This window comes from Aquila chrysaetos, chromosome 3 (assembly GCF_900496995.4).
Source record: "Aquila chrysaetos chrysaetos chromosome 3, bAquChr1.4, whole genome shotgun sequence".
NCBI lineage: Eukaryota > Metazoa > Chordata > Aves > Accipitriformes > Accipitridae > Aquila > Aquila chrysaetos.
The window spans coordinates 72205772-72277860 of NC_044006.1; the positions used below are offsets into that span (position 1 = coordinate 72205772).

The following is a 72089-nucleotide window of genomic DNA, read 5'->3' on the forward strand; positions in this document are numbered from 1 at the left end:
AACTCCGTAGTCTGAGCAAACAGCCCTTCCCAAATTCCTTCCAAGGGTCCCTTCTCCACACTGTCAAGGGGAAATGTCTTTCCTTTCTTTGTACTCCAGACTCTGGAGTACATGCACTACATTTCACAGCAGCCTAAGATATGACTTTATCCCATGGGTAGTGGCTGCTTCATGTAAAGGTTAAGAGACTCGTGTAGATGCCAGGTAATAGGTCTTTTCTGGCATCAGCCCATTCCTCTAGTTGATGCCAATGCCAGATGCTCTATGGGGTAATTTGTTGGCATGCAGCCGCATCTCACCAGGCTCCGAATACTTCACCAGAATGAGCAACTCAAAGAATAAGAAGAAATGCTTTGAAAGCAGGAAAACCACAGTGAAACCACAGAGAAGCAAGAAGGTCCCCTTTAAATACAAGTGAAATACCTGCTCTTAAAGAAACTTAGTCAAGTTGCTTCTGGATGGCGAGATGTGTCCACGCAGAGGGATTTAAGTTGCTGGGACGTTGGTAGTGCACAACTCGTACATGCTGAATTAGTCTCGTATGCATGGGTCGGTTACCTAGTACTGATTGCTTTTCTCCAAAGCACCTGATCGCAGCTGCTGTGGGAGACCATACGCTAAGCTAGACATTTCACTGGCATGCCTCAGTACTTGTTTTGTGTCTATTCAAAACCATACAGTTCATCTCCCATTGCTTTTCAGGCCAAGAATGTACTATTCCCTGATGTTAGTAAATTCTGCCTATTGATGCTACAGGTTTAAAAACCAGAGAAGTTAAAAATTGGCCTTTTTCAAATATGTAAGGTGGCTTTCTGTGTTGCCTGCAGGCTTCACATTTTAAGAAGCAACTTTCCCTCTCCAATGGCTAATTCTGATGAGTTGATCACACAATCTGGTGATGATAGCTATTGAAATGCCTGTAATGTGAAATTAAATGGGTCATTCTGTGTATTTCAGTGATAGATATAAAATATCATAAAAGTTGGGCAACTGCAGCTGGAAATTATGTTTTTTACCTTTCGCCACTGAAGTGAATATAATCAATGTACAACAGAGAATAAAAGAGTTCAGCATGTACATTCGGATCGTGGGGACAACTCCACTGTATGAAATGAAGTTGCTTAACTTTTAATGTTGATTGCTTGAAAAAGCCTCTCCAGAGGAGTTTTCCATTCCCTGGAAACACGGCTAGGATAAATGCTCCATAAATAAAGGAGGGGACACTTAGTGGAACTTGAAGTGATCAGAGGAGACGTGAAAGATGGCCCTGGGTTTTAGGTACTGCATTTCAGCTCCAAATAGCTGGCTTCACTGGCAAGCTCCCACAGGCTTCCTGTGACCGAGAGCAGTTACCTGGGGCTGCGCTTCCCATTTATAAATCAAAGGAACAAAACAGTTTTAATGCGCTTTTATAAGCCCCTGTTTACTACAATCTCAGCAGCAAAAGACCATTTTTTTCTCTTGCTATCAGAGGAAACCGGCTTGAAGAGCGACTTGCATACGGCAGCCGTATTTTATCTGATTTTTCTTAATGCATACTGTATTTAGCATGCAGGTTTTTTTTATCATTTTACTAATTTCTTTTAAAATTGTAATTTAAATATTAACTAAATGAGGCCATTTCTGTCTCCACTGGTCCTTCCTAGACATCATGGGAACCCCACAGCCAAAACCATACCACAGCTCAGAAACAGTGGACTGCTGTCATACCCGCTCACAGTGACGGGCCAGGGATGAACCTCACCTATGTATTAATATAAAGCATATTAATGCAAGATTCAGCATGTGGAAAGGCTTTTCTCTAAAGTCTGCAATTCCCAGGAAGAAAGGAGAGCTTTACCTTTAGAAAAGCAACCTTCATTTTTCAATAAGTAGGATCAGCTCCTGTGGGCTTTGTTTGGCGTCAGGGGGGCTTTGGTGGCTTGGGGCAGGGGGAGGCAGCCCTGATATGATGTTGACTGGAAACAAGGAACACGATGTCCTGGGGACATCTGACCTTGAATAAATCCTAAATAAATCAGGATAGTGGCATCCCCATGCAACCTGGGCCGGGGGATATGTGTTAGGGAAGTGTCTACGTCTCATCAGCAGGTCGGGGAGCAGGGCAGAGACAGCCTTTTGGCTCTGGACTAGGGGTGTAGTCACTTGGCAACAGCTCGGATCAGTGCTGTTTTATTTACTTTCCATTACCGATGACTTCAGCAGCCTTTACAGGCAACATAAGCTCTCCTGATGTAGTGCAGTTCTGGAGGAGCAGAGCTGTGAAGAAGACATTTGATGAAGAGGACAAATAATCCTCACTGTGTTTTTGGATTTTACTCCAGAATCGCTTCTAAATATCCATTAGTAGTAGGACTTCACTAGATGTCCTCCCAAAGAGCATCTTTGAAGGAGTCCCCTTCCAGTGCTTTGTGCCTGCACCACGATGTCAATGCAAGCATGGTAAGCAAGGACCATAGGAGGGTTCACTTCCAACATGCACGTTTGCTCCAGACTAAAATGCTGATGTCGATGTGCCCCCAGGCACCTTGATGGAGGATGCAGTGATCCTTAAACCTAGAGCGCTGGGTCCTTCCCTTAGAGTGGAATTCAATTGCCTAAATATAGCTACGATGCAGAACTTTGGGGAGACCTGCACACACCTGGGGTAGGAGCAGGAGGCCGGACTACAGCACCTAAAATGACATTAGGTGCCTGCATTGAAGCTGAACCCTATCTTCTGCGGCCAGTGTCCCAGCGCACCTCTGGGTCACCCAGAGGGGATCAGGCTGTATTTCTGCTTCTGCTATCACATCCCGTGGGAGCCAGATCAGGCTGCTGCAGCCAGATGGCTTGGGAGGTAGCTGGTGGGGAGAGCCCCGGAGATTTGGAGGGGCGTTCTAACAGTGCACCCTGATGGTATCTAATTCAAATGGGATGGTTCTTCATACATCTGAGGCAGTGACTTGCAAAAAGTTTATTGCAGTGAAAATCCAGTTACAGTGAACATTTATGCAAGTCCCTTGGGGGTTTGCTATATAGAGATGTTAGACTGCAGTCCCCTTTCTCCTGTCATCTATTTAGACTATACACAACCTGTGGAGCATGTATCAGCTTTTCCTCTGTGTTCAGTACTGTGAGGCTGAGGTCTCTGCTGAGCCCCTGGCTATGATTGTGATTAAAGGAGTTTGGGGCAAAGGGTGGCTTGTGGTGTTAAGTCAGAGACCACAGATAATACAAACAAGATGCCAAGTGAGGTCTGGTTTGAATTCTTGGATAATGCTTCCTCGTGGCGAATTTAGAAAGACTGAGGCTTAGATTTTCTGTGGTCAGTTCTGCCACTGTGATCTGGTAACAAATCTGTCCTTGCACAGGCAGAAAAAAAAAAAGTCACAACATCATGTCCTGTTTTGCAAGCCAGATCCTGGGGTGCTTATTTAGAAAAGCCTCCCGTTGACTCCTGTAGTATGAATGCACAACAACCGCAGGAATGTAACCCAGAAATGTGACCCAATAAATGCTGCTTCTTCAGCCATCAATCTGTTTTGCATCATGTTGTTCTCTCAACTGTTAATCCAGATGTTATTTACATCGGTACAGTAACATTAAACGCTTGTACAAGCAGTATTAATAGCATCAATAACAATACTAAACATAAATAGCGGCAGCACTGATAGTAATACTTCCAAAGCAGCTTGTAATTGTAACAACCTGTCATTCCTTTGCTAACTCGTGCTGACTCAAGATTAAATTGCTCTATGTGTGGAAAGCAACATGCAAAAGAGCCCATCTGTGCCAAGACTGTTTTCCTTCCTTTGTATTTTTGTTTGTTTGCTTACACCGACTAGCTGAGAAAATGTCACCATGCTTTACCCTCTTTATTGTTACCATTTTTTTGACTGGCATCATTCACAGGCTGTTAGTCCTTGGAAATGCAGTATAGAAATGGAGTAACCATGAGTCCTGCTTACTGAGCAGACTCTGAATGCTGGTGAAACTGCACTGACTTTGGTGGGTTGACTCCTGATTTATGGCATTGCAATCTGACTTCCCCGGTCAATTATTTAAAAAAAATATGTGTAAGAGTTGTCAAAATATCCTCTGGCTACGTTTCCTGCTGTTTTGGTTTTGAGCTGTTTCTGGCAACTTCAAAATATCCAAGGCAGCCAAATTTCCCTAAAATGGCTCTTGTCTAGAACAAACGTGACCTGTTCCTGCTCCTGGGCGTGAATGGAGTCTCACAAGAAAGGAATTGAGACTTCTGACGTGCAACACATCAAAAGTGGCTGTGGGTTTTATGAATTCCTCAGCTTTGTAAAAGGTTTGTCCCCTAAGAGAAGACAGGTAGGCTTTCAGCTTCCAAAATTGTATTTTTTTTTTTCCTTCAGTGCACTATGGCAATGTTTCTCATTCTTAATTAAATGGATATGTTTTCATGTGTTAAGAACATACAGAAAGCAGGGGTTTCCTGCATTCTTTTTAGAATTTTCTGCATGGCCCCATTTGTTATAAAGCAAGCAAAGAATAATTCCTCTAAGACAGGAATTTGTTATGCCTTTTGCTGGCTATATGGCTTATCACAGATTGGGGAATATATCTGCATGCCTTCATTCTACTATGGATCAAGCCTTAGGTCATTAAGTAGTTGAATAATTCCTACTGTGCGATGTAACTATGCTAATAGAAGGATTGAAGTATAACAAGCATTGAGGAAGATCTGAGAAAACTTCCTGAGTTTAATGCAGATGCAACCAAGGTCTTTTATGGGTTTCTTTTGAAATCACTGTTATTTAAATTTATTGGCTTGGACTGTACCCTAAGTGAACAGTTCTGCTAGACTGTATACCTTGCCCCATGTAGCTCATATCTTTTCTGCCACAGACTTCAAAAGGAGCTAAGCACCTTAGGATCCATATCCACAGCAGCAGTTTTGGGGTAGGACAGGTCTTTATTTTACACTTGCAGTCATGAGATGATGAATGGAGCAAGGGGATCGTCAGTGTAGGAGTTGTGCAGTGTGGTCATCTGTCCTTCTACTCCCCATAAAATGGAGACAACACTGTTTAGTTGCAGAAAAGGGACATGGTGAAACACAGATCACTGACAGCTGGTGTCTGACAAACCTGGTAGCTGCAATTTCAGATGTCATCATACTTGAGTATCTCTCCCGCCCAGGAAAAGTGGATTTGGGTTAAGATGCTTGTGTGTAAACCAAAGCAGCAGAGGGAAGGACAGGCAGCATGTGGAGGGGTCATCATTACCCATGGACCAGCAGGGTGGATACTTGGGGCAGCAGTTTTTTGAGTCACCACAGCAAAATTCAATAGGAAATAGCACCCCTTGTCCTTCGCTAAACAATATTAAGTGCCTAAAGCCTATCTACAGAAAAGAACTAAATAGGGAAAAAAGTTGTATATGCATGTCCCCTTTTCTGACAGCCTCACCTTGAAAAGCACTGTTGAAGTTACCTTTAGCTCCCGTCTCTTGAGTTTTCCATTTGATTGTGTCATATAAGTTATAAACAGAATTGTAAAATGAACAGTAAAAAGCCCAGCCCAGGATACTATCTTTAAAGAATTTAAACTATCGCAGCTTCATAGGCCCTGGTGATGCTGAGTTTAAATCGGTGGCTGGATCCTTGATAGTTTGCCCAGGGGTTGGCCTCCCCATCCTGTTGTTGCTCCCTACCCCGTGTTTTAGCATGTTTTCAGGCAGTTGGTGGAGAAGCATCTCCATATGTCTCAGAACAAATGAACAATTTTGTAAGTAGATGTTGCTTTGAGGTGTTGGAGTCAAAGTTGTTCATCTGGCCTGGGTTATAGAGGAGGTCAAATGAAAGGATCATTGTAAATATGCCTTCTGGCCCTTAAAAAAACCTGTTAGTTTGTGGGTTTTGGGGATCTTGGACAATTTTACACAATGTTTGCTCACAATAAGAACTGTAATAAAACTTCACTTTAAAAACCTTAAAAAAAAAAAGGAAATGGAAAGTCAAAAATTTAAGTGTAGTCTTGGCATGAGTGGTTGTACCTTGTTACAATTCTAGCTGTCTGTAAATGCACCTCTGGAAATCTTTTTCTAAAGAAATGAATTACCTAAGCTTGGGAGGGCTCTTCACAATATGAAATAGAAGTTTCAAAAGACGGGGGGAAACCTTTCTTTGTATCATGAACTGTATTTTAATTGTGCTTGACAAGTACAGTTCAGATATGTAGCCAAAAGATTCAAATGTTTACTCAAAACTTATCTGACCTGGAGAAATCTCTGAGTATGCCAAATTAGGCTGCAATTTTGTGATAACAAGATTCTTCAGGAAAATTACAGTATTTCTGATGGGTCCTAAAATAACGGCAGCGTAATCTGCTGCAACGTATTCAGCCCACTCTCTTCTGATCACGAAAGGATTGCGGAAGAAAAGTATGAAAATAGAAAATGTTGATTTCTTTTCTTTTTTTTTTTTCTCTTAAAGAATATCTCCAGCTGTGAAAAATACTGTATTTTTACTTCTCAATTCCAGAGGGTTTTGTTTCCCTCCTGACAGTTGTGGCCAATTTCCCCCCAGATAGGGGTGGTGCCAGACTCTCTTTTGCCAAGAATTCAGCCTGTCCAAATTGCCTTGTGTTAGCTGTGGGATGAAAGCACAGGCACAAGCTCACACGTCATCCATGGTGTGGCTACCTTGTCCGGTATCTGATCCTTGCCTCTCAGTTTATTCTGTGAGTTAGCCTCCTCCATTGGCTATTCCTATCTTATACTGCAAAGGGTGGAGTTTTAGGGGCATTTAGCAATCCCAACATGCAGGTTGGCACCTGAAGTATTTCTGAAAATATTTCTGAAATATTTTGTGCTTAATTGCTATTGAAACATGAGCCAACCTATGTAAGCCCCTCTTCTAAAATGGGATGGAGGTGGCCATAGCCTCTGAAACTTGTACCCAAAAACCCCATCCATGGGACTGCACCTTACACGTCTCCATCAAAGCAATGCCTTTACCCACTGAACACTACTTAAACATTAATGACACTGTCCCCATCTGGGCAATTGAATGCAGAAAGCTTTTCCTCATCCTACTGCAGGAATGGGAGGTAAGTAAGGTTTTGCTTTTGAAAAATCTCAAATAAGATCAAGTCTGGTTTTTGGCCTTGTTTTAGAGTTGGGCACAGGAGTGTGGCAACCTGACCTGCTCTCTGAGGCTCCCGGTGGGAGTTTTGCTTCCATGTGACTTGGGTTGTGTGGACGATATCCTGGGACTGACGTTCCCAAGTCACTAGGGCACTTTCCAATGAGCACGATACCCTGTGGCAACGTGTGATGCACTGGTAGGGGCACAGGACTAATTCTTAACACTTTTTTATTGCTGACGTCGCTTTTCCAGGTTAGGCAGCTCTGTGTCTCTTGCTAGACAGGGGGTCTGTGCTGTGCAATAGGATTAACAATGAGCCGTCCTCTCCTGTCGTGCTGACCTCTGTCATTTCTTTGGACACCCCCTCTTCCCACCAGTCCATCTTGTGCTCCTGCCTCCTGCTGCCTCTTGTCGGTGTCACTGAGGGATGCTCCAGGGGCAGAGATCACCTTGCCTTTGCTGTTTCTCTACTGCCTGTGGCAGCCACACAGTCCTTTGATCTCCAAACCATTAAAAACACTTCTTTTGGGGTTACTTCATCCACCTGCAGCCCACTGTGGGGCTGAGTTAACTAATTTTTGCAGACTCTTTTCTTGAGTCTCGAATGAGAAACTACTCAAGCACAGCAAGCCCTGTGAGTGCACACATAGCCTGCATGAGAGCACCACTGGAATTTCAAATGCTCTGATTAGATTGGAGAACCAAACTCGCATGAGTCACTCAGTAGGACTTGGGCATTGCTCTGCCGTCGGTATCCTCTGAAAAATGCCCTTCTCTGGAAACAGCATCTCCATAGCACTCCACAAGTGCTCCAGTGGCTGGTGCTCATTTCATCCTTAATGTAAACAACACAAAACCTGAGCTGGAATTTGAACACTCACATTGCACAGAATTAAAAGAATTTTCTTCATTACTGCCTGGTAACAAAATGTCACTTCGTCTGGCCCCACGAGAAGAGGGTTGCGCTGTACCTCCTCCTGGGAAATTCCTCTTGGCTGGCAGTCAGGAGAACAGCAACGTTTTGAGCACTGCCGCAAGATGCTGCAATTACTGTACTTGTGTTTCTTTGCATTTCAAGCTGCTGTCTTAGTGTCAGCCTGTGCACATTAAACATGACAGTGCTCTGTAGACTCCTCAGTGACACCAGTATCTCTCTGACAAAAGCGGATTCCAGGAACATGGCTAGAGAGGAGTTTTTTGGTTCTTCTGCCCCTCTCCTTTTTGCTGGTGGGACTAGTGGTGATTCAGGCGTGAATCTGGAGCCAGTTAAAAATACACCAAAAACCTGAGTGTAGCTATGCAAAACATTAAACAAAACCCAGGAACATTTCATAGGAAGGAATTGTGTGTGCTGCAGTTTTTTGATTAGGTTAAAGAACTAGAATGAAGCAGTGTGATTCAAAGTGGTCACACAATAATAATAATAAATAATAAATAAAAGCTGCTCTGAAATCCTTTAATTGGAAATAAAAATCAGCTTTTGCTAAGCAACCTGGAGAGAGGGTACAAAGGGAGGGGAGGGAGCATGGATTTGGAGCCCCTTTGAATGATCTATTATGCTGAAACTGCTTTTATCTTTTGTTTAGTGCAGTTGTTGAATACAAAGTTGGCTTCATCTGTGTGACATGTGTGGCAGACGCCTCTTTGGTCTGTGCATCCTACAGGGTGCAAAGGACCAGCTGGCTCAGCAAATTCCTCCTGGCATTATTTGCTGCTTATCTTAATACGGTGTGCAGGGATCCCCTGACATCCTTGGGAAAGATGAACTTGCACAAGAAGAGGGAGGCTGGGAAGGAGGGAACAGGGAGAAGGGAGGTGAGGTGCAAAGACACAGCTGCCTCCCGGCATCCCAAGGAGCTTCTTACGGTTCCCACATCCCGGCATGGGCCGTGGAGATGCTTTCCCTGCCTGTCCCCTGCCCTCAGTCTGGCGGCAGGTATGTCCCATTCGATGAATGGACAAACCCCAAGCCACCTGCACGCTAAGTGCTTTGGTTTGGCAAGTTTTCCCAAAACCACCTCCCACGGCCTGTCCCCAGGCTGCTTAGCAGAAGCAGAGCCTTTTCTCCTGTTACAGGGTTTCTGACAAGCTCCTTCCTATTTATTGTCATCATTGCTTGGCCACTTTGGACTCCCTGTGTCACTCCAGTTTAACTGAAAGGCAGCACAAGCAGTAGGCAGCAGGAAAGTTATTTACCCATCATATGATGGTGACCGACCTCCTGAGAAATGTGTGACCTAGTGGTTAATGCCGGCTTGGACTATGGGTGGTGGACATTTTTTTTCCCTCCTACAAGATTTAACAAGACTCCTCTCTGATGCAGGAAAGCCTGATCTAACTCGAATACTGTCCTGTAGATGGAGTCACCCCTATGCTGCAGAGCTATATAAATATAAGCCTGTCCATCTAAGAGGTGGTAAGTGTGAAGGTCATTCTAATCAAGCTGATAAAAAATACTTACTTGGACTGAACTCCCCTGGAAAACTCTGAAAGTGATTTTGCTCCAGGAGGGTTCTGGCATGGGACATTCGCAGACGGCACATGGCGTATTTTTCATTTCCGATCTGCGCCTGTAATAACCTTTATGGCTGAAAGAAAAGTCGACAACTTACAATAAAGGTGCTATAGCCAGAAAAAAAAATATAATTCTAATTTATGGTGATTTAAACACACTGTACCTGCACTGCCATTTGAAAACCATGATTGTAAAAGAACTATAACATGAAAAACGTGGGGAGGAATTTATTAAAGGCCAGGCCACTTTAGCAAAGCCAAGATCTGAACTGCCTGAAATGTAATGTGGTGCTTATAAACTAAAGGCATAAGTTATTAACTTAACCTAAATGATTTCAGATTTGTGTTCAATGGACTTGGTAATTATACCAAGGAATTTAAGCTGACCTCATCAAGCCTGCTTTCTCTTTTAAAATGTATTTCTGTGTCAATTAAAATGCCTGAGTATAAAAAGCAAAGTTTTTATAGGCCCAGCCATACAAATTCATTATCGCGCTATTATATACTTGGCAGTCTACAAATATGCCAGTGATTAACTTAGTGTGCATTAGCTGCCAGTGTTGCAGCATTTCAGATAAGTGTGGCTATTGTCTACACTCAGCTGACTGAAATTGCCATGGATATAGACCTTGGATATCCTGGAGAAAGTAAGTCCTTTCCGATTGATAGCTGCTGTCTGCTAGATGAAGCTTATATTGGATACGGAAGAATCACAGTCAATAGACAGATAACTGTTCTTGGAAAATGGCTGCTGGAGAGGCAGGTTTTCTGCATGGTGCCGGACAGGGATGGCAAATTCCCAGGCTAGGATCAGTTCTCGCCTCTGCCCATGCATGGCTGGATAGCCTTAGTCAACAGCTTCCCTACTCCATGTGTTTCCATCATTACATTATTCCCATTTTGTTCCATTTATATGTCTGCTTTACATTGTAAATTTTATGGGGCAGGGACTGTTTTATGAGTGGCTGTTATTGTATTATTGTAAAATATTATCAGCTAAGCTGAAATTTCTCTAACACTTGTTTCTGCTCCTCTGTCTTACTACTGTGATGGCAGTGGTGGTGGGGAGATGAAGCAGATCACCACCAGACACCAAGACCCGGGGAAAAATACTCCCTCCCTTTCAATCCCATCATTAAAGTGGTGAATCAGGCCAAGAAAGGCTAAGCACCGTGTCCAGGGGACACCCAGGAGGGCAGAAGCAGAGCAGGGCACACCCCAGACCTCCAGCTTTGCAGTTTGGTGCCAGAGCTGGAGACTTATCCTTTCCCTCTGTACCTTCAACATTGTTTAGTTAAAAAAATACAATAATATCTAACCGGCTTGGTAAATATTTCAAAATACCCAATATAAAACTCAGTAAAGTGATAACGTCAATAGGGGAGGAAACTATTTCCTCAGCGTAATGGGCTCTTTATGTCAGAAAAATGCTGGAGCAAAGCCTTGAGCTGTAATGGTAATATGCATCAGGGCAGGCCCAGGGGAGAACTGCTTGATGCTGTGACTGGCTATTTTTTCGCTTGTGCTCTATGTGTTGGCATCTGGGAGCTTGTTTTCTGGAGGTGCTGAGTAGCCATGTTCCCTATGGGAGATGGTGGTGCTCAGCACTTCCAAAAATGAGGCCTCTAAAGATGAATCCTGCTGACCTCGGCTGTATCTGAAGGTGAGTGACAGCTGCTCAGCGAGGCCATGTTCTGGAGTAAATCTCTGAAGGGGATAATATAGGGCTTTTCCTCTGCTGTTTGTCTGGGTTCCATCTGGAGCAAGTCCCAGGAGGTGCGGTGGGAGAGGCAAACCTTAGCCTCAGTGGCTCAGGAGGCCACCCTGTTCTTGCATAATTTTTGCCTGTAGCAAGGGACTCCCAAAATGCAGACACAGTAATCTGGGGAAGCATAAGGTTGGGGTTCCCAAGCTTGGTGTTCTCTTTTCCTCCACCGGTGGCAGCTCTTGGCTCCACACATCCCCCTGAGATGAACGCATCTCTCATCCTGCCTGTACTGCAGTTGGGAAGCCAGTCCTAGAGAAGCCATCTGGGCTTCACGTCCATGTCCGGGCTTCATGTCCATGTCTGGCCTTCAAGACATCATGTAGGTGAGATGAACCTCACTCTAACTTTAGCCTTATGAAAATTAGGGACCTAGCCTAGACAGCTAACCAGGTCCCTCTTCAGTCAAAAGTGAGGGGCAGCTACGATGACAAGACCTCCAGCTTAGATACTGGTTTTAGGCTGCCCATCCTCTGGAGGTGCATAGGCATGCAGGGGAGAAAGCTAGGCTGCTTGCTGACATTAGAAACTCATTTTCTCTGAAGGTAGAAGATGAATTCCACCTTGGCTGCATTAGCTGATCAGTAATATGCATCAACTCTCAAAGGCCACCTAAATATGAGCTAGTAGCATAGTGGTCTCCAGGTGTCTGACCTGTAACTGAGACCTGATCTGGATAACTGATAACCCCTCCAGGCACAGAATATAATAGACCAGGACTAAGAAGCATCAATGAAATCATGTATATGAAATGATCAGTTCTCTCTTAGACTATAAACAAAATCAGGCAATGTAAAATGAGCCATGTTCTATTTTTTTGTTTTTTTTCTTTAAAAAAAAAAATACCTGATGAACTTATCTGCATATGAAGTCTGGCTATGATTAGACTCGACCAGCTTGGAAGGAGCCCAGAGATTTCTGTATGTGCTGGTTTTGGCTGAGATAAAGTTAATTTTCTTCATAGTAGCGAGTATGGGACTATGGTTTGGATTTGTGCTGAAAACAGTGTTGATAACACAGGGATGTTTTCCTTCCTGCTGAGCAGTGCTCACACAGAGCCAAGGGCTGTTCTGCTTCTCCCCCCACCCCACCAGCGAGCAGGCTGGGGGGGCACAGGGAGTTGGGAGGGGACACAGCCGGGACAGCTGACCCCAACTGACCAAAGCGATATCCCACACCATATGACGTCATGCTCAGCAGATAAAGCCGGGGGAAGAAGAAGGAAGGGGGGACGTTCGGAGTGATGGAGTTTGTCTTCCCAAGTCCCCGTTAGATGTGCTGGAGCCCTGCTGTCCTGGAGATGGCTGAACACCTGCCTGCCCATGGGAAGTGCTGAATGAATTCCTTGGTTTGTTTTGCTTGTGTGCGCGGCTTTTGCTTTACCTATTAAACTGTCTTTACCTCAACCTACAAGTTTTCTCACTTTTACTCTTTCAATTCTCTCCCCCATCCTGCCGTGGGGAAGACAGCAAGCGGCTGTGTGGCCCTTAGCTGCCGGCTGGGGTTAAACCACAACACCGTACCAAGTTGTGCATCGCTTTAATAGATTTTGCTTTATATTTCAGGCAATGACGGAGCCAGAAGACACCGTTGTTTTTACTTAGTGACACTGCAATGTACACCCATACGAAGCTTGCACCTGTGGGCCATGGTGAATATTATAGTCTCCTCATTTTAGCCAGCCTGCGCATAGTCTCTTTCTGCAAAGGCTTACTGCTTATGGTAAGCTGAAACAAGAGAGAGCTGGGAGGGAGATATGTGCATTATTATTGTTCTACAGCTAGAGAAATAAGAGAGAGAGGAGTTGTTTGTGGCAAAGGCAAAGACTAAATCAAATTCCTATTTTGCTTCAAGCACAAGATGACTATGAACATCTCTGGGAAGGAGATCAGTCCCACTTGGGAGGTAAAACACTTTGGGATCACAAGCATCTTTGTGGGTTCCTTCAGACAACATCTTGTAGCTTAGGTGTGGCAAATTCCAAGGCATGAATGGAGGGTGAAGTGTTAGAGGTCCTGATACATATTTTACTCCTGAGCAAATAAAACTCAACTATTGAAGTTTTTGGAATGAAGGAGGACAATTATGTATGCAGGAGAATATTTAACACAGCTAGACATGTCACAAAATGAGACTCAAACTGATGCATTATTATTTAATTAGTATTGCTCTGTTTAAGCAAGCCCATTTGTACTTGTACATATCACAAGCCCTTAATATAATCCATTCAGGCACTATAATGGCACAGAAACAAACAATTTAAAAAAATGTACCTTTTTGTAAATGGAATAGTAAAAAGTCTGCTCTGGGTCCAGTGAAATCCTTGTCTCTCAGTACGGGAATTTGGCAGTATCCATCAAAAAAATCACATAGGAATTGTCCTGCGAGTTTGGATTATTTAGGTACTCAGGGTGTATTGAACCTGGTACTTCAACTGCGACTCCCTGTGCTAGAGGCCTGGTTGCCAGAAGTGGATGCAATAACATGTTCATAAACCATGTGTTGTCCTGTATCTGTCAGGGAAAAAACAGCCCCTCTCTTGAACATACCTATAGATTTATACCTAAGGTAGTTCTGACAGCGTCCCTGCTAGAGTGCTCTCAGAATGGGGTCACATCTCTTCGAGGCACTCATGGCACCATTTCTGCTCCTCTCTGTGCCCAAATAACTCTCTGTTGGACACAGCAGGGGGAAAAGATGGGGACATGACCTCCAGATCATTGTCTTGAAACATCTGCAGGTCTACTGGGAGCTCTTGAGTGAAAGGATTTCAGTTGTGTTACAACCCAAAAGTTGCCAACCTGTTCAGGTACCTTAATCCTGCAGAGATGTATTTAGATGAACCTGGACCTTCCTTTGGCTGTCTTTTGAAATGCTAGAATCTGATTTTACACCTAAAATAAACAAAAATAATCTAGTCCTTATCACCGTTGCTCTTGCCAGACATGAATTGTCCAGTGATGCTTACCTGAGTCTGAAGACAGCCTACAGATAGCTCCAGGGAAATAGAGAACATGAGTCAATCCTCAATCTGGTGGTAGTGCTGCAATGCCTTGGCATTCGTGCTGGTCTTGATATTAAGCACTATGTAACTTATCAAATTGCCTATAAAAACAGAGTGTAATTGACCCCATCTTTGGGAGGGCAATGGTCAAGATCCCTTCCAGTCCTGCTTTCTATGATTTTTCTATGAAGTTGTGCACGCTGTGCTGGCATAGTCAACAGCAAGATGGAGAACCTGGGAGAGTATCACCATTTATTTTTTCCTCTGGGAAATCATGGACTTCTTTTATTTTTTTGCCACTGCAGCCATTCATTATCCTTGCTTAACCTCCCTCCTCTCTGTCTGCTGCGGGCATCAGCGAGGAGCTCAACAAGATGGCAGAAGCCCTCACGCCATTTATATTTGATGTAATAGCTTGGGACATGTGGATGTTTTTTTCCCCCAAACTAGAAACATGCTGTGAAAGTAGATGCCTGCTAACTCCTTGCCTGCTGAGCCAATGGAGCGAGCACAAGGGAATGTTTGCTAATCTAATGGGTTTCTGGCGCAGACCCAGCCCCAGGTCCAGCCATGCGAGACTGGATCTGTCCCCGCTGCTGCTTCAGTTTGGAAAGGGCTGAGTAAGAGGGGTGCACTCCCTTTCATGCGTTTCATCCTCTTGGCAGGGAAGAGACACGGAGGTAGTAAGTTGTAGAAAGGGAGATGATTGTGCAGCATCATGGAAAGAGGGGGAGAAGCAGAGTTAAGTTGGCTGTTGATGATAAAACCGCTCAGAATGTCTCCCCATGCCTAAATCAGTGGCACTTATAAGGACTTGAATGAAAGTACTGCAGTGCCATGACAGGTAAGCATTTGTTTTCCTAGCCCAAACCTAGGCTATGCTGTGAACGATCTGGGCCAGAGACCTGGCCTGACAGCCTTGTTTGTCATTAGAGGAGGTTGTGACAACATCCATTAATCTTTTTTAAATTCTTCTCTTACTACGTATTTTTTTAAACAGGGGCTTGTAGAATGAGCAATTTTGCCTCTATTTCCAATGATCAGTCTCTGTGAAGTCAAGCCCTTATTTATTTATATAGGGTTAATATTTGTGAGCCTCATCGGTAACATGGCTGATAGCTTTCCGTCTGGTGCTGCCATCCATCTCAGTTGGGTCTTTCAGAGGAGGCTAGTGGCTGAAGTGAGCAGTGCTTTTCTTCGACTTTGTAATAATCTGATTGGCTCATCAAAAAGATCAAAATTTCTCCTTCATTAAAATAAAATCACTCACCTGCATGTGAGAAATCTGCCTGTAACACTCACTGCCACCAAGCAGTGCCTTTTCTTTCTCCTTTCCACTGAAGAGAGATGCACCTCAAATAGTTAAACTGTCCTGATTGCCCTTCCTCTCCACCTTGGCCTGGGCACCAAGTGAGGAGTGCACTTCATAGCGATACACAAACATGACTGCTGTGGTGTAACCGTGGTATGTTTGTTAATTATCAGTAAGCAATAGCGTAAGCCGTGTTTGCTACTAGAATGACATCGGGGTTACTGAGTCCCATGGCAGCTCCTGGCAGCCTGCTCTTCATGTGGCCTTATTCATGGAGATCCTACAGCTGGCCACGGTGTGTTCAGAGCGCTCCCAGTAGAGCAAAGTTTGCTTTGTAGAGAAAACATCTGCACAAGTGTGTGCTGGATGGTTGACTGGATGGTGCATGATTCTGAGATGCATTGATTTTAAAACAAAAAATGTTAAATATAACATGATGGCCAAGAATAGTGCAAATTGAGATTCTAAATATAATCACCATGGAGTTTGGCCTTGTAGGGTATTGGCTTAAATATTCATCATCAACACCAACCTTCATATTAATGAAAAATATTAAATATTTGGCTCACCATATCCAGTCATAGCCATCCTGGATACAATGCACTTATGCTAACTGAATGGAAGACCTTCTGGAGAGCTACCAGACAGAAGAAGCCATTGAGGAATCTTTCCCTGCTAAATATTATGTCTGTTGTTGTTGAAGACAGCTGACTTTGAATGGGTTTTGTGCAGAGATGTTTTGAGGAGGATCTAGAAGTCCACAGATGGTGTACTTTTGGATTTGCAATATCATGGCTTGATCTTTTGACAAGAGGAGGGAGAGACCATTGAAGCACTCAGCTTCTCTGAGGCAAGGGCAGCAATTTCTCACCTGAGCTCCTGAGAATATGTGGCAGGCTGGAAGTCCAGGCCAGGTCCTCCTACAAATGGTGAGACTGCATTGAGGGGAAATGTTCTCAAAGGGTGTTTGTTTTTCATAGTTGATTGCTTTCTGTGCTTTTTTTAGGAGTAGAAATGTTTGGGATTAGAAGATTCCTGTGGCTCACCAGTGTTTTGGCTTTACTGCCATCTAACCCTAAGGAGTTAGTTGAGAAACCAGAGCTCCAGGCACCTCTGGAAGTAGCTATCGGAGCAACTGATGTCTTAGTAGAGCTGAAGGACTGTTTCCAGGCTGAAAAGAGATGGGCAGTAGTGCTCCATATTGTCCAAATGATAATCTGCCATGAGCTTGACCTCAGGGTGCCCTTGCAATGAGCTGGTGGGCACTGGAAAGGGAGACAGGACCACTGTGGGACTCTGTTTAACCACTCTTCACAGCGCCCATCAGGGCAGTTATCTGAGCACCTTTGTCCTGCAGAACAAAGTACTAAAGGTTGTGCTTCTGAAGTTCACAGAGTGTCTCAGAGCCAATAGGACTTTATGTTGCCAACACACCCCCAGGGGGGATCATCTGAGACTGCCTATCAATGTAAACCAGCCACATGATGCAATGAGTGAGGCAGCGTGGCTGGAGACCATCCTGCTGGTTGTCATCCAAACCATGCGGACTGTACTCAGTTGCTCCATTGCCATCTCCTCAGAGAGCCGGTGTTTACAGAGCAGGTAGGTTTTGCCTGGAACCAGCATGTCATTTCTTCCAAGCAGGGAGTTAGGGATCAAGAAGAAACAGGAACCACTGAAGTGGTAAAAAGTTTAACTGGGTGTCTTTGCATGTTGTGGGTCAGCTCCCATGTGGTGCTATGCTTTCTGAAATCCTACTGAAATGGGGGAATTCTGGAGGATGTTGGAGCTCTGGGAGATTAGTTTTACTCCGTGGCTCTTCCATAGACCTCTGATGATCACCTTGAGCGGCTGATTGGGCTTAACAATCATGCTTTTAATGGTGATTCCCTTGCATTTGCATGCTATATGCATGAACAGTTCATCCAGTCGTGTCCAGTAGGACTGATGCAGACTCCAGGGAGCAACTTCAGTGATTGCTGAGGCAATTCTTTTGGGTTTGCTGTCTCCATGGACAAGGACAACAGACAAGAAAGGAATTCTTGATCTACCCTCTGTGCCTCTTTCCTCCTTCTTTTAAACAAAGGTGATACTGCTTTTCTCTTTTCTGTTTAGATTGTTGGCTTTTTGAGGCAAGGGACATTTCTCACTCTTTATGTCTACTACTTTGTACAATATGTGAACACTGATCTGCTGTGCCTCCTGTTATGTGTATATGAATGACCTGGTACAAAGGGCCTCAAACTGCCCAATAACAAATACAGCAGACATGCTTTTCAATAGTGCCTTTGCCACACTGAAGCCAACAGCTTATTAAATTAACTAAAAACTAAAGGGGTCAGAACTTAACTCCAAGCAGTGTGCAGTGCACAGTGGGGTTGGCAGTGCTGGACTTTCATGATGCTTACACTCCACCAGCTCTCTGCCCTATAGTCTGAACACTCCTTGGGGCCGCCACACCCCCCAGGGCTGCCTTTTCATCAGTGGCCAAGATGGCAGGTGCTGTTTGATTATTACTCATTCCTTTTTTTTATTACCTTTGACATGTTAAAATATTGTTTCATGATTTACTCCACTTTGTATTTAAATGTAGTGATTGGAATATCTTTTTATATTAGACTGCAGTTTTACTTTGAAGATGAAAAGTGCCATGTATTAAATTATAGTGCAATAACTCATGGGTCCTGTTATTCACAGTCTGCATAACCTGTACTTGAGAAGCAGCATGCTGGACACTCTTCACATGTGTACCTGGATGCCTTCGTTGCTCCTACAATTGCATTTCTGCAGCAAACAAACTGAAAGCATAAAGACTATGAGGTCCATCCGTGTCCTCACAGCCGATACCAGCAGAGCCTCTATTTTGCCTCCTGAAGAAAGAAGAAAGCCAGCATCCCAGCAAAACCATATCTACCCATTTTTAGGAGAAGGTCACAGACTAGGCAGGCTGAAAAGGCCATTCAGCAAAAATAAACAGAGGGAAATATGACCATCTGTGCTCATCTGAGATGAGCAAATGGTATTTGGCATAGTCATAGTCACAGCTGAGTACCATTACCTTCTGTCCCCTCCAGAGAGGGAGTGTGAACTTCACCATTTAAGCACCAGGAGGTTTTGCAGTTGAACTGGCACCGTGAGCTGTGAAACCTTGTTGTGTGAACCACAGTCTTCACTGCACAACTTTCCCTGTCTATTTGTGACTTTTCTAACCCTTGTGTGTATGTAAAAAGCAGACAATATGAACCATCTCTGGTGTAACTCCCATCACCTCCTGTGGCTCACAATTACCCTGAATTTGCCCCAGAGGGCCAACGGTGTGGCTCACTGTCACCCCAGAAAACTGTGAAGCTTGGCGTTACGAGGAAACTTACTCAGATACTTTTGATGGAGTTGGTGGCCAAACTCTAGACGGCCATCTTAGAGCTCTTTAACACGTGTTTTCCTCCCGTCTTTGTGGTTGGTTGGTGACATGGCGTCTTGAAGGAATAGTCCAGAAATAGGGGGAAAACTCCAAAGGAAAGCAAAATGGTGTACAAAGGGAGCTCTGGTGAAAGGTAGCATGTTTTCCTGTGGAGTGATGCTGTGAGGCTTTCTTCTGCCTGACTCCAGTTAAGCCCAAATTGTCATGCAGTCTTGGCTTGCAAGACCAGATGTACTCTGCGTTTCACTGATGGACTCCAAGCACCTTCAGGGATGAGGTAAGGGCATTTTCGATAGCCCGTGGGCCCGAGCTCTGCTGGTGGTAGTGTTTGGTTCAGCTCTCACGTAATGCTGAGTACAAAGTTTGTGGTGTGAAGAGCTAGTCCGAGGCTGAGACACCAAGTTTAGCACAGCCACCTAGTCAACTTATTTACACTTTTCTTAAATTCCCAGCTCCTGGAATCATACGGTTAAATCTGACTCCCAGCTTTCATGAAAAGTAAAGATAGGAGTGTGACTATAGAAAAACTGTCAGGATGAGTCTTGCTCAGGACAAGTGTTGGTTTATCTGTTTATCAGACAGATAAACCTGTCTGACTTTGAGGTGGCCTGATCTCTGGTTAAGCAAACCTGGCTGGGGGGGCTCAGGCTGCGGTTACAGATGGCTCTTCTGCAGATGTCTTCCAGGACTGCTCACTCGTGGCTCCATCAGCTTCTCTCCCCACTCCCTGGGGGGTTACGGCTGATGCGGCAGCACCTAGTCACCTCCTTGTACTACACTCTTTGCCAGATTTGTGAAATAAAGTATTTAAAAGGAAAAAAAAAAAATCTACCAAAAAAATACCATCATGCCAGATGGTCTGAGGTGTATATAGCTAATAGTAGTAAAACTGCTCCCCTACTTCAGCTGCTGACGTGCACACCTGACTGTAGGTTTTACAGTATCACCAGTGATAACCATGGGCATGGTTCAGTTTCCTAAATACAATATTTAGGCAACTTTTCCTGCCACTTGAAGTGCTGTTGGGTAGCTGAGACGTCCTCATGGGTCGGGCAGATGTGACCCTCTGGAGACCTGTGCCTCTCTGCCGTGGCAGCAAGGTCCAGACAGGACAAGCTAAGATAGTCCAGATGGACACAATACTTAGACACCTAAATTGTACCTCATGTTTTCAGACAATTTTCATTGTATAGATAAAATGGTGTGGCTTTTGAAGTACACAGGCAGTTATATTGATACAAAGTGGCTGGATGTGACTCGGGCACACAATTGCATTTCTATAGCCAGAGTGTGCAATCTGATGTTCATGCTGCCCATCTGCTGACCACAAGAGGATGAAGATCCTAACCTGGAGAGAAGAAATGGGCAAACAACCTGCATGTGGCATAAAGTCTTCCTGGACTGGATAATTTCCTTGAATACATTTAGATACATTTGAATCTGGGTTTGGCTGTGGGGTTTTTGGGGGGCTGTGGTGTTTTTTTTAATTAGGGTACATTTGTGTTCTCTGGCCACAGTGCTTTTGATGGAGGACTAGACACCCTAGAACTCGGTTTATTGAGTGGTTGAGCCATGATCCATCTACGTTGGCATCCAGGACAGGACATTTTTATAATTGTGCAACTCCATCTGCACTAAGGCGTATGCCAGTGAAATGTAACTGCTTCTAAATGAAAGGATCACACGGATTTGCATAATATATATAGGGATATAACACACAGGAACATGAAAAGTAGTAATGGGCTTATCTAGTTCCTACCTGTCAACCGAGATACCGCAGCTATCCTTGTGTATATTCTTTGCCTATTTCTGTTACAAGACTTTCAGTTTAGCTTACCCCTTTTTCACTGAGACATAAGCTATTTTGCTTAACTCACAACAAGAAGCAATTAGTTACCTTGCCAGTTTAAGATGCTGTAACTCAATTGACTGATTGTGTCCTGGTGTTTTAGACCAAGTCTATCATGGCTGCAAATGTTAACTTAATTTAGGCACTCACCAAATGCTTGTTTCTGGCTGGGGTCCAGCTTTCAACAAATGTTTCAATCCTGAAAGATGTATTCATGGAGGATTGCTAATTTGCAGCCCTATTAGTTAGGACTCTTTCTCCAGCAGGTGCTTCTGCTGCAGGAAAGTTTTTCTGCTCTCTGGAGGGGACTATGGGAGGAATACTGGAGCAGCACCAGCCCCCAGCGTACCCGTCCTCTCTCTGTCCTGAAAAATCCAGGGCTCTAAACAGCACTGCTAGCTGTGTAAGCTCATCCAGGCTTCAGATAACTCTTAACAGCAAGACCTTTGCATGGATTTGGACTTTGTATGGATTTGCAGAGATTTGGAGTAAAGCTGCATATATGCCTCAGTCAGCTGCGATGTGTAGATATGACTCAACATTGCACCATGCCCTGGCTGTTAAGTTGTCCTCTGGTGAACCAAGAAAACAAGAGAATTTTGGGATTTAGCCCCCCTCAGCCAGAGCCGCCCGCTTACTGCTTGCGGTTTTCCTGGAAGTCACTGACAACTTCTTACGCCTTGTACGGGGGCTCGAAGTGACAAGCGACTGGGTGAACCCCCTCATCAAAGAATTACATTTTAGTTTGAATATGTTGAATTACACCTTGAACAAGAAGCCAGAACAGACTCAAGAGCCTCTGCAAGGAATGTTGTTCTATGGTCACAGTCACCCCTGCAAGAGGGTGCGGGTTCCTACGTAGACTTCAAAGGTGGGTTTGTTTAGGATCATGTTCTACCATCCCAAATGGACCTTTACCGAGCGAGGGGAGCCATGGATAGCACCAAGGCACTGGCCATGTGAAGAGCCTCACGGCATGATTGCGCAGGACCCAGCCTTTATGGAGCACATCAGGACTCGGATCCAGAGTGGCATGGACACGTGGACAGAGTTGTCACTGGAAGGGAAGGCTTTCCAAATACACACAAAAAAAAATGGGATTTGGGGCATAACTGGGGATTGAAAATCAGGCCACTGATCCAAAATGAATCAGTGCAGGTGGACAACTGAGGTAGTATCAAAGATCCCCACCCTGAAGAAAAACACCAGTCCCTCTTAAGTAGGTAGCTTTCCACAAGAAAACCACAATTCTTAAATCTTAGCCTGTTTCTACCCCTGTCCCAGGGTATCCACTGTGTTGTGTCTCATGAAAAGGAGAGGAAGATTTGCCTGTCCTGAGCAGTGAGACTTCCACTGCTGCCTTTGGGAGAGTCTGTGCCAGAAAATATTTAAGGGGAGTATTCAAAGCAGCAGCAGTTCTCCTAGTGTTTAATTTCTCTAGTGAGAAAAGCACAGGGTGGGCTGCAGATGATCTAAGCATGTCAGTTGTCAGATGAAAGCATTTCCAAATGGCTTTCTGGTTATATTTATGTCTTCTGGCTGAAAATGCATTTGATATTTTTTTCAGATGAGGACTTTTTTTTCCTGCCTGTCTTAGAAAGGGAATTTACTGATTAAAAGTCACTGCATTGACAGCACTGGAAATTGAAGTTCCTTTTTTATCTACAGAACAGGTACAGCCTGTACAGAGGCAGCATAAACCCAGGCTGCTGATGTGTTTTAGCTCTGAACTGGGCTTAACAACCTGGAAGGAAGAGGGAATAAGCTGCTCCTCATGGCCCTGTTAGGTTGTTCTGCTGTTCGGATGGAGAACACTAGCTTTAAATCTGGGATAGGAGGTTTTGTTAATAGGATTGTCTGTTCAGCACGAGCACAGCTGAAAACCTCTTGGTGGATTTGCAAAGAAGGTAACTGGATATCTGTCAGGTACTGACAAGCGTTGATCTTCTGAGTTGGATTTGAACGGCTCAATGATCGGCGAAAGACTTTTCCCACTTCTGAGAAAGTCCCTTTAAGAGGAAAGTGGTCTCTGTTTGACTGCAGAGGAGATCCTGTTACATACTTACAATGAGGATATCACTTTACATACAGGTCTCAGTCTTTTAACAAGCCTCTGAAAGAGGTCTTTGTCTTGTGATTTAGTAAGATCCACTTTTTTTGAAAGATCTGTGCCAAGACCTAAACATGTATAAACTGATTTGGGAAAAATAATTCCACAGCAAGGTAATCGGCTGTACCATGAAAAGCAAGGGTTGCCTTACCATTTGGTGTATAGATGCTGCCTCTGTTTGCAAACTTAGCCAATATTGCAAAAATAGACCTGTAGTAAGCAGCCTCCATTTTTCTTCCTCTAGTGGGGCCAAAATACCTTGAGAACAGTTTCTTCTGGCAGACTGTCAGGACACTGGATGTCAATGTAGTATAGGACACCTGCTTCTGTATACACAAACAAAAACTTAAACATGAAATTAATGGTCATTGACCTTTCAACAGGTGTCTGTGTGCATGTAAGAAAAGACAGGAGGTATATTTCTAGCGTATTTTCCTCAGGAAATAAGACTTATATGATGGGAAATAAGACTTATACGATTTCCATGTCTGTGTATATATCCCCTTGCTACCTTCTAAGCCTGCTGACCTGTTTCAATCAAATTTGACATAGGTCTCAAGACATTTAATTCCTAGAAGTTTCATTAAAATAGACAGTACAGAAGGCAAACTCTTTTAATGCTTTCCCTAGAGAAAGGTTGCAGTGTTAGCATGGCTCTCCATAGACACCAGAGAATGCCCCCAGAGATGTCAAATTTGTGGGAAAACTGGCTTCACTAGTTTTGTTATCTGTGGCGTTATTTGGTGAATTATGTGGAAAGGTGTCACTGTAGGACTTGCTCTGTATGTCCTTCTGTCCCTGAGAAGGGGTGACTCAGGAGCTAAAGCTCAAAAAGGAGATTTAAGCAACATGGATGATGCTTAGCCAACAAATCCTTACTGTGGTACGTTAAGGGAGGGAGTGGCTTTGCTTTTGTTTCCTTTAATTTTTACATGAAACTTAGTGGCCATGATATCTCCTATGATTACCAGGACCTCATGAAGATATATGTGTTAATCAGTTTAGATTAGGTTCCTTGAAGTCCGTGGGTAGATGTTTTGTACCAAAGAAACTTTGTACTTCAACAGGCAATGCAAAATAATAGAAGGAGATATGTTCCAAACTTGAAAATGCTAATGCTCAAAAAAACACAAAATACTGAGAGGAAAACTATCCATAGTTTGACTTGCTGGAGAACAGATGCAAGTTTTTGAAGCTTTCTCACTTAAACGTTGAAAGATTTTTTTTTGCAAAATGTTTCTTTCAGAGCTTTCCTTTCTTCTTCATTTTCTTTTTTTAACTAGCTCCAGTGCAAAGAACATAAAGCAAGTCCTTCAAATGAGTAAATTCATCATTAAACCGGGATAGTGTTCTTTATAGAAGCCATTTTTCTCTTGAGCTGGCAAATTAAGTCCATATAACAGGGAGAGGTTTTGGTTGGGTAATCTTTACATAGCATGCTGGTTTCAGTCTGTACATTGCACGTTATTAAAAAAAAAAGTGGTGTGAAATATCTTAGGTGGTACCTTGCATACATTGCTATTGAAATGGATGGTGAATCCTCTCTTGACTGTAAAAGACAGCCCCCTGAGAAAGCTCCAGCTGAAGCCCTAATAGAGGTCACAGTAGGACCTTTAGTGGCTCTGTGCCACTTGGGCCAAAGTGGTAATTCTTTGAGATGGCAGCTGTTACAAGCAACTATCTTCAGTAGGTCCAGAAAGTATATTTGACAGCATTGCATCTCCTTTCCAAAACATCTCCCATTCAGGGGACAAGCCCCATTTGCCCTATATCATGGTTTGCTACAGAAGGAAAATTTTGGCAAGGTAGAGGATCTGCCATGTTGTGTGTGACTAGAGGCAATGCAGCACTGTCTGGGGGCTGTTTTCGTGCAAAAGCAAAAAAGTTCCCTAATGATTAATAATCGGGAGGTGTGGGGAAAGGGGAGAGAAAGAGACCAGCTAAATAGTTTCAGCTACGCAAAATTCATGTGGTCAGTAAATCAGTTAATAAACCTGTCTGTTGGAAATGCCCCGGTTTACACTGATCAAAAAGCTCCAGCAGGCAGTGCCTCTGAGACCTTACAGCTCAGCAGAGAATTGCAAACTGTTAATCTGAAAAATATTAAGAAGCAAAGCACAAAATAAAACAACCCTCTCCCCCCCAGCCCTGAAGTCAAGTGTCTGTGGTTCTAAATGCACTTTGTCTATGTCACCCCAGCTGCTAAATGCTTTCTATTGATTTCTTTCTTACAATCTTTTTCCCCCCTGTTTTTCGTACTTTTTCCCCCCTTCTCCTTTTACATGCAATACACTTGTTCTATAGGTACAATGCATAGCTGTTTGCGACCGTTTGGAAGATCACAGCCCTTTCTGTTGTCTGACCCAACACCACCTTGGGAAGCAGATGCATTTGCGTTGTTCCAACAGGGGATATTCAGCGCAGCAGCTGAGCAAGAGGGGGGTATCGTCTTATCCCATATATATGCTTCCATTGCTTCCATCCATCCCCTTGCATATGGGAAGGAGCAAAGAGACGGGCATTTCCATCTGCATCAGTCTCACCGCCACACTCATGCTGCATGTCTCAGAGACCCCCAAAAGGTCAAACAACCAGACTTTGCATGCTGCTGTATAAGGCTTCACTGAGACCGAAAATCAGTAAGTATCCCATAAAACTGGGCTCTTTTTCAGACCAACATGAATGGTTAAGTAACAGGGAGCTTTAGAAGATTTCATGCAGTGGCAATCTAGTTCGAATGACTCTGCGGCCTGTAGCATCATATAACTGTTTCGTCTTTTCCCTTGCCTGCTTCCCCAGGAAGGAGCCCGCAGAGATTTTCCAGCTGTGTGGGAATGCCAGGGGAGCGCTGGTCGAGTGACATGCGAAGCAGCGTGCGTGGGTATGGGTTGGAGACTTCAGAGGGGATGTCTCGCAGGAGGAATTCCAGCTCCGGAGGCTTTAGTGTTTGTGTGGGTTGTTGTGACTGCTGTTGTTTTCTCCGTTGTTTTCTGCAGCTCAGTATATTGTTATAATACAGCAGGGCAGCATGGGAGTTGTAAAAGAAAAAGATGTTCCCCCCCCCTCGCCTCCCTTTAGGAGCAAAAGGGAATACACTTCCTCTAAGATGGAGGTAAAACATGGTGTGCAAAGGTATGAGCCACCTGGCTTGAGGTATATGGGCAAGCTGCTTTCTCCTCCCTCCCTGCTTTTTCACCATCCATCAGAGTTGAGATCAATTCAAGTGTCTTGGCTGCAAATTTGGTTAGTGAGCGGGGAAACTATGCCTTTGTTCTGATGCTGGCAAACCTCAGCAGGCTTGATTATCTAAAATAAAACCATCTGCAGCCACTCTAATCAATGGCACATGCATAGCAGCAAAAGCTCTAAGCTCATGGCTTGTGTAAAATGTTCATTACATCAGACTGTTGTGCTGCGGGAAAGAATTTATGGGTGAGAGCAAGTGGCTTGGTATTACCCAAACTTGTCGGTGAGACACATGCCCCACTGTCTACCCTGTGACAGTTGTTCCCTCCAGTGGCTGGTCCAGTGAAGATGAGGCTACTGCAACTACTGGCTGGAGGAATTGCTCTGAGTGCCAGGGTCGTTCCTGTGGCACTGCAGGTCCTGGATTCAGGACTCATTACATGGTGATGTTTTCATCAGGCTTGGAAGCCGAGGGCTTGTATTCAGCTCCTTGTCTCAGGGGTGAGGTGCAGCCTGCTGATACTACCAACCATGTGGGTCTAACTGGTGACCATATTCTGGATCACAGAGCCTAACTTTTCAGGCATCCTTTGCAAACTGGAGCAGATATCTAAGGTGGCTTGCCAGTGTAGTAGTCAGCAATGGATTACCTACACATCTCTTGCCTTTTAAATGTGTCCCAGCCTGGACCAGAGCACATAGTACAACCTTCTCCCTTGAGAAGCTCAATGCAGATACCATGTCTAGTTCCAAGAGAGTTTTCTTAAAAACTGATGGCAGATCAAGGCCAGGAATAAGTTCCCATGCTACTCCTATAATTCCCTTTTCCTACAGCCTTGTGCAATGCAGTTAATGATGCACCTGCCAAGACCAAATATTTCCTCAGGCATGGAAAAAATATATCACTTCACCACTGGAGCCTGCCCTAATGTTATAGAAGTTGTTCACTGCCATCTTTTCCCATTTGCACTTTTCATGTCAAACTACTGTGCCAAAATTGACAGGCATGGCAAAGCTGGGACACTGAATCCATTATCTTGGCTAATGATAATCACAGCATCTATTCCTCTGAAAAGTATAAAATTCTGGTCCCCCATGGTCTCTTTGGAGCAACATGTAGCCTGGTACTCGTTAAAAAATTTCTTATCTTTTTCCTCGTGTTTGAACAAATGTTGAACCTGGGAGATCCTCTCTGAGTTTGTGATCTTCCTCCTGCAAAACCCACCTCTTTGTTCAGCAGTACATGAAGTGGTGGTAGACACAGTTGCTTTGTATTCTGAGACAGCACTTAAAACTAGCCTTTTCCCTTCAAAATCTGATACACAGGTCAAAGGGGCGACTGGTCACATGGTTTCATCTGCACGCGCTTGACAGCTCCCATCCTCTTCTGCATATTCATCACTGCCTCTTTCACTGCAAAATGATGTACTTGAAAGTCTAGTCCACATCTGGCCACTTTGGGGACTGATTTATGATAGCAGAGATTTTTTTCAAATTGTATCAATCTTTACATATTGAACGTGGCCCTGGGTTACAGCACATAGGTTTCGGGCTTGTATGCTTCTGTTTTTTGAAGGGTTATGATGTTTATAGTAAAGATTGATTTAATCAGACAAAATCTCCCAACCTAGAACCAAATCCTAATTTAGCAAACCAAATCCACTCAGCAAAGCATGTAAGCACATGGTTTATGGCAAGAAAGTGCTTAAATTGTGATAGGGTCAACAGTTTTGAAGGATTTTCTTAGGGAGCTCTGCTGAACTGGGTAGGGTGGGCGGAAGAGAAAACCTCTGCTACTTCTTGCACCAAAGTTAGGTCACTTAGGTACAGTGAAAGTGGTGGTGGGAGGCATGGTGATCAAAAGCAGGCTGGCTTCTTGTCTCTGCTCACGGAGGCCAGTGCAGTATTGGTGATGAAAGCTTGACAAGGCTTTTTGCAGTCCCACTGGCTACTGTCCCACCAGCTTTAATGCATGCACCCAACTGTCCCACCAGCTTTAATGCGTGCGGTGGATCTGAGCACTTTGCAAGTAATTGCATTGCCCCTGCAGAAGATACTTTGCCAGGGTGACATCTTCTTCTCCAGAGCAAATAGAGTAGCTAGGTGGAAAAACCCCTTCCAGCCTCAGACACAGGAACAAGACACCCTGCGATCGCTAATTTGCATCCATATGAGAACTCTTAGCCCACAGATCTGCTAGTTTAACCTCCACTGAGGAGAGGCTCAATTAATCCAGGTTGCCTCAGCCTGGGATCGTTCACAGGGGCAGCTATCATAGACCAGCTGTTAGGCTGAAATTTGTTGCCCTCCAGTAACTTTGCTCATGTTTCCAAGCCCTCAGATTTGCTACAGGCTTATATGCAGCTTTGATATTTACTTTTCTGTAACACTGTTTGACCGTTCACCGAAGGGAGATTCTGAATTTGACAACAGCACTCAGCAAGGGTGTGAATTTCCAAGTTTTACGCTCATATGTGCAGTTTGAAATTCATCCTGCTGTTGGTTAGTTACATAAGGCTTTCCAGGGAGGGAACAGGAGCGTTACCTTGACGTTCCTACAGCGAACCCACACAGCGTGAGCTGCAAACTGTGACTGCTCGCAGTGTACCGCTCAAACGATCTGCAGACTGATTATGATTCACCGAAGAAACCTGCAAATAATTTTAGATGAAGAGTCCAATCAAGAATCTATTTGCAGACAATTCACAAACACAAAAAGAAGTGAGATTCATTGGATAAATTATGCATTATGAATTATTCATTCAGCTCCAGTTAATGAGGTAAATGGTACTATCAGTGTTTAAAGTTAAGCTCATTTGTATATATTGGGCAGATCAAGGCCGAAGTAAGAGATGAGCTTTTGGGGGAATAACCTGGGCTCCGCAGAGTTCAACAGCAGAACTACTAACTACGTGTGCGACCAAGATTTCATCCTTCAAATGGAACGTAACAGCATGTCTGTGCTCTTGAATCAGAGGAAAAAAGAAGGTATTCCTAATGTCAGGTTTGGGTCTCCACATTAGATGCTATTCTACGGGACAATGAAACCAAGACATAAATCATCAGCAAGGAAAGAAAGCTTGAGGTGGCTTCCTTAAAGGTTTTGTGATGTATTCAGTATGGAGATTGGCCTGAGCTGGAAATCTTGGGTCTTGACTGAGTTTTTGCAAGAGTTAAGTGATATCCAGACATCCATCTGTGTTACAATATGGAAAAATCCTGTTGAAGGAGGAATCATGAAAATTTGAGAATGTTCTAAAGCTTTCCTGTTTAAATGAGCTAACTTTGACCAACATTTTAAGACTTCCATACTTAAACCTTGGCTTTAGACCAGCAAAGCACTTAAGCACATGCTTGACTTTAATCACATGAGTAACTCTACTGAAATCAAGGGGAATACTTCTATGAGCAAATGTATATGTAAGCGTAAGTCCATTCAGAAAATCCAATGTAAAAGGTTTGGGTTTAGGCACTCAGAGATTTAATCAGAATTAAATAAGAGGTCGAGTAGATATTAATTTCTTCCAAAACATTTTTCTTTTAGAGTCTCAAGATGGATTTAATACCTTCATTTAATCACCCAAGTTTGAAAGTTTTCATTTCTAATCTCCTGCAACCTTGAATAGAAGAATTCAGAGAATTCTTCATGGAATTGATTCTTACTTTACTGGAAAAGCCCTTAATCCCAAATCTAGATTTTCCTTTGTATTTTCAAATTTTGAATTTTAAAAAACTGGTTTCTATTTGTTCCAGGACTTGACATTTTTTATATGAAATGACATTGTCAAGAAACAGTTTTTTTGACATTGCTACACTAAATCTTTAGCAGGTAATGCTTGAAATTACAGGCCACAAATCTCGGTAAGTGCTATTTACTAACATGATAATTGTGGAACAGTCGATGATGTGTTAAGTACCATGGAGTGGCAGTATAATTACAGTACATGGCACGTTACAATATAAATATAAAGTAAATACATGATTATTTCTGGCTTAGGTCACATGGTAAATACTAAGTGCAATTACGGCACCAAGTAATCTGCAGGAACGTGTAATTACTCTTGGGCTCAATTCATTTACAAATCCTTGTCCAGCTTTTCACACCACATGGGTTGTGGAAAATGTGGAAAACAGATTATTCATGGCTGCGATAGCCTCCTTATAACCACAGCCAAACCTTATATATGGATGATGGCTCCTCTGCCCTCTCCTGTGTCCCAGAGGATGGAGGTGAAGGTTGGAGTTATCAAGGCAGCACCGTGTAGCCAGATGTCCCTGGAAAGCTGGGCCAAGAGCTCTCTCCAGCTCATTTGACAAACTCAGCTGATGTTATCTAGTAGTTTTCATCTCACTAGTTTTGCTTTAGTGAGTTCATCTTGCCCCACTTTTGAATTATCCATCAGCAGCACAGACTCTGCCGTGCTCTGCAACCTGGAAGCCAAAGGCTACAGCTGATTGCTGCTCGTCACACACTGGTCCCAGGCTGATCCAGGAACCTGACATTTTGTAATCTCTAGTCGGATCCCTCTGCTCTACTAGCTAGTAGGGGCTGAGTGGGACGGCTTGGACGATACAGCCAACATCTCCACAGGCTCAAGAGCAAGAGATGGCAGTAGAAGCACCCAGGGCATATGGAAATTCTGTATACCTAATGGAGAACAGACATTTGATTCAGATGGTGTGAAACAGTCAGTCTATGAACAGCCACAGTGCATGATACTTGAAGAAAAGTCTATAAAAGAAAGGAAGAAAAAGTAGGGGAAAAAAAGTTTAAAGCCACCAGAGCATTGTTCTCTTTATCCAGCCAAGAGGGCAATGTGGTGCCTCGGACATCATCGACTGCCTGTTCTCCCAGGCACCTGGTGCCTCAGAGAAGGTGATCCCTCCTGTATTTTGCTAGGCAAGATTATTAGTATTAATCTTACAGTCTGTCAACAGGATCTGAACCTGGGACCTTCACTGTTAAAACCCGGATCCCCTGAGATAACATTAATGACTGCAGCTGTTTGCCATTAGCAAGTCATGCTCTCTGGGGACTGCTTCTAGGGTAGCTGGGATTTTGGTTTGTTTCTCTTAGGGTCAGCTGTGAAGCATTTGAAGTAGAGACGGGAGGTGGGGAATTGAGTCGGACGCAGCAGGAAGCTGTCGCGGTCTGTGCCGCTTCAAACCGCACGGGAGGTGCCGGCTCCCGAGTCGAGGCGACTGACGCCTGATGGGGTCTGATGGAAAGAAAACTTCCTGAACTGAAGGATGGGCATCTCCTGAAGCTTTGAAACTCTTGTGACGCTTGGGTGCGGGAATATCCCAACTGCAGAAGCAGGCGCAGGTCGGCTAAAAGGCAGTGTGGCTCTGGAGAGACCGGGGAGGGTTGGGAGCAGACACCGCTGCATTTTGGCTGCCCTCAAGAGCTAAAATGATGCTTCTTGTCTGAAAACTGCTTTCCTGCCCTCAGCAGGCCAAACACAACTTTCAAGCCTGGGGAGGTAGATCACCCCAAGGCACAGCAAGCAGCCCATGCTGTGTTGCTCTGCCATGGTCTCCTCACGCTTCCCTCTCCCAGCAAGGGGAAAGGCTGTGCTGCTGAGCCAAAACACTGGAGCAGACATGAAAGGACGTGATCTCTCGGGATTTTTGTTTTATCCTTCTACGCTCCCTTCTGTTGTGCTTTTCTTTGGCTTGTTCAGTCCTGTTTGGTTCAGTTTTTCGCTGTCTCCCTTGGCCAGAAGAGAGGTGGAAATAGCAAACAGCCCGAGGAAATATTTCCAGTTGTGTTGCACACACTGCAGTGCACAGGGATAGCTAAATGGAGCCTTGGGGCTAAAACAGGGGAGAAATAAGAGAAACACCAATGATTCTGAATTAACTTCAAAATGCATCTGTATCTTCACAGTAAACCCATTGAAAACTCCTCTAAGGTTCCCAAAACTTTGGATAATGTCTACAAAGAGGTGTCAAGTTAAAATTCCTGCCTTGCATTAGGCTGGAGTATATAATTGCATATTATATGATTATGGCATCAAGAGAAACTCCAGAGCAAGAACCTTCTTATTTGTTGCACACCATTTGCTTATCATGAAATACGAAATGCACTTACACTTTGCTACAGCCTTGAGAAATCATTATTAAAATCTGTCATTGCAAGCGAAGACTCTTGCTTACTCTAACCACAGCAAAGGCAGTAACGAAGACAAGAATTACGTGTTACCTAACTGAAGGGAAAAGTTCCTTGCCCTAGTTCACCAGACCAGTATAATTTTTCAAGATGCTGTGTCTAATGCTAAGCGTCTGAACACTCTCAGGTTGTTTAGAATCAATTGGCTTAAATCTTGTGTAATGAAAGTGTATTTGCCAAATAGGCTCAAGCTTATTGCCATGCAAATTAACATTTGCAGGGACAAATTTCTAAGTCCTTCCTCTCTTTGTTGCTTCCAAGATGTTATGGATACAATTTTGCACTTGCAGCTATGTGTGGGTGCAGTTCGTGTCATTTAAACTTCTAATTACGGCATCTGATTGCACCCACGTATCTTATCAGCTAGTTAGACACGTCAATGACACGCACCATAACTGCAAATAACTGGGGGTACAAAATTGCATTGGCAATTATTTGCACCCACTGAAGGAGAGGATGGATATAAAGCAGGCCATTAAAGTGTTTAAAATACTTTTCTTACAGTAGCATAAACCACTGCTACAGGAATATTACCTGCAGGAACGTAGAACAAACATTAGGCTGAATTTTGAGCAGCAGCTGGGTTGGCTTTGTAGCACAAATCTAACCAAGGTTCCCTTTATGGGTGCAAAGTGTGTCAGCCAGGTCTGAGTTTACTTACCTGGCTTCCTCTCTTAGGTCTGCTCAGGATCCTGATAGCACCAGCGCTGAAACACTTGCTTCAACCCAGCTGAAGCCAACAACGACGCTTATACTGCACCCTTTAGAAAATGTGCTCTGGCAGTGTCTGAGCCGACACCTGCAAATTCACTGTGAGCACAGTCTGGCTTTTTAAGCAGCCTCAGGGCTTCTCTTAGCAGCCAGAGGAGATATGTCGACGGGGCTTATGCTTATATTTAAATTTAAGCTTGCAAGAGCTCTGCTGAATAGGGACATAAATGGAGTGAGGACAATTTAAGCAGAAAGAAAATTAAGCTCTACTCAGGATAATAGGACCTTACTATTATTAATCCAAATAACAAATTGTAGTCGTCTTTGGGACACATCCCTCTGCCCCATTCTCTGTGATCTTGCCTTTATTTCCTGGAACTCTCAAGAGATATCACCAGCACCATGGCAAAATGTAGCAAATACTATGTGATTGTCCTACAACTTTGTGTTAGTCCAACCCTTCGGTACTTGGTTTAGAGACTGATCCTCCGCTGGTGCAGTATGGAAGGATGGTCCCTGACCCAGAAACCTTCCAGGCTGATTCGATTCCCTGTATCAGGCATGGGACATGCAAACAGCATTTGCTCTCTTAGGTTCATGAGTGGCTGAAGGTAGTAGAGGTACTAACAGGAGCTGGAATACTGGTGGTTATGTTTTGAGCACAGCATTGTGAAACCAGATCTGGTTTAATGTCTTTTTTTTTTTTTTTTTTTTTTAAATAGATGTCTTCTAAGTGATAAATGTCCTCATTCAGAAATGGTGTACATTTTACCATGGAAGTTTTGCTGTCTGAATTGAAGTCTCCCACAACAACCTAGGTGTATATGTCTTCAGATTTTTTTTTCCCTGTCATGAAAACTTGCAATTTTTCAGGATTAGATCTGAGCTTTGTGAAGCAGCTGTTAACATTACAGGAGCTAAGCTAGAGGGGGGTTGCTCTTAGAAAGAAACCCTCTCAAAAGTGGAAGACAGTAGGGAGCACAAATATTTACATCTGCAAATACCAGTGGTGATGAAGAGGTCATACCTTGGAGCTGTACTGATCTAGCTTCTTGGAGTCTGGCCCTGATTCTTCTTTAGAAAGAAAAGGAAAGAAATGAAAAAGAAAACCTGGGAGGACTGTCTTCTGTTCTCATTTACCCTGGGGTAAATCCAGAGCAAATTCAATGATCCAAATGGAACTAGTCCAGATTTCCGCTGGCCTAAATGAAAACATTGTTTTCATATACTAGTGGGGAATTCTGCCTTCTTTAATACCATACTTTTAAATTTTGCTATCACCATGGGACACTGAAGTTTTATTTTTTGGCTTATATTTTACCCATGAAAGAATTAATTGCTTCAGCTTCCTAGAAATCATTGCATGATTCAATTTACTCTTTTTCATGGCTTGTTCGAAAGTTGGGCTTAGTTTTCACCACAGCCGCTCCCTACTCTAAAACATTATTTGTATCCATAAACTACTGCATGTAGGGAACAGCCAGTGGAGAAGTAAAATAAACACAGTATTGCCTTTTAGCTGGAGTTGCACTCTGCTCCCCAGAAGGGATAACATTTATAAATCAAACATGGGTTTAATTAACCTTCCGTCTTTGCACAGGATTACGAGGGCGGGCACAGTCCCACTGATTTGAAGATGCAAGGTGCTCACACGACTACGTCACAAAATTTCAGGGATTCAAAACAATAAAATAAAGCATGGTTTAATAAACTAAGTTCTGGGTTCGGGGCTCTGCCAGTGCTGGCCCAAAGCCGTAAGAGCCACTATGAAGTAATTTCAAAGCAGCGTGAGATCAGAACATGGTGCCCAAAGTGAGTATTACTGTTTTTTACACAGCAAAAAAAGATTTTTTTTTTTTCCCAGATGAAAAGACAGCAATATATGTTCTGGCATTTGAAAGGGGTTTGCATATACTTTACCATCTTGCAGTCTGCAATCATACACACTTATCCTTAACCTGTCATTTCAGTGAGTGACACTACTGTAGTCAGAACCTGATTTCTCCCTATTGAGAGAGAGAGAGGAAATTTTTCTTTGCTTTGATAAAATGCTGTATCCTAGTTGAAAGGCATCCTTCCTGGGAAGCCCCTCTTTGTGCAAGTAGGCAGTTCAGTAACTATTCGTGGGCTAAAATTAACAGTTAGTATAAAATCAGTCAAAGAGGATAGCAGACCCTTTTGCAATGAAGTTAATTAACCACATTAATCAAGATTTGGGTGCCTTTTGAGAAGAAGAGCTCTAGCTCAATCACAAGGTGTGAGTGTTTGATGCAAGAAGCATGGGGTGCATTTCTGGGTGTATCGCAGTAGGGTTGCATGCGATGTTCAGACTGATTTCTGTGGCCTTTAAACTATAAGTCTACCAGCTCTGCCTGTGCTGGGAACACTTTCCAGAAAATTTGTGCTATGGATAGTGTCATTTGAATGACATTATTTCTAGTGGCAAAAAAAAAAAAGACCTGCTATCTACAGGTCACCCCCTTACATTCTTATTTTCATTGCTGTGACTGTTACAGCTCCTGGAAGCTCAGGCTGCACAAATCCTGCAAGCTTTTCTAGCTCAATGCAGGGAACTGGTGCTAGCAGGGGAGGAGATAACAAGAGCTTTGTCTCATGTGGATGGGGCATGAATATTTCCAGAATCTCACTGAAGAAGACTGCAGATAAAGATTAACACTGATGGAAGTGTCAATCTCAGTTTTCTGATTGACTCAGAACTGATTTCCACTTGGCAAAGCGTGTTATGAAGGTGGGCTGACACCTTTGCCCAGAAGCCCTGGTCCATGGCATGGCTTCATTCCTCCACACCCACTGGTGACAGCACTGGTATCAGCTTGGGAAAGTGTTTGGCACTCCCAAGCACCTGGGAGCCCCGGCAGGGTGGGCGGCTCTGCTTTTTATAGAAAAACACGGTGATGCCTGGGAATCTGGCCAAAAGTCTGGGCCCTGGTCCCCAAGGCTAGGGAGACCCCCAGCACTGAAGGGAAAGAGGGGGCTGGTGAAGACAGATTTGCTCTTGGGGAAGAGGTCAATCCTGCCCTGATGCCCAGTAGGAGGGAGAGAAGTAGTTTCTAGTTTCTCATTATTCTGCCCCTTTTGTTTGCGTTTAAAAGAAAATCCAGTTGGCCCTTTCACTGTGGCTCTTGTTGTGCTAGCCTGGCAGGACACAAGACCAACCTTGCTTGACTGATGTCTGCTACTGAGGAGACAGAGCTGCTGGTCAGACGCCTGACTGCAGTTCCTAGCTTTGCTGAAGGATTTTTAACAAAGATTTCCCCTTTTCAGTGCTTCAGTTTCCTTCCTCTTACCCATTGCAATGCTGCTGTATTACTAAGAGTTTGAGAAGCATCTAAGTGCTCCCACTGGAGGACCCTACTGTCAGCTGAAGCTCCCAGCCTCCCTGGTGAATGAAGTATATGGTATATAAAAGGGTGCACTGCAGGGCACAGAGATAAGGCATTGGTAATCCAGCCAGGAGTGCAGATAGGGAAACCACTAAACAAATTGCTCTACAATGCATGATGCACACGTGTGTGTAAAGGACATGTTAATTCTAACTCCATTTTGTGTTTCTTCTCCCCAGTGAGCATTGCTGACATCCGATCTGTGTTCTTCGCTTGTTATTTCTAAGGAGTTATCAAGTTTAAGTACTGTCTTTTTCTGTCTTACAAGAAGGGAATGCTTGAGCCTGTTGATTAAACACATCCCTTGCTTTTCCCTGTTCAGGCACAAATTTCCAGACTCAAACTCTGAATGTAATTTCTATTCCTCCCACACCATGTGCGTGTTGCAGAATTTTACCGTCACGTTCCAAATCTTGCAGTAAAAACTTTTGCAAGTTATTAACAGACAGGATGGGTACTTCAGCTTTGACTGCTCTAGTCTTTTGGGTTGGGCTGGGCTCCTTATTTATTTATTTATTTATTTATTTTAAATGAGGGATTCCAACCCTTGGAGATCTGGAGAAAAAGAGGTTGAGGCAGGATTGCATGTATCAGTCAAGCTTCTTTGCACCATGCTATCAGTCAAGGGAAAACACCACATCCTAGATGACCTTGTAGAAGCTTATATACCAAAATGGATAAGCATGTCACTCGGGTGAAAAATGGCAACCAAAAAGGTACTGAAACTATCTGATCTTACTACAGTGTGTCTAGCAAACTGTGTATTATGGTGCCTCTATTGCTTTGCTATTACACATGTGTACATAGACATGATGCAGTTCGGTGTAGACATTATTTTTAATTCATGGAAACATTAAATGGGAAGCCATTAGGTGCAGGGCAAAACTTGCAATGTGCATGCCTATGAGCAGAGAAATGATTGACTGATTTGCAGAGGACCTTTTAGAGGCTTAAAATAATTCTCAGGGCCAGGCTGTGAACCTCATTCTCCAGGAGATCCAACGCTATTCACACATGTAGCCTCCTTGGCTTCACTGGAATTACTCATGGGAACGCTCACCAGTGGGAGTGGGTGGTGCACAGTCTCGCTGTAAATGCTTGTTTCCCTGGGTTTCTTGCAGCCAAGCAACACTGATAATTATAGTCACCCGCAGGTTTGAGACATGTAAAATGAGGCACTTGGGAGCCCTTCCTGGAGTAACTATACTCCAGGAGTTCCAGCTCCTGCTATTCTGAACATGGGCTTAAGTCTGCTTGCCTGCCTCCCACATTCAGTCTGGACACTGGATTTTCTTTTTCAAGCGATGATTTTGGAACCTTTCTGATTTGCAAGTGATTGATAAGGGGAGGTGAGAAACAAGGGCTTTGCCATCAGTACTAACCACATCCCCTGTTGTGTGACCCAAAACATGGAGTATGTCACCATGGCATCAGCACCCTCCTTGCATCCTGTTGTGTCCCACCACAGTGCAGTTGCTCTGGGGTTTCTTTATGAAGAATGACAGGAGCCTCCACTGTGTGATTTACATCTTCAGTGGGCTAAATGCTCTCTGGAAATGCCTCTCTCTTGAGTATAGAGGGCAACTGGTGTGACTGTCTTCAGGCCACACTCAGATGCTTCATGGGTCTCATAGACCCTGAATGGGCCATCCTGATGCTCACAAGGATCCCTCTGTCAGTATTAGTGAGAAAGAAGAAAAATGTGAGTTGTCCATCCCTTATCTGCGTGTCAAATGTGTGCAAAACCTGGGTACTCTGGATCTAATAAAATTAACTTCTAAGTTCAGGATGGTGGGGAAGCAGGGTGCTGGAAATCCACTGTGCCCCTTAGGCAATGAACGGAGAGGAGAACTGCACCAGCAGTGCCTATATAGCCACAGCCAGGGGTGACTGAGTTGGGAAATCTGAACACCATCAGGAGAGGGCTTCTGCCAAGTGTTTCATTGATGGCAAAACCCCTGATCCTTCTGTGGGGCTCAGCACAGTAAGGAGTACTTTGGGGACAGTGCTGGGGCACCTCTGAGGAAGTGGCAGAGCTGACAGTGCTCCAGAGAAGGCCACAGGGAGCAGCAACCCTAAAGCTGATCTCTGGGAAGGACCCTTTATTCTGTCCTTCAGCTAGGGATGGTGCGGAGGTCTTGGGTCTACAGTGTCCTGTAGAGATGGGTCTGGAGTTGGGGCCAAGGTGGAAGTATCTGGGGGATCACGTTACCCCATTACCTTCTCAAGACTGGAAGAATACTAATGCAAACAATGCTGCCAGGACATCCTGGAGTTAGGGTCTTCAAATGAGATCACATTGCTGATCTTCTCAGTGCTGGGCTTTCTAACTTGACTCTGCTTTTCCCCATCCTACCGCTATTTTGACTGCCAAAAAGTTCCAGTTCTTGTAACTCTTTGTGCTTAGTACTTGGGAATAAGAAAATATTGTACATCAAAGCATGTCCTGGAGGGAAATGTCTTCTCTGGGATTGCACTGAGGTTGCTGATGTTTTTCTATCCTTCTAGTGAATTTATTCAGCCACCTTGAATCTTTGGGCTGGAGTCACTGGCCACCCCAACCCTGTCCTTCGCAGGACAGCAGCCATTCAGCTGCACAAGTTATTGGAGAGGACTAGTTGAGGAGCAGATGGAACCCATGTGCAAATCCTCAGCTATGCTCCTGCCTGAGCTTTGGGCCAGAATCAAATCCTGTATTTGAGCAGCCTTCTGGCTGTGGAGGTGGCATAGACAAGAAGCCGTGCAACGCAGCTTACAAAGCCAGAAGGCAATAGCAGGATAGATTTCATCACTTCCCTTTGGAAACCTCCACATTTCTCTTCTCTTTATTCCTTTTTTCCTTTATGCTGCTCTCACCTCCCTTCACAAGTCCTGTGCAGTGAAGGGGTGAATATCTTTGATATCTTTCTTTCTATCAGGCTGCAGATATGATGAGAGGGAGATTCACCACAGTCTAGATTCACCCATCAAACTTCAGGCGTTTCACCAAGGCTCCTAAATTAGAAGCCTCATTGTACTGACTTACTGCTGTTTGTGCCAGCAGCATCTTGAGAAATGGAGAAATACTGGCATCTTGAGAGCATGATTCACCCTCCTCAGATGTGAATCCCTCTCCTGAGGTGTCTCTCTCTTCTCTGTGACTGTAGCTGGTGCCCAGATAATGACAGTCCTAACTTCAGCGTCTCTGCCTACTTTCAGGTAGGATGCATCTGAGCTGAAATGCCAGATAAGCAAAATAGCCCGTCAGAAGTACGACGGGGAATACGAACAACACAACTGATTCAGTATTTCTTGTGCAAGGAAATAAAGTTATAAGAACTCTTTAGATCTGCTTCTGGGATGATATCGGTCCTTTTTTTCGCCTATCCTCTTGCAATAACCTCTGGTAACCCACTTTGAGCAAAAGCAATGGCAGTCTTTTAGTGCTCACCTTTCAGGACGGCCAAGGAAAAACACTCCCACTCTTCCCCACTGCTAACAGATGAGGTGTCCACTGAAGAAATCAAAACAAGCCAAAAAAAAGAAAAAAAGAAAAGATAAAAAAACCCCAAACCCCTACCAGTAGATAAAGTTTAAAATAAATGGTTGCTGCTTTCCAGGAAAAGGACCTAATAGGAAATATAAAACCTCTTGAATGACAAACCTATATCTACCTTGCTAGCAGGTACCACTTTCCCAAAATATTGATGCTTTTAAGCCTTAATCCATCTGTCAGAGGTGATAGGATACTTTTAAAAGGAAAACACTGCTCCAAGCTATTGGGGGGTGAAAATGGAACGGAGTATGCTAGCAAGATGTGTTGTTACCTGTCTTCTGACAGCTAATGTATCTTTCTTCACATCGCTGCGCCTTTGTCCTCTTCTGTTGCCAGATAAAAACAGAATCATTATGGATGTCCCCAAAGACAGCTTGGTAAACACATATGATAAATTAAGTTCTAGATTCTCCCAGTGGGATCTCGGCGTAGACAACTCAGTGCAGAGTCTGAATGGAGTCCAGGTACATCTGGTCCATGGTTGTGTCTGTAGCCAGTGAGAATGCCAGGACCTTAAACTGAATAAGGGGATTTCTTTCTTATTTGTAGCAGTTCACTCTTGCCTTTTTTTAAGGCTCTTCTGCTTGTGTGCATGATTTGCCAAAAGCAAGGTAGCTTTGACTTTTAAAAGCCACTTAAGCCATTTAAAACATAACTGATGAGCCACTCAGGTTAAGGCACCGTCCACACAAAGTTATAGTCAGAGAAAAGCAAGACATCAAATGGAAAAGATGGTCTGGAAGAAGTGGAGGGGAAGCACATGGGTTTGCAGCTGGAGGAGGAAGAAAAGGACGTACTATCAAGACAAGTTAGAAACTTTCTTCTGGTAACTAAAGAAAAGAGAAGTAATTTTTTTTTTCAAGCAATTTGCGCTCTGTGATTTGTTCTGCTGCCTGCTTGAGGGCATGGTCCCAGGTCACAGTCATGTGAGATACAGGAAAAGCAAATGGTCCCTCAATGAGACATAAAGAAAATGCCTGGCTTGCTTCTACTCAGGAGAATCGAACTGGCCTTGTAGGTCACCTGCTGCAGTAGGACATGTGTGTTTGGGTTCACTTTCCAGCTCCATTACAGATGTCTTGTGTAATTCTGAGAGACTTACTTTGGAGCATTTCTGGAGACCTATGCTATTTAGTAGATCAACCAAACTAATTTTATCAATCTCTTCTGGCCTTAAAATCTGTGCCTTGGCTTCACATTCTCCTGTTCCTTTTTTAAACCTCCCTTGGGCTGCACTATAGGATAACACATAGCCATTCCTCAAGCTGGATTGGCTTCGCTTTTATGGATATGATCAAAATTCTCAGCAGGGGTAAATCACCACTGCTCTACTGTCGGGAATAACGAAAAAGGTCTTACTCATTTAAATAGATGCAAATCAATGGTAGTTTAACACAAGTTAAGAAAAGAATTATACTGGTAGAAAAGTAAATACAGAGAAACAGAAAAGAAAATAATGTTATTTATTACCAGTAGGCAGTGGTATGATGTAGCTTTAAGTGGGCTTACTTATTTCCAACCTTGTTCCCTTTATGGTGTTATTTCCACCTCTGCAGAATGCACATAAACCTGTAGCAATTCAGGAAGGTCCCTTTCATGTCCAATTGTCACTGCATTACAAAGTGTTTTAAGATGCGAGATGGCAGGAAATCCCTTCACTGGGAAGTCTTTCCATTACATCCTGACTCTTGTCACATTTTGTGGAAGGCAGCTAGTCCTGCACCTCCTTCCCAGAGACCTCCTACAAACTTTCACCAGCCCAGCCATCCTGCTGCCTCCCTGCTCTCCACTTGCAAAGAAGCTTCTGCGTGGCTCGTATTTGCTTGCCCATCTCTCATATTCGCAAGCTGCTGTTGGAGAATAGCCATGAGGAATCCTTCACTAATATATTGCCACGTGGTCTCTGAAAATCTTCTTGATATCTGGTTTTCTTGTAGAGTCTGTGACTTTGTTTTCTGATTCTCCTCTTTCTTCCAGGTTTTCACAGGTCCTTAAGACCTTTCCTTTCCCCTTTTATATCTCTCCATGTCAAGTTTCCTAGTTTCTGGGGGAATAAATTAACAATGCAAAGCCTCTCACAGTGGATGTCAAGTGATATTTTTTTTTTTTTTTCCCTTTCAGCCTCAATCTATGACTTAAAAAGAAGCTCCTGTGAAGGCTACAATTCCTGCTAGAAATGCCAAGTTATTTTGGGCAGCAGGGCATATTGGCCACTGATTGTGGCTTTAATGTTTATACACACATGCACACAACCCTGTCCTGCAGACTACTCCTTGTGCACATCCAAACTTCAAGCTAATCCTCATCACAGCGCAAATGACCCAATATTGCAGGAGAACAGATTTTTAAAGACATTTTGAGGATATAGTCTTTAGACAATGCTTGGTAACGGGGGAAAGATCTTATCTGAAAATAGTTGTGTTATTACTGCTGTTTTGCGCTAACAAGAATGGCCATATATGAAGGTATGGCTGTACTGAGTTTCTGACCAGCAGATTTACATGGGCTTTAGTTCCTGCCCTCAGGGATGCAATCTTAGTTAGAGACATGATCTGCAACAGTGAAAGACAGTCAGTCGCTATTGCATGACCATCTCAATTCTGGGGTCTATAAAAGACTGGCAGATCAAAGTCTAGGTTTAGCTAGGAGGATGGAAGGGGGTTTAAAATCCACAAAAGAAAACCTCTGGGAGCATCAGCATCCTTGAACTGGTTACAGAGAGATGGAAAAAGAGTGGGTTAGAGCTCAGAAAAGACTGAAGTCTTGGGTACTTCGGTCTACCGTCTGCTTGGCACATGCATTATCAAATGAAAAAAAAACACTGAATGATCTTTTAAAAAGAGGAAAGGTTTATGCATAAGTGGCATTTTATTCTGCTTGTTCTTAATGAGGTCAGGACATGTTTAAAAATATTTTCTGAGGTGTCTTGTTTAATGTATAGTGTATGTGTTTAGATCAAAGAACAGTCAATGAAATCTACAGTTTTCCATCTCTCAATGGTTTTTGATTATTTAGAGGCATGGACAATTCCCATGAATACTGTGCCTTTTGGGCTGACTCCATGCCAGACATTCCTGTTTTGATTTCCATGCTGTATCACCTTGAAAAGCTCAGCCCTGAGCGTTGTCCCCAGGTCACGTTTAGCCCTGCTCTGGGAGAAGGCAGAGAGCCGGCAGAACTGACTGTCGGAGGACATCGTGTCTCCTGCTTTGTTGTTAATTTTCTGTAGCAAGCTGCTCACCATCACTCATATTTTCTGTCTTGCTTTTCCTGTCTATGGACAAATGCAGTCATTAAAGTCTAGACTAATTTCTATGGAGACCAGAAGTTCATCAGGACAGGGCTGGTGTATCATTGTCCATATATACTGAACTTAAAACAGTGGGCATCTGCCAAGAGCTGTGCTGTGGCACTTGGGATTGCCTTGAACCAACTTGGACTTGTCTTCCTAGTGTCTCTGCCCTGCTTTTCTATAGACCCTTTGGGATCTCACCACACAGAGTGCAAGAGCTTAATTAAAATTAGCTTAAAAACAGAAGCAGTTGAAAAGATGCGAAAGATGCTGGGGACAGAGCTGGCAAATGCAGAGCCTCAAGTTAAACTGAATTTAAAAAAAATAAGTTTAAATCCACTGAGAGTATCCACACAAGGGTTTCTACCAGTTTAAGTTAATTGGTTTAAAAGAATGCTTTTAATTAATCCTGTGTGTTCCTATAGGTGGATGAAACCTTCCTCGGAGGCAGTAGAAAGTGGCCAGCGTTCTCAGAAAGGGATGATTACAAAAAAAAGCATTTAGCCATCCGCGTCCTCCCCTCCTCCCATGGGAGGAGCAGATAGCCCAGCTGCTGCACCAGGGATGCTCAGTCAGATCCATGAAGTATCATAAAACTTTTTGTGTCACCTGGGGCGAGCTGCTTAACATTTTACCCATTTCTCTGCCCAAGAAAAAAAGGATAATTGCATCTAATTCCCTGGGGTGCCTAAGAATAAATATATAAAACATTATGAGGGGACAAGATACTGCAGTAATGGGGGCCATGTTAAAACTACCTCTTTCTTTCCATGAGCTGGTTCTAATGATGTATATTGCTTTGCAGAGTAGCTACTGGCCATCCATTACTTTTCAGACAATGAAGGCATTAGATGTGTCACCAGAACTATTACTGCCAAACTTGTGATGTATTTTTTTATGAAATTTAAACATTTATGGTGCTTTGCAAAAAATAAAGGAAAAAAAATTAAAAATCTACAAAACCTTCACCCTTAACATCTTTCAACAGATCTTGTGGTGTTGGATGGAAAATGAATTTAACAGGATATTACTGTTCTGTTGCAATATTTCTGGTGTACAACAATATTATAGTTGGTGTTAAACTTTATTACTAGCCCTGTGATAAAATTAGTTCAATATTGGCTTCTTTTATAATGTGGTTTTACAATTGCAACGTGGGATAATGTGATAGTACAAAAAAAAAAAAAAAATTGCAAACAAACCCAAACCCCCTAAACCCAAAAGCATGGAGTGGAGGAAAGGAACAGAAAGTTACATACTGGGAAGGTACAGGACAGGGGTTGCATTTTAATGGAGGGTGCTGTGAAAATTTCTTTCTGGAACGGCTTGAAGCTAGAAGCAGCATTTTGATTATATTATATACAGGCTGATGACTGTCACAGTGAAGTGTCAAACGGGGAGCAGGCAGGAAAGGCAGGAGAGAAGGCAACAATTTCACGGCAGTGACTAAGCCTAGTTTGCCCGGAGGTGAATTTAGAGCAACGTCATCATGCTGTCATTGGCTTCCCAAGGAACAGAGGCTTCCGAAATGGGGCTTTTTGAGGTTATTTGTATACCTAAATTGGGTGAGCTTAACCTCAGAAGGGTTTAGTACATTAGGGTGAAAATACAAGTCTAAGCAGTGTTATAACAGCATAATCAGTGTGTGGTGTTCAGACACCCAACCTGCAACGCTATGCCATGTTCAATCAGACATCTTCCTTCCACTGCTGTGTCATTTGCTATTTCATTTACAGAGCCTGTGAGCTCCTTCAGGCAGATATTGTCTCTTATTTCATGTTTGTGCAGAGCTTGGTGCAACAGGACCTATTCCCTGCTGTTATTTTTGGTTACTGGGCTAGCATAAATCCTAGCAGAGCTAGGATTGGAGAGCTCGGTTCTGAACCGGTGCAAACCTGGGGAGCTCTACAGGAGCCAGGACTAAGCAGGCAGAGAAAGAGGGCAGACAGCTCTGTTTGTGGCAGTTGAAAACCTAAGTCTGGAAGCAGTGACTTCAGAGTTGTGTTTAGGATGGTGTGTCGTAGGTATGTTGTAGCTTGTGTCCTGCTGTGTCTCCAGGTCACCCTTGTCTTAGGGATACCCGTCCCTCAGGGAGCAGCTGGCCCTTGCCGCACCTTGTCGTAGAGTAGAAGATGAAATCAGAATCATCATTCTGGTTAGTATTATATTATTATATCATCTTTTTTTGGTGAAGGTAGGAATTTTACTTCTTGAGAATTATGGCATCTACTGGATGCTGCTATTAAAAGCAAGGCTGAAGTTCCACAAACCGAAGAGCTACACTGTTGTCTGTGCAGATCTCTGTGCTGATTTCAGAAGAAATTTCTGCTAGAAAACTATTGAGCCAACCTGGCTCCAATGTTTCCTCTGCTTCAGCTTAATCTGTTCTCATGTTGAAGCACATGTCTAGTAAAAAGGAGTGGAAGGTGGAAAGAATCTGGAAAATGTATTGCCTACATGAGCAGTGTATGCAGCCAGCAGAAGCAGTTATTCCTAGTAAAGAGCTGGGAATAGTTAGGAACACTCACTGGAGAGTATGAAACCCTTTGGGCTTTGCTGTAAAGATGTAGTGATACAGATATGCGGTAGTTTCCAGAAGGAAAATACAGCTAATGAAAAGGCATAGCAAAATATCAAAACTTGAAGGTGAAGTTCAGACATTCCCAAATTAACAACTAAGCTGCTAACTGCCTGTGGAAGCCTGGGCTGTGCCAGCTCCTATCTAACCCGTTGTGCACTGACACCAAGGAGAGTTTTGCCCTGGACACCAGAGCTAGATCGTGCCAGCACAGACCTGGTATGATACCCACCACTCAGACAAAAAAAAGAGCAGGATAGTCATAAAGACCTGCTCAGCAGAAGGACGTCACTAGCAGAATCTGGGTTTAAATAAGTGGCTGCAGTTTCTGGTGGTTCTAACATGCTTTAAACTCACTACAATTACCTTATTTTGCTGTTCCTAGGTACACAGGCACTTGGGATTTTCCAGACCATGCACCCTTGTCACGCTAGCTGACCCTGAAAGCCTCTTCTCTCTGAGACTCTTTCCCTCCCCCAACCAAACCATGCAGAAGATTTGGGTTTGTGCATAACTTTTTTTGAAGCAAGTTTGTTTGGCTGTGAACTGCCACATTCTCCACGGCATTCAGTCCATTGTGTGCAGCTGAGTTGCATCCCATTTAGGTGGGTTTCAGCAAGCAAGGTGATGGATTGGAGCGCAGTGTCATTCATTGCTCGATGATCTTAAGGGTCTTTTCCAACCTAAATGATTCTATGATTCCATGAGCAACATTTAAGGGAGAAAATAGCCTTGCTGTGGATGATTTGCTTAAAAGTAAGAGTGGCTGAAGGGTATATGAACATGTAGGTGGGAAGGATTTAAAATGGTGAATAATTAAAGCCTGCAGATAAACTGTCTGGTTATTGCTGTAATGGCCTTGGTAGCTAATAGTACTGCTTCCACCCATGGCTGGAATTGGTGGGATGCTTAAGGTACACTGAAGCAGGGAAAAACTTCTTGAAGTGGGTGGTCCTTCACCATAGATGTATACTTGACTTATCTCGCAGCACTGCCAATTGCAGAAAGTACAGTAGAGGCTCATCCAGAAGGACTGGCTTCACCCCTTGGTGCCACCGGTAGACCTGAGCTGACTGCAAACCGAGGCTGCTGCTGGGTGCCACCATCCGCTCTCTGCTCCTGAATGTGCATCCAAGAGCCGCCCGCCTCCACCTCTTAGCTTTCGTCCTCGGGCACAGTATCTCCACCTCACTCTGGTGACCAGAGCCCGTCTCTGTCCTCTCCACCGTCCTCCCGGCTCTCCCGGAGCAGCCGGCAGCCTGCAGCACGCAAGAGTAGGGGTAGGGCTGCCGTAGCCCTCGGCCCCCAAATGCAACCACCCCAGGGTGCCCACCATATCAGGGGAAGTGAGGCCTTTTCAGGGGTGATTAGGAACACAAAGGGCTGCGCCTGACAATTAGAGAGAGGCTGTGGGACTGTGACAAGCATGACTGGAATTTGGAGCAGGCGAGCACTAAAATCATCCGTGGCCACAGCCTCAGCTTTATGTTTCAGCAGCAAGTTTTGAAGTTGGGGGACATGCTTTGTTGGTTTGGTTTCTTTTTTTTTTTTTTTAATGTGGATTTATTTCTTTTTTTCACAGCTTTCTCAGGCAGTTGAAAGGAAATTATGGTACCGAATCAGCCCATAGTGGAGGCAGGAGGTTTTGCAGCATTTAGACCTGGAGCAAAGAACCGGGACCCAGAAACTAACCGTAATGAGAGCGCGTCCTTTCAGAGCCAGCCATCAGGGAGAGCAAATCAATCATGCCCTGCCCTCCGCTGGGACCAGCGAGTGATTGATTCAGCTCCTGTCGGCTGCCCTTATGGACCGGGATGTGCGTGAACATGAAAGGAGCAGAACAAAGGCCCCATTACCGCAGTGGGCAGAGAGAAGGCTCCCCTGCTGCTTGATGCATCTCTCCCTCTCTAAGCTATTGCAGCCTCCCAGTCTTTGTCCTCCTTCCTCCTCTAGCGCTTTGATCCTTCCTTCCTCTGCTTTCCAGCCAGCCTGGCCCCAGTCCCTTTTTCCAGTTCCTCTCAACTGTGATGTTTGCTTGTCGGGAAAGTCCCGATAACCTCACGTAATGACTACTATTCCTGGCCGATCCTTGTGGTCAGCCCTTCTTTCCCATCGATTTTTCTCTCCCCAGCCCCATTCATCCACCCCTTGCAGAAGGAATAAAAAAATAGGCTCCGACAAGTGTCTGCTTTTTGGGATTCGTTATTGGTGATGCACTGGTCTCCTGGTTCTCACTTGTGGTTCCCAATGTCTCTCTCCTTCTGGGAAGCTCCCATTTTTCTTTATTTATTTGTCTTGGGTAGGACCATGGAGCTGAGTCACAGAAGTGGAACGGAGCATGGTTATTTTGGTTTGAAAAGAGTTTCTGTCCCTTCCCACTGCGTAGAGAAGTGTGAAGGGATGAAAATTTGCCTGTGATTTTTCTTCCCTGAACTTCTTGTTTTCACCCACATTATTCTTAGTCCCTGGCTCTTCCCCCTCAGGGCTTTTCTGGGCTCCTGTTGCTGAGGCCCCTCAGCAAATTGGTGGCTGAAACCAGCAGTGCCGAGACGTGAGCTAAACGGTGCAAGGGGCATGGTACTGCTCTCCCTGCTGACAGCCAGCTGCCTGAAGGTAAGTTGCTCTTCTGCTGAGAGGCTAGCAGGGTTTTGGCACCTCAAAGATGGTGTGAAGCTTCATGCTGTAGCATCTCAGGTATCATCTGAGACCAAGGACCTGTGGGGGTCTTGTCCCAGTTCCAGCTGTCCCCAGATGTGGATATTGATGAATATTGAGCGCATCCAACTTGAGTTCACGGGCTTCAGTGTCTTGGGTGTTGCTTTCTCTGGGACTCCTAGAATTCCTGAAGAAGAACACAAATGCTCAGAGCTCCAACAGCCCAAAAGTCCTGCTGCCCTGGTTGGCCTTTGGCTTGTGAAGACAGGTCCTGGTGCTTGTTTTTTCTGTTGCCAGCTCTTGTTTCACCCAGGAGCAAGCACCAGAGCTACAAGCATAACTTCATAAGGCCAGGGGAAGATCTGACCCTCCACGATACCTGGAGTTCAGTAGCCTTCTACTGCCTCTAAAACATGTGGGGTGGTTCAAGGTAAGGAAGGGCATCAACACCTGGCCCTTCCTCTGCTGATTCATGGAACAGTCCTCCCTTTAACATGTCCTTTCTTACTTACCTCTATTTAATCACCCCTCCATTACTCATTTAGTCCAAAAGAAGTTTCTGGTTGTGCTGAGTGAAGAATTTTTATTTCTCCAATCCATATGGCCATGCAAGCTCAGCAAAATCCACTGGTACAGAGAGGCATGGTTAGTATTCTGCAGCTCCATGGGTAGGTTTTGAGGTGGGTTTTTTTCCCCTTTGTCTTTGTGTGGACACACACACACACAAGGAGAGGGCAAAGGCTAAAACCTCAGAGGGGCTGCTTACAGTTTCATCAATATTTCATGATTAAGAAGGTGACAGAATTCTGCTTTATTTAATAAGAATATTCCCTAGGTAGGTCCTGTTTTCCCAGCCTGCTCCTGTAATTACAAACTGTTTGTGCATTAGCTGAACAGCTTCACCGAATTGTCTCCCCCTCAACTGTTTTAAATTAAAGGGTTGACTTTTGCCTTGGTCAGACCCATGCTTTTCCTGGAAACCAGTGACATTTTTCATAGTTGATTTTAAATGAATCAGGAAGGGAAGAAAAGAAAGTGTGAGAGAGAAACCGGGTGAGATCGGGGGAGCTGAATTTCACCCTCTCTGGGCACAGCTTGCGAGCATCAGGCCGTAGTAGTCAAAATGTCAGAAGAGACTCTCTAAATTAAGAATCGTAATCTGGGAGCAGCGGCACCCACCAGCTGGATAGATGGTGGCCTGCAGAGAGGTGGGGATGGAATCACATTAACCACTGCTGCAGCTCTTCGCAGCAGAAGCTCTCACTGACTGTGGATTTCCACAGCACCAAGTGTAATGGGCCAGTACCCGGTTGGCTTCTCAGGGCTGCCACAAAATACCACACTAAGAGCAGGTCTGTTTATTAGTATGCTCAGTGCTTTGCAAGTCCCTTCTGTTTTACAGACAAAGGAAGTATGAGGATCATGGCCATATTTTGAGCTCCCAATGTGGAGATCGGAAGGGGCTACACAAAAACACCCCAGGTCTTTGGTCTCCCTGCACTCCTGCAGCTCAGGCTGAGGATCGACACAACTCCAATGTGAAATGGGGACAGGTCATCTCCATGGGACTGTTGCTACACCATGGGAGCATGCAGTGGTGCAAATAAGGGGAAAAGGATGGCTTAAGACTCCTTAGCACTCCATCTCTCATCTAAGCAAATTTGTGGCAGGTTTAAAATTGTTTCTGTTGCTGGGTCTGTGCTGGCTCATCTCCATCTCCTGATGCTTTGGGGCACAGGATGCATCAGGGGCAAGCACAGGGGTTCATGCTGGGGTTTTTTAACCCATGAGGACCTCCCCTTGGCTGGTGTAACACACTTTCTTCTCAGCTTCTGGGAGGAAAGCTGATTTTCCTCTTGGACCAAGCGATGGACTTCTGGGCCCTAGCAACTCTGCAGCCCTTGGGATTACCCCCCCTTAGCAGGACAGGTTTCATTAGCATCTGCAAGGGATGCTCTTAGCTTGTCTGGAGGTGTCACTGCAGGAAGGCTGAGTCCTTTCAAGGCTTCCCACCATGCTATCTGCTTTAGTCCACGCAGCACAGTCACGGGTTAAGTGAAGCAGTGTTTGCAGTATGGACATGGCAAACAAATGACAAGGTGAGCCGCAGAGGGTCGAGGGAGGATGTGGGCAGAATGACTGGAGGTGGCTGCTGCTGTCCTGCCTCCTCGTATTCATCTGACTTCTTTGTTCCAGCCTTAGGAGGGCAAATTCCACAGGAGATCAGCGATTCAGCCTGCGGCAGGATCAAAGCAGCCTCATTTCCAGGGTTCCTGTCAGATGTTTGGATTCTCTGGCACGGGGACAAAGTCAGGATTTTCCATCAGCTGGGGCACTGAAAGCTGTATGTATTCGTATGTGTGTATGTCTCTGGCTTCTCTCATGCCTAATACTGGCTGGGGGTCTTCACCCTTCCTTCTGCTTGGGGCTCTCTCATCTACCTGGCTGCCTATTTTTATGAAACTTGGAGGAACAGCTTAGCTTTGGGAATGCTTCCTCTCTTTCGTACTTGGTGGCAAGTGACCATTGGGTTCAAAAGTTATTTGGGATGAAAACACACAGGCTATGATTGCATAAACAAGCTAGAAATAACCCTTCAAACCACTCTTCAGTGTCACAACTCCAAGCTTACCTCCCAACAGGAGCTAGAGTGCATTTTACAAAATTGTGATTTTTTTCCCCCCATTTAACTTGAGTGTCTGAATACATGTAGTTGGAAATGCTCGGTAAGTGCCATGAACATGGGTCTGAGTAAAGGAAATGAGTCTGATGTGAACATCACTGCTCACTGGTCTTTTCTCTCTGAACATCATCCATTACAGCAATCCCTCCTTCTCCTGGATAGTTTTCCCTCAGCCAGCACCACATGGAGTCAGTGTGGTGCAGCAATAGGATCTGAACAAACAGGAAGAAACCTAATCTGTGCCTATATATCCCAAAGAACATTTAAGACATCCTGAAAATGCCTTCTGGGACATGGGGACATCCTACAGTAACCTTGAACGTATGGTCACCTTGTGGGGCAGCAGTACAGGTGGCTCAAACCAATGGGCAATATTATGGCCCACAGCTGCCTACATTTAGCTGGGACTCTGGTGATGTGGGCTGGGGTTTCTACCCTCTCTGTGCTGTAGTTTTCCTTTGGTAAAATGATATACTGCTACTGACCTTCTGTAAGGTGCTTTGGGGTCTTCAGTTGGGAAGAACCCCATGAAAATTGCGTATTATTGGGAAGAAGAACAAAAAGCATAAAGTTCAGAAGGTGACTAAAAGAGCTGTTGGCAGTTCAGCTGTCATCTGCGGGCAGTGATACTTTGAAAACCTAACGTCATTAAATGGACACTGTCATGGCTCTGAAAGCTGCTGCAGAGCAAAGGCGAGAAGGGAGTGACTCCAAGAGGCTGCAAAGGCTTCTCTTGTCTGTGGCAAGCCACGAGTTAAATGTGAGCTGGGATTAGGCAAATTTACTGCTCCAGGTACAGAAAACAAATACCAGGTCCTAGAGGGTAGGACATGCCAGGTGGGGGAAATGCTCAGTCTTTTCTTCTGAGACAAAAATTCACTAATGAGGTTGTCCTCAGAAAAGAAGTCATCGGGGTGAGCTCTTTCACAGGCTCAAAGTTCAGCTATTGTCTTGCCCCAGGACATGGGTTTGCTTTTAATGAAAGCCTTGCAACTAAAATAATAATAATAATAACAACAATAATAACTGGTTGGCTGCTGTTTATACTCTAGCCGAGAGCTTATGGCTCGAGGTGTTTGCCCTTATTTCACAGCTATTTTCCCTATGTTCCTCTATGTGGGTGAATCTATACCACTCTTTATGAGCTTTTTGGAGATGGGGAGGCAGCTGGGGTCACTATGAGCTACAGGCTGCGGGGTCCCTTCTTGCAAACCCTCCTCCTCCTCCGCACCCGAAGACCCCGCAGCCACCAGGAGCACGCGTGTAATCAAGACACCCAACAAGTTCAGAGCTCTTGCCTCGTGGCCTACTACAGTTTTTAAGTTGATGGTCCATGTTCTCACCTGCAATAGAGCCTCAGCACAGATTTACGGGCTGTCCATGGCTAATTTTAGAGAGATCTGCTACAAGAGGCCTTCTTTAGAGTGACTCCAACATATTGGGCCCCTCTCTAGCTAGTGCTGTAGTGAAGAGAAGGGTGTTTATGGGTGTGTTCGATCCTTGAATAGGAATGAGGAGGAGTAAAAACATGTATGTATTTGGGGGATATTCACATACCTGAGCTAGGAGGCCAGGTTCCCTCAGGGGCTGGGGAAGCAAAATTACAAGTGGATGCTGTTCTGCAACAGCTGTATAAGGGACCTCCAGTTTAATTAGGCTGAATAGCCCCTTAGCAGATGCATAAGTGGCTCAAGAGTAGGAGGAACAGCTGGACTTCATGCACCTACATGAGATGCAGGACAGTGGTCCAGAGGCATAGGGAAGCCAGGGGGTCTCTGGAAGAAGATTTCCATTTTGCTGTAGTGGCTTCCTCAGCTGTCCTGTGGCGTTCAGTTCCACGGCTGATCTGCAAGGTCAGACTGCCATGTGCTCCCAAGCAGTATAGGAAGATGAATTTGCAGAATCAGAGTCTTGGATGTTAGGGGAAAGGAGAGAGTCTGTTTGCTTCCAGGCATCGCGTTTGTGGGGTTTTAGTCCTGCAGACTCATCACTTGTTTTGGCCAAGTGAGATTCTGCTACGTGATGGAGCAAGTCACCAGCTCAGAGGGCTGCTCCTGGAGTTTGGAGCAGTTAGGTGCCCCAGACAGCCTCTCTTGCACCATATGGCACCAGCTGAGGTCTGAAATCATTGACTGGATCCATGGACAGCCGGGTCTCTGATCTCATGGGATAACCCACCATCCACTCTTCAGTCCTACAGGCACTAAAGCATCTGTAGGACCTTGAAGAGTTGTCTAGCCCTTCAGGGGAGCCCCCAGCTGCTCAGCCTCTCTGTGCCTCAGCTGACTCGGGGTGTCTCTGAAGAGGAGCCTTGGTGCTGTGCTACAAAGGCTGCAGGATAAGCAGGAGCACTTGTGTGTGTGCCCACGGACACAGCCCGTCAGCACTGATTACTTGTCTGAGATTATTTTTTTTCCCACTTTGAATGTACAGGCAGGGTTTTTTCTGTAATTTGAAAACCAGCGCTGACTGGACTAGAAGTGGAGCAACCTGGGTATGTGGGTCTATGAAATTGGTTGTGGCATAGTCATGGTCAGCAATGGTAGAGTGGGGGCAGGTAGGGCAACTCCTCCAAAAGATGGGTAAATATTTCCAATTCTTCCATCAGTGCCTGTCTCACCCTAGCCAGAAAAAAGCAAAACGATACCCATGACTGAAGAAATACCAGGCATCCCTGGAGTTCCGTGTAGTCTTTTAGAAAGAGTCTAGCCAGGAAGGGAGAAGTCATAAGTTATTTTCCTGTATAAAGACGATACAGAATGGTTGGGTCTCACATAGTTTGTACCCAGCTCTGAAGCTCTGTTTGTGCTGATGACTCAGTTTTCTGCAGTGATACTTACTGGGAAAACGAAAAAACCACCCTCTTTGAATATAATTTCTGAGAATAGGTGGGCTCACCTGAAAATTAGCTGTTGGTTAATAAAACTTGATCTGCTGAATCATGTCTTTGTGCAGGCTGGGCTGATCTACTGTGACCTAGGGAGGTTTTTTTGGTCTGAATGCAGAAAGCTTTGGCATCCCTGTGCTGCTACAGAATCCTTAAAAAGAAGTTTCATCGAGAGCATTTGTTACTGCGAAAAACTCTGCCTCGCTTGCAGTATGTTTCATGCAGTCAAGGTCTAGGAGAAAGTTATATAGCAGACAGTAAATCCCACCTACACTTCTTTTTTTTTTTTTTTTCTTTTTACAGACAGATGTCAGTGCCTTTGAGTGTATGCTACTTTTCAAAGTGGCTTTGTAAGCTGATAACACATTCTTCCGAGGCTACACAATACTTAGCACTGCTCTAACAATTTTTATCTTCAAAGTGCTCTCTCCTGTGCAAAAGGAAAGTCAGTCTCTTCCCTGAAGAATTTCAAATCTAAAAAGACAAAAAAGGGTTAGTGGAGAACGGAGCTACGTGAAGCAAGTTCTCAGACAGTAGTTCACTTGCCATAAACAGGTCATTTTTGGTTAACCTGAAACTCGGCAAAATCATGCCACATTTTCAAGTTTTTTTCACCACCAAGGAATGAAATAAAAATATTTTTTAAAAGATTGCAGTCTTGCACCTTGCTGTTTGCAAAACGAAAACTTTACATCTCAAAGCAGTATTTTGCTTGGAAATGTAACTTTTTTTCCTTCGAAAAAAATATACAAATAATAATAATAAAAAAAACCCCAGAGAATGAAACAGATATTTCATTTTGGATAAAATGAAATAATCTTTATGTTTCCTGGTTCAGCCACTGAATCAAGAAAAATAAAATCAATGCTGGGAAGAGCCTTTATAAGAGAAAAGCATTATAACCCCTCCCGTAAAATGGAGAAACTAAATGGTAGTGGATATCGCTGCACTGATTTTTACGGTCGACCTTCTGGCTACCCTTGCCCTTCCCAGACCTATGTCATACAGCAAAGCCAGCTATGCTATACTCATGATTTCTTAAGCGTGGTGCTGGGATGCAGCTGCATTCCCTCATTACATGTAACACAAGAACCTTGCAGGAGTGGGTCTGCAGAGCACTTGCGTTTCTGGGCTTCTCTTGCTTAAAGATCAGCAGACAGCAGAAGGGATACAGAACCTCCTGGAGGTAGTAAAAATTACTATGGGATGGGTGCTGCAGATCACATTTGTGGTGTGATCCTGCTAGGTATGGACAAGTACCAAACCCCATAGAGGCTGTGCTGGGCAGTACTGAAATGTGAAGACAGGAGAGCTCTCAGGTTTGGGCTGGGCAGCCGCTGGATTGAGAGTTTAAGCTGGTTGCCAGATGTGATCTTGAAATTCATCTTAAATATCAGTGGAGACATAGTAAACAGCTGTGTTGGTTGGAGGGAGAGTTTGGACCCTGGATAAGATCCCAGTCTGTTGTGTTATGGTCAATAACTACATAGGCTGTTTCCTGTAAATGAGGTTGGGTAATGACCAAGGGAACATCTTCTTTGTGAGGAGGATGAAGCATGTTCCTTGCTGTGTGGGTAAGATGAAGTGTGCCCTCAGCTGTGCTGATTCAGGAACATGCAGTCTCCTTGCTTGCTTTGAGATGGCACCGGTGTTCTTTTTGTGGATCTCAAGTTCCTTTGGCTCCTCATTTGTAGTTGAGGCTGCTCGAAGGGACCATGAGGTCCTCTCCTTGTCTCCTAAAGCAAAGAGCCTAAACGTGGTCCTATCCTTGAAGGACGGGAGGTTTTGGGATCCTCCCATCCCACAAAGGACTCATAGTATGAAATCCTTCCTCCACCAGTGTTTGCATGCCCTGCTGCAGACAGAAGTTGTGCAAGGGTGCTTGAGAGCATGGTGAGCCTAAGTAGTGGGACCTTCCCTTGCCTTACAGCATCCTTGCTCTGCACACCGTGATAACGGCTCACGCTGCAAATTTACAAAAGAAGCAATAAAAGATCACCGTGAGTACTCTGAGAAGCCCCAGCATGAGGCTTCAGCCTTAAAATAATTAGTATTGATTTGCTCCAATAACTCGGGCTGAATGTGATAGTTCCACAAGCTACATCTGCCTAGAGGCTTTGTGCTCAAAATAGCTTCCTTTTCCGTTCTCCTTCAGCTCTTGCTTCCTTTGCTCCTCCAAATCACTGCAGAGTAACGTTCTGCAGGGAGCTATGGGGAAAATCCCATTATAGACTGTGTAGGAGCTCATAAGATATTCAAAAAAGTGAGCCAGGTTAAGTTAGGTTTGAGTATTAGAAGACAAATTACCGAAAACCAGGCCATGCTTCTGCGGTGTCTTGCAGCAAACAACCAAAATCAGTGCTGACAAAATCAGTTACCTTAAAACTTTGTTTGAGAAGAGTAAATGCTCTGTTTTGTGCAGATCCTACAAAGCTGGCTGGAAGTGTTGGCAAATAACTTTTTTAAAATCCCCATTGCTTACCATTCCTGTACTAACAGGAGAATAATATCCCCTAGTCTTATCTTTTTGGAATATAATCCCTGCAGAGTGAGGATGTCTATTTTCATTTTCCCATTAGTGACTAGCACAGTGGGTGCAGCAGAAAGTTTAATTACGATTGGGCTGAGGGAGGTGAGGGAGACACAAAGGGGAGAAAAGTTTCTGTAACCGGCCAACGTTTCTCCTCCTCCTCCCCTGGTTTCTCAGAAAATCTCAGGCAAGTTTCTCATGCTTCTCCCCAGACTGAAGGGCAAGGCTTTTAAAGAAAAATTTGGGGGAGATTGGAAGAAAATTAGTTCAATGTGTTCTGTCAGTTGGTCTCCTTATGCAGCCATTGCCCTCTACGTTGGTTACCTTAATGTTTTTCTGACATGCGCAATTACCAGCCTCCAGAGAGACTGAAATAACACATTGCACAATGTGATGCTGGGGCTGCCCATGGGCTCCAACTCCTTCCTCCCAGAGCTGGGCACTCCTCAACCCCCATGTACCATAATATGCTCTAGACTGTCCCACAGCAAAGATTTGGGGATTTTTTCCTCCCTATTTTTCTATTTGCAAAGCTGCAAGAAATGAAATAAAATAAATAAAGGCTCAAAGCTTCCAACAGAATGATATAAATCGTTGGGCTGTTGTGTAGTAAAACAGTCATGTCCTGAAAAACATGCTTATACTATTCCTGTGCTCTTTTGGGAAACAGCCCCACTCTCCTAAAGGAAGAAATTCTCTTCCCAGATCCTTCCAGAGATGCATGCCCCAAATGGGAGGAAATCCTCCCAGGCAGCTAAGGAGAATCAAAATTTGGGAGTATGATTTAAAAGAATGAATGTAATGATAGCAATACTTACCATGCAAATGAAAACTTAGATGTGAGGTTGTAGGGGATGAAACTGCACCAGCATCCAGATCCCAAATGACGAAATAAAGAAAAGTGGGAGCCAAGTCTAAGATTAACTGTTTGGGGTAGACCAGTTTGCTCCTTGCTTTAAAAGCACTTTATTCGCGAGGGACATAAATAAGGGACACAATGACATGGGGAAAAGGAACAACTAGCATATTGCTCTCAGTGCTATTGCCTGTAGGGTGATCTGCTGGGTTTCAGTGTCATGTGTGACCACGTGTCGTTGTGTCTCCCATGCTGTGCACATGTAGATCCATTGCACACACACCAAACTCCTGGGTCTGGGCCTGCCAGGTTTGCAGGGCTGTCTTCAGAGTCCATTTTACCTCCATTTTTGAACTGAGTAGTTGGGGCACGAGGAGATGGTGGAGCAGATACACCTCACTTGGTCAGCCCCCATCTTGTTCAGAGGGACTCAGCCTTCCCTTTGATCACACTTGCAAGTTTGGCAGCTGAACGTGTGCCAAAGTAGGAGCTGCTTTCTTGAAAATCTGGCCTCTAGTGACCTGCTCTAGTAAAAATGAGGAGACTGACATTTTTGGGTGGAATTCAGCTCACAGATTAAGGCATGCAAATTTAGATGTCCAGCTGTCCAAATTCCCATTATAGTCAATGGAGGTCAAGGATGTCATACAGTTGTCTAAACATAGGCATTTAGTGTCATTTTAAATGCCCTGTGGTATCCAAGGTACCTCCCTGGGGCTGGAAAACATTACCCCAAATCTATGGGAAACCTGCACCCCTCTGGAGCAGCAGCTGGGAACCATCCAGGACACTCCAGACACTCTAATGGTACCAGATGCCCGTTCTATGCAAAATAATTTATCTCCTGATCAATACTAAGCAGAACCAAGAAAAACAGACTTCTACAGGTGATCAGCATTGACTAGATCTCCATTGGCTATAAAAGACATTAAGCATCTAACTCATAACACACCTAAATTTAAGAGTCAGTCTGACACTTGATCCCATAACTAAGAGCTGATTCCTTCCTTTTGCTGTCTACATATTCATAACCCAAGTGGAGCTGCCCTGGACTCCAGATGGGTGGCCCCTGTCCCAGACCCCAACGCGTTAGAGCAGAGTGGCCCAGAAACCTGTTAGGTCTGGTTCCTCTGGGAGCTCTTGGCTGGTTCATGGGGAGACAGTGACAAGGACATGGCCCAGATGTCTCCAAAGGGACCAGTGGCACCACAGAGCAGCCCGGTAGCCAAAACCCAAAATGGCTCTGGCTCACAAAGCTCTGGAGCAGCCTATGCCCAGCTTTCTATGTATATCCTTGTCCTGGCTTTTCTCTTCTGCTATGGTGTGTTTCCATTGTGTTTGTATTATCCAGGTTTCAGGTGGTGGTCATGGTGCTTTCTTTCCCTTGGAAGTAAGTTTTTTGCTTAATTTTAAGGCTTATATAAATTAAACAGCTAAGAAACTGTATATGAATATGACCTCATTTTTCCCTCCTACCTCCCCCCACACACTTCCCCGGTTGACATGTTTGTGCAAATGTTGGAGATGAATAACGTAAATAGACTTCTTTAACAGTGATAGCTTATTAAAATAGCATGGGTGTGTGAATTTCTATCGCTAACCAGGAACCCTGCTGCTTACCAGTTGCAATGCCATACATGCATTATTCAGCAGCTGAAAAAGCCCATTGTTCCCGTGTTCTGGAATTAATCAGTTGAGTATGAAAATTACCTGTCACCAAAATATCATGTTTACTCAGTCCATCAAAACAGCCTGCTCTGACGGCAGTTGGATTTCCTCCGTAGAGCGTTACGTGTTAAAATACGCGTTTATAAATACGATAGAGACCCAGCAGTGTTAAGGAGAATGCAAGGAAGCAATCTTTTTCATCTGTCTTGTGTGCTGGAGTTTAAAGCCTGTTGTGGAGGGAAGAAGGATGAAATGCATGGAGCAAGGAGCACCTGTGAGTTATAATTCAATCAATCTGAAATGCATAGTGTTATTGTGACAGATCTAAATCCGACTTTCAGGCTTAAGTGTTTTCCAGCTGCAGCAGAAGCATGTGAGGTCCTTGACTTCATTATTTTGCTTCCATGCCATTTCTGAGCTCTGGTACTTTTCTTTACTGAAAGCTGTGGCCTTTCTTCCATTTCTCTTCTCCTGGCCCTTGACCTTTTCACTACGTTTGCTCCTCTTGTTGCCAAAGTGAAAGTATTTGAACATCTGGCCTTGCCTATTTTAACCACTCTGCTGTATCAGATTAAGGAGGTCCAAGGTTGAACTATGCTGTGGCGCATCTCAAAAGACTATTGTGGAGAGTCTGACTGAATTGAGACCTGAGTGAACAATAAAACAAACAAACAAACAAACAAACAAATAAGTCTGTAAAGGAGAAGAGTGGCCAACTTGGCTTTTCTTTTGGCTTCTGAGTGTCCAGGATATTTGAAATAGCCAGAAATGCTATTTACACATAGTATCCCTCATTTTTTTTATTTATACAGAATTTTTTTCCCCAACACATAAATATTAAAATATCTATAAAATGGGATCCCAGATCTTCAGATGTATGTGCAGTTGCACAGTCTCATCTAGAAACAAGTGGTTTTCTGAGCAGTGACAAAGGAGGAGGATGGAGTTGTCCCTGTTGTGTCTCCAGGTCCTTGCAGAGCCCCCGCAGGGCAGAGGCAGATGCGCAGCAGCAAGGTGCTGCCTGCCTCTTAGTCTGCAGAGGCACTAATTTCAGTCTCTCTCCTTTAATTTGCCCAGATGCTGCTTTTAATTAAGCTCCTAAAGTTTCATGGTCTTTGAGACCTCTTTCACTCTGTCAATTTTTGTTGAAGCTGGCAGGCGGCGTGATCACACACTTGCTTCCTCTTAAATTCAGATGGAGGTTTGTGAGCAGATATGACTGTTTTCCAAGCAGGGTTGATGCATTCACCTGGGGTGTGAAATATCAACGATGTTGCATGTTTCCCATATGACCTTGAATCTGAGAGTGACTTGCCATATGCTCACTTAAGCTGGTCGCAATTTGCCCCCCCCGCCTTATTGACTTCAGTGGGTGTCTGATCAGGGTCCTAATCTCTGTGTGCCTGTAATCCCAATCAGTAAATGAGCACGCACTTTGCTTTATTTAAAATACAAGCTCCTCGTGATCACCATTTGTACAGACCCTGGGGTGACAATGTGGGGGCTGGTGTCTCCTTCTGGATCACCTATACCCAATAATAAATACCAAACCCTGCCACCCACCCCTGAAGGGTGGTCTCCCATGGCCATGTTCCTGTCAGGGACTTACATAGCGTGTCACTGTCCATGTCTTACAATTGTATACCAAATGTGACCATGCAAGGAGTGTAATGCAGGGAATAGGTTGGCCTGTTAAGTGAGGGGAATGTCCCCTCACAGAAAGGAAATTGTCTCCATGTCTGTTTGTTCTTAACTAGATCAAATCTGTTTGCCTTGAAAGGATGTTTTAAGGATGTTCTGCCATTCTTTAAATTTCCCAAGGAGAAAAATGGAGACAACCCAAAGAAAGATAATGGCTTTAAAAAGTATTGGAAAAAAAAAGAAAGATAATGATGCTGCTATCAAATATTCCAATTAGCACTTTCAGAAGAAAAGCTGTTCTCCTCAGAAGTGTTTCTTTGATCTTTTGACTGGCTGAGACCCATTTTGTCGGTCTGAATACTGGTATCTCTGCTCTTACTGCATAGAGCATGTCCCTGGCCTGGCCATTTGAATTCCCTAAGCTAGAAACAGCTTCATTCATTGCAAGTATGTCAGTTCTGCTCCAGGCTCTGTAATAATAACTCTTTCACTTCAGCTGATGAGATCTAGATATCAATCTTGCTGAGGTCACCAAAGGAAAAAAATGAGCTTGGTCACTTCTCCATTGACAATTCAACACAAACCATATATCTATGCCTAGGGGGCCTCACACTTCCTCCTTGTTTTATCCAAATTGCACAAAAACGCACAACTGAGATTTCACTGAGTTAAAAAAAAACCCCTCCATGACACTGTTCATTTTTGGTACCTACAATGTCATAGGGACAAGTGGCAAAAGGCTTCTCATTTTATTAATGCCAACCATCTCTAATCAAAAGAAGCTGTGAGGCTGACCTAAGCTCTCCTCGAATGCGAAGTACAAAAACCCTGTACCCAGAGACATTATACAAAGCTAGTAACAGCCTTTTCTCTGGTGCTTGCTACTACTGAGTAGAGAAAAGGGAGCAAATGAATTCAAGTCTGTTTATCCCCATCTGGTTAGATGATGTGTTATTGGCAGGCCTGGCTGAATTTGCTTTGTGTGGCACCTTATACAAGACACCTAAGGCATATGTCTTCCAGATAAAAGCCAAGTCCCCTGATTAAAGGGTCAAAGCAGAGTGCTGACAGTAGGAAGATGAAGCAAGCTGTTACTGAGCTCTGCAGAGGGATGGGAGTGGAGATTTCAGAGCAAGACAGTGAAAAGCTGAGAAAAGGCGCATTTCATCCAAGCAGAGATACAGCGCTGAACGGGCTGCAAAAAATGTACCTGCCGTTCACCTCCAAAATGCAAACGTGAGAGAAACCCCCACCCAGGGCCCAAACATGGACAGTGGGGAGTGGTGTGTGAAGGAGACCTGGAAGGGGCAGCTGCTGCAATGTGCTCCTACAGCAGGTCCCACGTTGGTGGCCTTCGCCTCCCCCCTTCCACCGCCTGCCCCCACCACCGCCTCCCTCTCCCTCCTCACCCACCACTTTGGGCTAGCTGTGGGGACCCTGGGCTCATGAGCACGCAGGATTTGGGCTGACCCAAGAAAAGGCACTGACCTTTATTAGATGGCCTCAGGTCACCAAGTCGGACCAGCACCAGCACTGGGGAGTAAGAGCAGTTAGAGGTTAGAGTCACAACCATTGTCACTCTCTTGTCTCTATCGCCCATTCCTGCTGTTTTTTTGCTGTTTCACGTCTCCCCTGGGGACAGAAAAGCAGCTCTCGGTACCTCCCAGAAGCAGAGAGCTGAACCTTCCTTGCAGGAGCAGTCTCCGTCTCCATGGGCGGCAGCCGGCGTGCCCCGGCAAGCACGGCTCAGCTCCTGGGGACCAGCTCTTGGTGCCCCGTGGAAGAGACTGCTGTACAGGATTCCCGAACAAAGATTAATTAATGAGTGTTTGCACAGCACTTTAAAGGTGTGAAGAGCCATATAGATGCTGCTAAGTATCATTGTTAATTATGATTAGGTGTAATATTGTAATATATCAATATTGCACAGTAAATAGTGTGAAGAGCATGGGAGAGAATTTCTCAGCAGCCACAGACATTTTATCTTCATAGCTGGAGATGGAGTTACCCATTGGACACAAACCAGGTCTGGGAATTTGAAGGGTGCAAGTAGTGGGGGACAGAAGCCAAAAAGCTATTTGGTGGTAGACTGACTTGTGTGGACTTTTTGTAGGGAGTGCGGAGAAGGCAGAACAAAGTGGCATTTTAAAACCAAACCAAACCAAACCAAACATTGGAAGAACTGACTACTGAAAGAACATGACTTCTCCAGCCCACTTTAAGGAAACCACCACCTCACCAGCCTTCACACCTCACCAACAGCAACGTTTTTGCCAAGATGTATTTTTTTCAAAGGCAGGTTTTATACTGCTGAGCACTGAAAAGGGCGATTGCAGCCCAGGGACAGTCCCCAGGGTGGTCCAAATAGCCACTTGCAGCTTTTCCCTCCCTGTTATGGGAGCTTTGGTGGCTGGGGGGGGGCTTCCATCCGCACCTCTGAGTGTCTGTGCCAAATGTTCAGGTCTCCATCCAAGCGGGCAATGATACGCTCATAATGGGTTTGCCTGGGAGCACTGGGGTTTGTGTGTCCACCCACCGATCACCCAGAGGGATCTCCATCTCCACCTGCCCATTGCCTCTGACTGCCCCTGTGCTCGGGCTGAGCAAAGGGGCTGTAAATCTGAGGGTTAAGCTCTTGAGCCAACACACCTGACAGGCTTGCAGTTTTAGGTGAAATCCTGTTAAAATCAAACACCTGAGTAACCCTGAGGCTGGGCCCTAATTTCTCAGTTGCTCACTTTCCTCACCTGTAAGGCTGAGGACAATAATTTCCTTTATGAAACAGGCTGAGATGTATGGCTAAAGGGCTTGAAGCCAAGGAGAGTTAACTTTTATTAAGTGGATTCTGAAGGCCATAAGGACCGTTGTGATCGATAGGTCTTGTCCATACAAACTTCTTCTGCACATTCTTTGTACCGATCCTTTAGCCTCTGTTTTAGTGCTGGTGTGTTATTCTGTGCCTTCACCCATCCCTGAGACCTCAGTCTTTCTCCTCCAGTGCCATCCTGGAGAAGAGATCTGGTACCTGGTGCTTTTGATACAAGGGTTGCTGTGAGGATGAATTTGTTAATATTTGTAAAGGGCTATAATTTGATGGCTGAGGGGCAGGTATATTAATCAGCAGCATGTGAATGCTATTGAAGCCCAAATTTGCCAGAGAGAAAAGAAAAGAAGTGGGTAGAGCAAGGAATTGGTACATGATAAATCTACTTAATATACAGAGAGAGAAACTTATAGGGAGTGAGCTGCTCTGCTTCCTCTCTTCTTTCTGTTGTTCATGCCTTATTAATAATGCTTGTGATGTTAATTTTAATCTCACACAAATGACAAATAGAAAGGCCTGATTTATATTGTTCTTGAAATACAAAGATTCATACACAGCCTTGGAGAGAAACTCTGATCACTCATTCCCCCTGGTAAACGTAAATATTCAATAATTAATATTGAATTTTTGGAAGGCTGATCTGTTCTCTTGATCTCTACAGCAGCCTGTTGACCCTGTCATATGTTATAGGCAGCGTGATATTGAAAACTGAGCCTCATCTATATCTGCATATACCAAGTGAATCTATTCAGTCCCAGTTAGAAGGTGATATATTAACCATCTCTGACGTGCTGCCACTGTTACTGCTTTGCTGAAGAAGCAGCACCCTGACTACGCCTTTCATGCAAGGCTTTGGAAATTGTTTGTCCTGTATTTTCTCAAGGGAGTCCTTGATCTTCCCTGTTCCAGCTTGCAGAAAAAGCTCTGTTTCATGACAGAGCCAGCGCAGGACGACAGGAGAGCCTGGGTTTCCTGGGTTGTGCCCACTCGTACCCCAAAGGTCCTGGATGCCTTTGAGGTTCACTCCAACCCTCTATCTTGAATTTTCCTCTACACCATGTGGGGGACATCTGTGCCTTATCTACCCCTCTACAGAGCACCCAAGCACCCTCTTGAGGGAGGGAAATGTCCCGGAGGAGAAAGAGAAGAAGCAACTGGTTCAGTCCCGGGGGGAATTTGGACCCGACTCCTTCCTCGGTGCCGGTGGGCAGGGACCAGCCTTCCTGGGATTGCAGGAAGGAGAGCAGGGAGTTGGTATTTTGGGCTGGTAACAACTGCTTCCTCCAGCCACGAGGAGAGCGGTGAGCAAAAGCCTGCCCATAAATTCTCACAGCTCAGTGCATCTCATTGCTTCTGTAATTGCAGTTTTTTAGGCCAGCTACTCTTGATGGCAGGACATCAGCACTTCTTGAGTCTGAGTCCCCAGTGCCTCAGCCAGAGCATCATCTCTGTTAACTCACCAAGAGCCACCGACACAGAAACCTCACACGACCTGCCGTGTCAGCTCTGAGAAGAGGCTTCAGCGTTTGCTCTTTTCCACAGCATCACTGCCAAAACAGCCACAGAGGAGGAACACAGAGAAATCAAAGGAAGGAATAGCTTCCAAAGCAAGTTATTTTGGAAATGAACATTACAAAAAACCCCAAACCAACCCCCAAAACACCCTCAGCACAACAAAATTCGTCTCTGGACTCCCTAGTGGTTTCATCAGAATTTCTTCTTCCTTGCTTGACCTCTCATAACACCGCTGAACTATAAATAAACTTGTGATAGTTATGACACAAGCCGGGCTGCCAAAGCAGGCATGGAAAGTGGATGGAGGTGCTATGAAAGATCCCTAATATTTGAAGTGTTACTTTACTGTATTTCTTCCCAGTGACCAAGACAAGAGAAGGAAGAGAGTAAAAGAGTTGAAAAATGTCCTCCTATTTTGCACTTTCAAAATCATACCCTTTTTTAAAACTGCTTTAACATGTATAGGTGTTTTTCTGCCTGTAAATACATGGCTCTTTTGTGCAATAAACATGTAAATTGGACTATTGAGCATTTAAGATACAAGGGATTTCCTTTTGGGTATCATAAATTTCACAGTGTAGCCCCTGCTTCTGTTAGCAAAGTTTCTGTCTCATAGTCAAGACATAGGAAGAATCATTCTCACGAAAATACCTTAATCCCTGAAAACAGTTTGTTGTAGGTTACCAATCAATTCTTTAAGAGTCTGTAGGCAGACCCTTTCTTGCTATAAATTGGTGTCACTCCACTGAAGTCAATGGAGATTATGTAAATCGAGGGTCTGACTCCATGTGTGTGTCTCCCACTCCCTTATGCATGGTGTGTTTTAATCAGCCAAAGTAGAGAGCTTGCTGTATAACCTATTTGGGGAAGGAGAAAAAATAACATTAGAGAAGTGATCTTCTTTATCTAGGGCATGGATTTTCTGTTTGAAGCTTGGGCTTGCAGTGATGACTGGGAAACAGCTTGTTGGCGAACGTTTGCAGGTCTGTATGTGACTGAGAAGAGCATTATTCTTTTAAATATTCTAAACAAATTTTCAGGGGTTCCTTGTTTATAAAGTGTATTTCTGCTGGTGGCATCTCTGACCGCAGGAACATTACTTGTCTGAGGCTGCGCTCTTGAGTTCTGTTTGCTGACCCATTACTGCATCAAAAATGAAGAGATTGAATTTTGTTCCAATAAAATTGCATTAAGTTTGCAATAGACGTCTTTTATTTCCAATAGGATATGGCAGCTCCCTTCCACAAAAAAGAACAAAGTACAGTGTTTCCAACAAAAACCTCTGGAGGTCTTATCTGTGACCTTCTCTCCAGAACTTTTAGCAAAGTCCTATTGAATTAGGTAACTATTTTGTTACAAAACATACCTTCAAACTAGTATTGATAAATAATTCTGGGTTGACAACACTTAAAATCTTACTCTTGCAATGTAGCTAGACTCACAGGCCTGTCTGGAATACCACTGAGATGATCTTTTTTTCATAGAGTAAGGAGACAGCTTACAGTAGGGTGTGTGATATCTATTTCCATAAGTATCTATGGGAAAGGGGGACAGTTTGAATGCATTCTTGCTTTTGTATTTGAGGATCATCATTACAACTAGACATGATCCAAATATTTCCATGAGTATTTGATATTCAGTGTTTGACAAGTTTTTCAGAAAACAATTGTCGGGTGTTTAGTTTTTAAACTGTTTGTTCTGCACATCCATTACTTCCACTGGGTGATTGGCTGCTATCTGATTAAAAGAATTCTCTAAACGGGAAAATAATATCATACTGAATTGTGCATTACTGAATAATGAATATTATTATTTTACCCAGGCACAAATTTGGAAACATTCTGGGCATTGTGTTTATTTTTTTGAATGCCCAAAGTCATAGCTCTACTTGTTTGCAAAGAACAAGCAAAGCAATTCCACAAAATACCAGGAATCAAATTCAAGCTGTTTTGTTTATACTTATTTACCAAATCTGTTTCCATTCTCTGACTAGCTCTCATTGTAACTAGAGTTTATCAACATTTTTCAAATGCCAACATTTCAGTGAAACAGATTTGTTTGGGGGGAGGAAGAGGAAATGTTCATTTCATTCCAAAAAAGAAGACTACTTATGAGTCAAATAATTCCATTTGATTTTAAAAAAGCCTGATTTTCAATTATCATTCCATGCATCCTGCAAGTTTCTGTGCTGAATTAGATAGTTTTCAAGATATTTCCAAGAGGTCCCTAAAGCTGCTGAATGACAATTGCAAATTTCACTTGTTTCTGTACAGTGAGAGTGATATTTCTAAGAATCCCTATGTAGGACAAGTATTTCATTTCTCTTCACATGTCTGGCGCTTCAAAGTTTAATTATTATTTATTATGAAATTATCTAGAGCTGCAAGTATACATAGACGCCCTGACGACTTTACAGAAACAATACAGAAGGGATCAGAGCTAAGGGGGACAAAATCAATATGTTGTTGTCATTGCTTAGAAGGTGATACATGTCACGTTATTGGCTTCACCTCTTATCCTGACCTGTTTCCCTACCTGACTGCAATCACTGATGTACATGGTACAAGTAATCTGTGTCATAGACTTGTCTATAATTTCTCATTCTTACTTGATCCGGTAAACCCAAAAGATGGTGCACTGGCTTCGGTGAAGTGGTGCCTGAGTTATGGTTGTGGTAAGAGCAGAACCGAGCCCGACATTTACGGTTGGTACTGCTGATCTCTAACATTACTGATTATTTAATATCAAACGTTTTGTGTCTGAAATAAGTTTCCTGGTAGTTTGACTTAACAAGTACGGTCTGTACAGCCCACATACTTTTAAAATAATTATTTTCCTCCCACAGCTATTAGAGAAAACTGTGACATCTTCCCCTTGTTCACAGTGATATGTCATCTCTGCTTCAACACCAGATGGTCCAGGAAAATGAGCAGGAGAAATAAGCGTGTCTATTTTCCCCTTCCCTAACATGGCGAGAAAATAAATGTGAAATAAAGAATGTGTTACCTGTGCTAGGATAAAGGCTCCGGATGTGATGGCTCGCTCTGCCAATTTCCTCCTCTGCTCTTTCCTCCCTGTTCCCTCCACCACTGCAGTCCCTGCTGATAACTGGACCTAATGTATGGACTGATCCTTCCCCCAGGCCCTCCTCCTTGAGCTTCAGGTGCAGGAAACACTTCAGCTGTCTTTTTTATCAAAGACTGTTGCATATCGTGTGTCCTACCTGACCCGTCCCATGATTAAGGCCCTCTGTTGGGATTAGAACTAACTTTGGTTCCCCACTGCACTATGGGGATCCCCAATGACCTTAAACATTGTTCATGCTTCATGTTGCCCCAGTTGTCACGAGGAGACAGTGATTCTTGCTTTTTCTCCTGCGTATTTAGAGATTTTCTAAATCAGATTAGAGATTTGTTCCCATGTCTAGAAAGGTGTTTCTTACACTCACATCTGTGAAGCAAAACTCAGAAATGTGAACTGAATATAATGGAGGAAACAATATCTATATACATGGATAGGCAACCGAAACATTAGTTTTGAAGATCATGACTAGGGAATCATCACCCCACCACCGGACTCAGAGGCCACAATGCCCTTCCATCCATGCCTTAGCTTTGCCTGAAAACTGAAGATGGCAGTAAGTCCCAGCAAATATGCTCTGGTTACTGGATTAATAGGAGAGGACCTTTTATTGACCCTCAGTGCCTTGCCTTGGGGGTTAAAGAAGTCCTCTTTTTCCAAGGGTGCTGGACAATTGTTCTCCAGGCTGGTGTCCCAGCTATCTAGGAGGGTTTGGAGCTGTGGTGTCCCCTGTTGTGGTGTTCCCAGGACCATATTTACCTTTATCCAGTCTCAGTGTTCAGAGATGAGGGAGATAAGAAAGAGTTGAGGATGGCCGCCCCAGTTCCCCTACAGTTAGGATTCCTCATCCATTGAAGCAGTTTCACACGCATCTGCCATACAAGGAGTTCTTCACTCAGGCTCAAATATGAGCAAAGGGAAAGTGACTTGGACATGAGCTCTAGTTAGCATCTACAGCTCCATCTTCCCTTTTGGCTTGAGCTAGAGCTGCCAAACCAGCTTAAAATCCAAACTGTCCTACCATTTCTGCTTTAACCTGCAATGTCGCGTTACCAGCCCATGCAAGGGACAGGCACCTTTTTCACTGTAGGGATGTCCTTCAAGCCCTGATGGAGGATCTGATCTCCCAGTTTAATTTGCTTGCATGGGAGATAATAGCATTCATGATGATGTGAGCATGAAATTCAGCTGTGAATTGTCTGGCCCCTCATTTTATTTTGCTGCCTGCTCATCAAAATGTTTGTTAATCCTCAAATTCCCTTCAACTTCTGCACCAGTGATTGTGTCTCAGAGTTTCCTAATACATGTTTCTTGTTCTCTTTCTTGAAAGCCCTGTCATTTATCAGATAATAGAAACAGTATGACTGAGATGAACCACAACCCAATAAGGATATAAAATATTCTGAGTGAGCATCTTGTGAAGAAAGAGGTCCTGAACTTCCTTCAGCAATAGCTTGACAAAAACATAGGAATAAAGAGAATCTTTGCAAAAGCATAGATTGGGTCATAAGTATTTTCTGGCCCAAATTACAGCTGTTTATCTCTTCTTATAGCCATCTATCACAAATGGTTTGGGCAGATCCCCATAGTTCTTATTCCTGGCAAAATGCCAAGCTTCCATTTTCTTTTCATTACTGACCTACAATAAATTGTACTGATGTCCCAAAAGCAAAAGTCTCTCAAGTCCATTATCATTCCCTAGAGCCATCCTTTCAAATGTAGTTAAACTTGTATCTCTCTTGCCTCTGAGGCCTCTCTCTGTTTCAGACCATTTTCCATTTAGACTGAGTGAAGCTCTAAAAGGTTAAATGACTTGGCCAGGGTCATACAGGGAGTCTGTGGCTGAGCAAGAGAGAGCCCCTGCACATGACGACAACTGCAACCTTCTTCCCTGCCCAAGCCCCCAACCCCAAGCCCTCAAGCAGTATAAAGGGATTTTATAGGCAAAACTTCAGCTCAGAAAATTGCAGACTCTTAAATAGCAGAGTTTATAATGGAAATACTAAGAGAAACCTGACTGTAGCAGTGGAATAGTAGTAATGCATTACTTATTCCATTAATGGCTGTGTTCTTAATAGAAACAGGTTCATTACATGGTAAGAAGCAAAGTTTGCATTAAATAGAAACATCATTTGGTGTTTTATTGATTAAAAGGAGATTAGATTTCCATGATGTTCTTTAGCAAATAGGATGCCTCGGAGGAAATGTATATATTTATATTATAAGGAGGAGGGTTTTTTTACAGCATAATGGAAAGAAAATGTATCTCATAATGATAGTTTATATCACACAAGGGATCCGATAACTAAAAGTTTAACTCTTAACCTAGCAGTGAGGTCCAGAAGTCTGTATTAATGTATTAATGCAAAACTAACATTTTCCATTTGGATAGCCTATTGTTACATGCTGCACGTGACAGCAAGGTTAGACCCTCTCTTCTTTACTAGAAGACCCAATCAAACCTGTCCCTGTGGACTGCATGGAGCGGGGAGAATGGCGAGGGCAAATTATTACACTGAAATATTAGCATCAGCAGAAACATAATCATCTCCAATCAGTGAATATTTGGCACACCCTTGTTTCGCTTCTCCCTGCATCCTTAATGGTATAAATATCAGCAATGCTAATTGCCCACCGACTATTTCATTGCTCTCTTTCAGACACATGTGGCTGTGAAAGTGCATTTTTTCTAAGCTCCAGGACTATGGGTCACGGGCTGAATTTCAGCTATGTAAGGGCCACCTTTCCATCTGTCCCACCATGGCAGAGCAGTCGATCCCTGATATCCCACAGATCACCACAGAAGCTTTTGTTAGCAGATCAGAAGCACATCAGCTCCATCTGGAGAACAACCCTGGAGAAGGTCAGGGAGGGCTAGGGCAGCTTGCAGGATGCTCTGACTTACACCTTGGACCAGCCTCCAAATGCTCCGATTCATATTCCCCAAGGATTGCACTGGATTCATGCTGATGGATTTAAAAACGAAATCTTTAAAACACAGTGTGGATCCCTGTGCTGATGTGAGTGTGGGGGTGTGTAGGCTGACTTAGAAGCAAGCACCTCCATGCCCCACTGTGTATTTCAAGTTCAAGCAGAGAAAAGACACGCCAAGTGAGCACTTCTTCAGGGGTGGATGACATTTTACTGAGTACCCCAAAGTGACTGGGCTGTCTGAAATACTCCCTCAGTGTGTAGCCTCTCTGAGACTATGTCCCCATAGCAGATGTCTCCATTCATGGGTATATGGCTTGAACAGAAACCCATCACTTTTCTATCTGCCATGAGTCAAATCCATCAGGTCAGTCAAGAGTTAATTGAAAGGCTCTCATTAACTTCAATGGGGCCAGACTTTGCTCCTAAATAATTCTGAGGAGTTCAATTAATGTTAATGGACGCCTAATGCCGGTAACTAACAATCTACCTTTAACAACCTAATTATTTCTTGACAGATGTTGGACTAGTAAATAATCTAGTGGTCTTTGGTGATAGCTGTTTGACAGCTTTGGAAAAATGCCTCTCAAGGCAAAGTAAAAATGGTTTTCCACCAGCCGCCCTGCAGATGGTCAGATTTTACAACTTGGCTATGTTTTGATGCCCTTTTTTCTTTTTTTTACTATGGCTGAAATATGCATGATAGGAAGGAAATACTGTAAATGTATCTTGGTTGGCTCTACCGTTCAGCCAGCGCACAAGATTATAGTTCCTAAGTGCTTACTGGCAAGTATGACCTGATCATTTGTAGTCTCATTTCTCTCTAAACCTCTGTAAAATGAGGCTGAGGACTCCTGTGCCTG

At 44.0% G+C, this 72089-nt stretch overlaps 1 long non-coding RNA gene across 1 annotated transcript; it reads left to right on the forward strand.

The window, feature by feature from the left end:
• Window positions 1-17228: 17228 nt before the first annotated feature.
• LOC115339470 lies at window positions 17229-48133 on the forward strand. The gene is made up of 3 exons (XR_003922729.1): window positions 17229-17299; window positions 46341-46560; window positions 47538-48133. It is a non-coding gene; the product is annotated as an uncharacterized LOC115339470 (long non-coding RNA).
• The last annotated feature ends 23956 nt before the right edge of the window (window positions 48134-72089 follow it).